The 71,788-nt window shown below is 43.5% G+C and overlaps 3 protein-coding genes and 2 pseudogenes across 3 annotated transcripts; 2 read left to right on the forward strand and 3 right to left on the reverse strand.

Moving 5' to 3' along the window:
• Nucleotides 1-4,394: 4,394 nt before the first annotated feature.
• On the reverse strand, nt 4,395-15,673 carry LOC119902712 (annotated as a pseudogene).
• Nucleotides 15,674-21,333: 5,660 nt separating this feature from the next.
• Nucleotides 21,334-29,138, forward strand: LOC119902707 (zinc finger protein 525-like). Its single transcript, XM_038719063.1, has 3 exons — nt 21,334-21,488; nt 22,711-22,956; nt 27,987-29,138. Exons 1-3 carry the CDS (start codon nt 21,396-21,398, stop codon nt 28,095-28,097), a joined length of 450 nt encoding a protein of 149 aa, XP_038574991.1. The 5' UTR covers nt 21,334-21,395; the 3' UTR covers nt 28,098-29,138.
• Nucleotides 29,139-43,962: 14,824 nt separating this feature from the next.
• Nucleotides 43,963-48,747, reverse strand: LOC119901619 (immunoglobulin lambda-like polypeptide 1). The gene is made up of 4 exons (XM_038717194.1): nt 48,688-48,747; nt 46,030-46,108; nt 44,290-44,598; nt 43,963-44,177 (listed from the first exon to the last, which is right to left on the reverse strand). The coding sequence occupies exons 1-4, from the start codon at nt 48,745-48,747 to the stop codon at nt 43,963-43,965; spliced, it is 663 nt and encodes a 220-aa protein (XP_038573122.1).
• Nucleotides 48,748-57,198: 8,451 nt separating this feature from the next.
• On the forward strand, nt 57,199-62,234 carry LOC119902713 (discs large homolog 1-like protein). The gene is made up of 4 exons (XM_038719066.1): nt 57,199-57,462; nt 59,426-59,535; nt 59,655-59,746; nt 59,933-62,234. Exons 1-4 carry the CDS (start codon nt 57,214-57,216, stop codon nt 60,037-60,039), a joined length of 558 nt encoding a protein of 185 aa, XP_038574994.1. The 5' UTR covers nt 57,199-57,213; the 3' UTR covers nt 60,040-62,234.
• An 8,363-nt stretch (nt 62,235-70,597) lies between these two features.
• Nucleotides 70,598-71,788, reverse strand: part of LOC119902714 — a 3,142-nt pseudogene continuing 1,951 nt past the window's right edge.

Consider the following 71,788-nt stretch of genomic DNA (forward strand, 5'->3'; position numbering starts at 1 on the left):
GCCTTTCGTTTGTGTAGTGGTTGTTTAGTCTCCCCAATATACAGGTCTGTGCATTCCTCACTGCATTGGACCGCATACACTAGATTACTTTTCTTGTGTTTGGGTGTGCGGTCTTTGGGGTGGACCAGGATCTGTCTTAGTCTGTTCTTGGGTTTAAAAAACACAGGGATGTTGTGTTTGTTGAATATCCTCCTGAGTTTCTCTGTTACTCCAGACACGTATGGAATCACATTGTTTTTTGCGTTAGCTCTTCTTTCCTCATCCCTCATAGTGTTGATGTTGTTCCTGGATCTTCTGGCTGTTTTCACAAAAGTCCATTTAGGATTGAAAAGTAGGTATTGGTCTGTGTGTGGGTTTCTGTAAACCCTCATTTTCAGGCTCCTGTCCTCTTCAGTGTATACAGCACAGTCCAGGAAGGCCAAACTGCTGTCGTTGACATCTTGTGTGAACTTGATGTTACTGTCCACAGAGTTAATGTGTTCAGTGAAGGCTTGCACTTCCTGGGTTTTAATATCTACCCCTTGTGTCGTCCACATACCTGTACCAGTAGCTCGGTGCTGTTTATCTGAAGGAGTTCTGGCTTTTGGTTACCTCCACTTTCCATGTTGGCCACAATAGGTGATGCTGTTGAGCCCGTGGCACAGCCATGCTTCTGTCTGTAGAATCCTCTGTTGTACTGGAAATAGGTGGTGTTTAGACAGAGGTCGAGTAATTTACAGATGTCAGAGCTGATGCTAGTTCTGTTGTCCAGGGTGTTGTCTTGTAGCAGTCGTGTCCTTACAGTTTCTACTGCCTCCATGGTGGCCTGTGGTAGCCATCCCCCGGGATTTCCTGAGCAGCCAGGAAGCGGTGGCTGGGTGAGAAGGAGGAATAGTCGTAAGCATTCAAAGTCCACGGGGCATCATCAACCTGTTCACGTTTCTAACAGATTTTCCCCACTCAGCGACACACCCGCTGAGAAACCAACTCTGATCATTGGCAGCTCCATTTTGAGAAACGTGAAGTTAGCGAAGCCAGCGGCCATAGTTAAGTGCATCCCTGGGGCCAGAGCGGGCGACATTGAGTCTTATTTGAAACTGCTGGCTAAGGATAAACGTAAATACGGTAAGATTGTTATTCACGTCGGCGGTAATGACTCCCGGTTACGCCAATCGGAGGTCACTAAGATTAATGTTGAGTCGGTGTGTACATATGCAAAAACAATGTCGGACACCGTAGTTTTCTCTGGACCCCTGCCAAATCTGACCAGTGATGACATGTATAGCCGCATGTCGTCATTCCGCCGCTGGTTGTCGAGGTGGTGTCCAGCAAATGACGTGGGCTTTGTAGATCATTGGCAGACTTTCTGGGGAAGACCTGGTCTGATTCAGAGAGACGGCATCCATCCCACTTGGGAAGGAGCAGCTCTCATTTCTAGAAATCTGGCCAAGTTTATTAGTGGACCAAATCCATGACAACCCAGAGTTGAGACCAGGAGGCAGAGTCGCAGTCTAACACACTTCTCTGCCCTTCTAATTCAGCAGTTACCCACCCAAAACCCTACGCAGAGTCGCAGTCTAACACACTTCTCTGCTCCTCCATTTCAGGAGTTACTAATGAAAATCCTATAGTGACGGTGTGTCTGCCCCCCGACCATTGAAATTATGGTTACATTGTAATTATAGTGTACCGAGCACCTGGCCCGTATTCTGAATTCTTATCTGAATTTGCAGAGTTTTTGTCAACTTTAGTCCTTAAAACGGACAAAGTTATTATTGTAGGGGATTTTAATATTCATGTGGATGTTGAGAATGACAGCTTCAGTACTGCGTTTATCTCTCTGTTAGATTCCATTGGCTTCTCTCAGAGTGTTCATGAACCGACTCACTGTTTTAACCACACCCTCGACCTTGTTTTGGTGTATGGTATTGAAATTGAACATTTAATAGTGTTCCCACAGAATCCCTCTTTGTCCGACCACTGTTTGATAACTTTTGAGTTTGTATTGCTAAACTATACACCATTGGGCAAAAATTTCTATACAAGATTCCTGTCTGATAGTGCTGTAGCTAAATTTAAGAATGCGATTCCATCAGCCGGGGGATTTCCCATGATGCACTGAGCTCCTCTCTCCTCTACGTTCTCTCCCTCTGTATGCAACCTCATCCCATTATTGCATGTTACAATCACAACTTCTCCTCTTTCTGGTAGTCTTGTACTTTCTCGTCCCTCTCCTCTCTCCTCCTATCACTTCCTGCAGGTTTTCTGGCTCTGGAGCTGTGGAGTCTGAATCTGTGGTTGCGGGTCACCTGCTGCGACACCCTCTGCTACAACAACTATTGTTACTAGTCCCATTATTTTCATTGTTATTATAATCATTAACATTACGATTGTTATCATTAACACTACTATAAATATCTGTACCATTTTTCATTTAGTCTATAGCAACATCACCTTTACTGTCTGTACCTCTGTGTGTATATTGTGTAGGCTGCCTCCCACCCCTCTCTCTCCTTCCCCCCCCCCCCCCCTCTCTCTCTCTCGCTCTCGCTCTCCCTCTCTCTCCTTCACCCCAACCGGTGGAGGCAGATGGCCGCCCACCCTGAGTCATGGTTCTGCTCGAGGTTTCTGCCTCTTAAAGGAAGTTTTTCCTTGTCTCTGTCTCCTAGTGCTGCTCTTGGTGGGAACTGTTGGGCTTCTGTAAATAGCATCATAGAGTACGGTCTAGACCGGCTCTTTTATGAAAAGCGCTGTGAGATAACTGTTGTTGTGATTTGGCGCTATATAAATAAAATTGAATTGAATTGACTGGTGGGGATACATGTGAACAAGGAAGTCACATCTTAGGTCACCATGGTTTCATCTGGGTCCAGTTTCAGTCCTCTGACTTTGTTCACAAAGTCTATGGAGTTTTGGATGTGGTGAGGCGTGTTGCCAACCAAGGGGGCTAAGATGGTAGATATGTGTTTGGCAATGTTGTAGGTGACCGAGTTTATGCTATTGGGCCTGAGTGGGGCTCCTTCTTTGTTCACGGGTGATGTTTTCTTCCTGTAGCTGTTATAGACATTTTATGGCCTTTTTCTTGTGTATTTGTGTCCATTTGTAATGTGTTGACTTTGTCCTGGTAGTCCGCTGTGTTTAGGACCACTGTGAATTTTCCTTTGTCAGCAGATAGGATGGTGATGTTTTCATCCGTGCTCAGGGATGTAGCACAATATATTTAGCATATAGTACAGAAAACAAAGTTGGTATGTGTATGTGTATGTATATGTATAATATCATTATTAAAATGTAGTATAAATATCATTAAAATGTAGAATAATATCATTAAAATGTAGTGTGTATTTGGGAGTACTGCTGCTCTCTAGTGGCTACAACAACGCACTGCTTCACTTATGAGGCCTTTTACTGCTGCTGCTGCTGCTTCAGCTCCTGTTACCAAGCCCTTCCTGAAATACCTCAACAACGATTGGATGGATTGTGATGAAATGTGTTTCTGTTTCCGGCTCTGACAAAGAAGCCTTTAGTCATGTTTGTATGAGGACTTGTTGGCTCTCATCAACACCAAGTGTAAACTGTAAAGTTCACCTTTGATGGCTAAAATCCCCATAAATAAAGTCCATGGACGTGACCTCCAGGTGGGTCGTCATTGTTGGTCTCTGGGCTCAGTTCAACTCTGTGTGGGTGGAGGGCTCAGTGGAAAAAAGGCTTCCAGACAACAAGAGAAAAGACAAACAGCTACAGAGAGGGAGAGGAGTTGATGAGTGTGTACAGCAGCAGATATGAATCTGTTCTCAGTGGTTATTAGGACTCATAAAAAAAACTGTTGACAGCCAATCAGCACTTCCTTTCCTGCAGCTGTGTGGGTTTCTGCTCTGCAGCCTCCTCACCGCTAGCTGCACTTTTTCACATTAATAACACAATGACAGTTACAAACGTCAAATCATTGTAGGAAGTTCAGTTTGATTTCAGCGCTCAGTACTCACTGTCTCAGTTTTGATCTGTTATTAATCTGTGAGAGAAACAGCTCAAATCCTGAACTCAGAGCTGAGAAGCTGAAATAAAAGGAGATATGTTCAACCACCTGCAGTCTGCTCTGATCCCACTTTATGACCTCACACTGATTCTAACAGGCAGTCAGACAGCAGAGTGTTCACATGGGAATAATAACTAAACAACGTTTCAAAACGGCAGCAGGCAAAATAAAAAGTTAAGCAGCATTTTATTGGTTTAGAAGAAATAAAAACAGCCATCATGTTGCCGATATTCAGACTTCAGCCCGACTGATGAGAGCTAGTTACAACCAGAGTCAAATGACTTGTAGCTGTCAACATATAGGCTGTTTCGGTTCTGATTATTTGCCATGAAGGCAAACTGAAATCAGTACAAACAATGATGTTTACAAAAACAGACGCTGGGATTTTTTTTAGTTTATTGAGAAAGTTAAACTGAAATAATTTGCCAAACCTGCCACACTCTGCATAATGTATTAAAAAGAGACACAAGAACAGAAAAATACTGAAAACAAAAAAATCTAGCAGACAGCTAATGATTCAGCTTCATTTTCTATTTTTATATAAGTCACAATGGAAATAATCTAGATCATCAAAATAACAAATACACAGAACTTACACTCAGCAAATATGTATGTGTATATATTTTTAGGATTACTACATCTAACCTGCGCACATCATAACTTACATTTGTAATTTCTGCAGAAAGTGACCAATGAGTTAAATTGATGAGATCTGATGGTGAGAAAAGGCGAGCAGAAAACAGTCAGTCAGCATGTGTGCAGCCGGTGGACGGTCCCTTGTTTCTGAGGATTCACAGCAGAGGGAGTCCACAGCAGTACACCAGACTCTTCACTATCAGCACTGTGTACAGCACACAGAGCAGCTTCACCCTGCACTGAGACTGGAAGGACACTGACAGACAGACAGACAGAGACATCAGAATATCATTAGTATACTTGGGACCTTCCAGGTGGGACGACATGAAGACGGGTCGGCTTCAAATGAATGAAAGCTCAAAGGTTCTTATTAAATACGATTCAGGGCCCGACCATACTTTTTAAGGGCCCTAAACAGAATCTGATTTTCTTCTTTAAAGTTGAGAGCTTCAATTAACTTTGTAATTCACAACTAACTACAATTAAACGATTAAAGCCCCTTAAGGATCAAACAGAAAGTCCATATTTAAAAAGAAACAGGTTATTATGAGTTTGAAGTCGGACTAGTTGATTTTTACATGCAGCCCTAACTGCAGCAGAACATTGGAGCTGTCTATGCAGAGAGGCAGCAGGTGATCTTACAGTCAGCTTGCTGCAGAGCTGCCAGGTCTGCTGGCTCTCTCTCTGGAGGACAGGAGGCCACCGGAACCTCTGAAACAGAAAAGGAGTCAGAAAGAAATGTCAGTCCTCTGCTCCTCTGCTCTCTTTGACAGCATCTCCACATGAAGCTGAATCTCTGCTGAACACAGTCACCAAGCCTTCATTACCTTGTTCTGTTTGGGCCTTCACTTCCCCCCCTCGTGCTGGACGTAGCAGCGGTATTTATACGTGGAGAGAGCGTCCCGATCAATCACTCTGATGGCGGCGGTGCGTCCCGACTCTCTGAGCTCCAGCTGCACCTCCTCAGCAGGTGCCTGCTCCTCCTCAGCAGGTGCCTGCTCCTCCAGAGACTCGTTCACCTTTCGTCTTTTCCAGGAGAAGCGGACCAGAGGAGGAAACATGTTTGAGGCCACACACAGCAGGGAGCTCTTCCCCTCATGGTGGGCTCTGGATGCTGCTGGGTACACGCTCACCACGGGCTTCACTACCGGTTATCTGAAGTTTGACAGCAGCAACAAGCAGCACAGACACACATTCACACAGTCAACAGCAGCTTCCAGCACTGCATTCAGTCTGATCCTGGAAACTACATGGACTCTGATCACTGAGCTCCTCATCAATACAGCACACAGTTCACTACATGGACTGGATTCACCTTCAATCACACACGTCATGTATAATAATAATAATATATATAATATGTTATATGAGGAAAGAAAAGAATTTTACTTATTTAGCAGTTCTACATGTGCTGGATTCTTATAATATAATATGAAATATCCCCTTTAAAAACTTAATGTTTTATATATTAGGGTTAATAAACATATTTTAATAAAGGTATTTTTTACGTTCACATTAAATTAGTTATACTTTTACATTTACTTAGACATTATATATCATATACTTTATTTTAACGGCAAAAAAATCTAATTGTTGCATCAGTAATTTCATAAAGTTTTAAAATTAAAAAAATTGTATATAAAACACAATTTACATATATGTTCAGATACATGATCGAAAGTCTGATGAAACAACAATACTGTAATCTAAGTACATTTTAATGTAACATAATATCAAACATTACATAAGAATCAAAACTACTGTTTACATGTTAGGGTAAAAATACATATTACACCAAATTACATATTTACTTCACATAAAATAATTTCAAGTCAAGTCACGTACATTATTTATCATTTCTGAACTTTAACCACTCAACAACTAATCAATGCATCAATAATGTCTTTGTTTAATATGTTAAATGTGAATAAAGACAGCTTTATAATATTAAATAAGATTCACTATTGACTGATTACTTTTTAATATAATGTGATGTTAAAAAGAACCTGATACATCATTTTTACTACCATATACTTTTGAAAACATGTTTTATAATTTAAATCATAAAGCATCACAAACTATTTGTATTTACATTAAAAGTATAAAATGCAAATATATTTGTGTGAGCGACTTTGTATCACTCTATTTCACATATATAAATACATAAATTATAGTTATTGCAATATTATCAGTATCTGACTGTCGTGATGAAATTTTATCATTTAAAATGAATAAATTATCCTGTACAACATATTTATAGTAAAATGTCTTTTCAAAAACAATAGACTGCGCTGACTCACTGAGAGGATCAAATACTGTATATTTACAACTTTGTCAATATCTTACTTTTTCCATATGAATCAGTTTTGCTGGTGCAGAAATAAAGAATAACTTCAGTTGTGCAGTGAGATTTAAACATCTTTTCAGCAATTATGAACCTTTTTATGTAACAATAGCTGCACGGCTGCAAGAACTCTACTAATTATGAACAAACTAATATTTGAAGCCTGAAGCAGCAGAAACTCATAAAAACACATTTGAACTTGTTCAATAAAACAACTGAAGGAAAATGTTTATTCTTACCTGTTACATACAGTTTAGTTCCAGAGCCAAAGATCCAGTAGAGTTTGCTCCACAGTGAAACAGAGTAATACAAAAACCTGTCAGCTGCTGAATGTGTCAGCTGAGGTGAACGAGTCCAGATGATGAACCAGGATCATATTTCAGCTGCATGATGTGTTTCTCTAATGTTCATATCAACATGACTGTCTCTTCTTTTATTGTCTTTTTAGACACACTAGCAGTGTTGCTCTGTGCATGCTGATGTCTGCTGGTCCAGATGGACTGGACCTGGACCAAAGGATGGATGGATTGACATTGTTGTTCAGACATTCTTGGTCCCCAGAGGATTCACTTCATTAATTCACTTGATTCTGACTCTTCAGAAGAAGATGCAGATGTCCAGGCCCAGACTTCCTCTTCTGTGCTCTTGTCATTGTTTACAGTCCGATAAGCAATCTGAGAGCCCATCAGCTGTCATCTGATATAAAAGCTAATCTGAAGTTAAATATTCATCAGATGATAGCCGATGGTTTCTGCCTTATTTGCTCTCCACACGGACTGTTGACCTGCATGCAACCAAAACCAGCTCAGATTTGATTGGTCAATACTATTCGGACTACAAACAGAAACCACAACACATTCATATGCAGATATCTGTTTACAGAGATTATTTCTGATCTGTATCAAGACTTTAAGGATAGACGGTGCTGTATGCTGTACAGATTGTAAAGCCCTTGTTAGCCGGTGTTAGCATCAAATGCCAACACCGAATCTGAAGGAGAACATCTGGTGGTCCCTTTTATGTTTCTTTCTTCCCCCCAGTGCCTGTAGGTTTCTCTATTAGGTCTTCTTTCACCTACAACTGATCTATCTGATGTTTAGACTCCAATGCTTCGTCATATTGGAATCTCTCACTATCCATGAGTGGTTCTCTGATCTGTGGAGCCAGTGAGTTCTTGTAAATATTCTTGTAAGATTCCCAGAGAACACTGATATCTGCCAGCCTGACGCCTGAGCTACTGTCTCTAACTAATCAGTCTAAGTACATGTGAGAAACACCTAAAGCTAGAATGTCAGAAAACACTTATGGGGTCAGCTAAATTACTCTAAGCTAGAGCTGTCTTACTTTTCCCTGTCACATCAACAAACCCCTTAAGAAATATTCTCCACACGTGGCTATGCATAGGCTACAGCGTACCTAAGGAGGAGATTCGACAAAAAACTATACACTGAGCTTTGTGAGGGAAATGAGGAACAGGTGAGCAGGTGGGCGGGGAGGTCAGGTGATGGGAATGAGGACAGAGAGGCAGAATGGAGAAACACAACTGAGTCAGACACTGTGACCCCCCTCCAGTTAATCTGTTCATGTTTGTGTTATTAAGATATTAAGATACACTTTGGTGTGGGTTTGAGTAAGAAGCACTCGTGTTTTGCTCTGAAGTGTTGGCTGTAATTTTTGCCAGCTTGCTGTGTACCGAGCATTTATTCTGTGGAAATAGTGCAGGATAAAACTTTAGCTCTATTTCGTTTTACCCTTATATTAACTTAGATTTATTTTTATGTTCATAATATTTTTATTTAACTTCACAGACATCTTAATATTAAAAACATTTGTATTGTTTTTAGATCATTTTTTTGCACTGAATGTTTTTTGGTATAAAGTTGACTTTGCACTACCTCGTTCCCCTTCGAGGGAACTCGAACTGCGTCGGTGACGACACTATGGGAACGCCTCTGGGCGTGGCAGGGCTGAAACCATGAGTGAAACTACTCCGATCCTATCGGCGTTGCTAGAACGGTAGCGTGTGACGGCGTAACTGGAGGCGTATATAAGCACGCCGGCACACCGGACACATTAGCTTTATTCTATTCGGCAACCACGAGAGGAAATTTCTTACCTGGAAGGAAGTCTGGCAGAGGAGATGGCTGGTGAGCAGTTCAGGCAGTGTGTTTCCCATGCCCGCGTCAACATCACGGCTGGGGACACTCGTGCCCTGTGTGCGTCTTGTCTGGGGATGCCGCACGCCCAGGCAGCTCTCGAGGGGGCCGCTTGTGGCCATTGCGAGGCCCTGCCCCTGAGGGCGCTGAGGTCCCGTGCGGCTCTTTTCTCCGAAGACGGCCGGATGCGCTCTCCCCGTGGCTCGGGCCCGGCGGTCGCTGAGTCGGCGCGGCGGCTTCGGTCATGGGGCTCCCAGCGTGACGTCTCCGAGTGCATCGGGACTGCCGAGGCTTTTTCCCGTTCCTCGTCTGCTCGTCTGACAGAGAAGCTACAAAAAGAAATTTAACTCAGTGACACTGACGTTCCTTTTGGTGAAGCTGAAGTTGTTGGTGGGTAAAAAAACAAACTTTGATGCGATGCTTGTGCACCGGAGGAAAGGGGTCACCAGAGCTCCACCGCCTTCACAACCAATCTGCAGAAAGGGGCCTCCCTCCTGATCAGTGACGACGATGAAGGGGGACATGCCGACGCCCTGGATGACCCAGGTGTGATGATTAGGTGTAATTCCACATTGTACCAAACGGTGTCAGTAGTGGTTTGTGGGAACAAGGGATTGATGTTTTAGGTACAGGGAGGCAGCAGAGGAAGTTGTTGTTGACTGGCTAGCACGAGGAATAAAGAAACCCATAGAGTTTGCACAAGAGTGGTCACAGTTTATTTTCATGAAGAATAATGAACAAAACATGGTACCAGGAGTAAAACCAGAACGAGGTGCACTGTGAACAGCGACATGGATTCGTTAAAGCCACCGGAGACTTTGAAACTAACGGGGAATGTCGACAGCAATTGGCGCACCTTCAAGCAGCAATTTCAGCTGTAAATCATGGGTCTAGAGACGAAGTCTGATGCAAGGAAGGTAGCGTTACTGCTAACAATAGCAGGCCCTCAAGCCATAGAAGTGTGTAATACCTTCGTATACGACAGTGAAGATGACAAAGACAAACTTGATAAAGTGCTCGGAAAGTTTGATGCCCGCTGCTCTCCAAAAAAGAACGAGACATACGAGAGATATGTTTTTCGTTCCCGAGCGCCACCAAGGGGACAGGAAAGGTATAACACGCAAGTGTTTAAAACTCGGCTTACACTGACAGGATCGCTAAGTAGGCCTACCTACCACCATGTAACTGCATAAACGAAATTTTGCTGCCACGCTTACATCTAAATTGTCTCTTGAGTTTAAACCAGTAACCAGCAAGTTTACTGAGGACAGGTAATCAAGCTTTGTTACGTGTTATATAACCATTATAACCTTTTTCCATAGTGTTTAGCCTTGTTTTAATAGTCTTTATCCGAATGTTTAGAACTAAGTATTTTTCCAACATATTGTGGAGAGAGAGATTAAAGGGAAATACGCGCAACGTATCCCAAAAGAAAGTTAACACCTTTGGGGTGACTTCCCCTGAGACCCACTCCCAAATTGACGTCACCACTACCTAATGAAGTCAAATAAAAGGGCCTTGTTGTCTTCTGGCTCACCTCTTCTCTAAAAAACTCTCTTGAAACTAAACCTATACGCTCTCTTAACTTCCTTTACTTTTTGAAATTCCGATCTTTTTCCGTTTCGTACTTAAATTTTCTTCAGACGAGCTGAGAAAGCTACGACCCTGAATCCCAATTTTCTTAGCGGGAGATTTGATTTTTGATTTTTTGTTTGGAGCTGCCTGTTTAATCTCAGCAACATTAAACAGCCGATATTCCCGAGGCCTTGCGAACCTACGGCGAATGTGTGTTTATTTGATTTTGTTGTAGCAACCTCATCCGATCGTTGTTGAACAACTTTGGACCAGAAACTCAGAAGCCTTCATTTATGGCCTTGAATAAATGAAACCACGGCTCTGACGACAGAACCCTGAGTGGGCTCCGCTATAGCGACACCAAACGAACTGAGATCAGAGTAAAAGCCTTGGCTGACGGCCCGTTGCTGCAAGCGCTTCCCACAAAGGACTCCGGAACAAATCCACCGGTTTCGAACTCAACTCGAAAAAGCCACTGGGGTCGGGCCAGAACCGACTCCACGAGCCAACCGGCAGTCGAGCCTCGCTACGGGACCTGCGGCAACGGTAGGGTAAAACAAACCACCCTCTGTGACTCGTTGGTGTTCTCTAGTGGCTCCATCCACAGTCAATAAACCCTTAGATTAGTCAAACTAAATCTGCAACCTAATTTCGGTCATTCGTTCCCGCATACTCGTAGAATTCTCTCCCTCTACAATATAAACTGAAATCCAATCGAGCCTTACGTAGGCCACCCTGTTCATTACCTCCTGGGTGTCATATTGACTGTTGTCCCTGTAATAATACCACTATTGTACTCTCTTTAGTTAGTTAATCAATTCACCTTGAGCACAGTGATGTTGTGTGTGTGTTATTAAGAATCTAGAGTCCCTGTATAGAACTCACCCTCAGATTTGAGATTGACTGATTGACTAGAGTTTACGATTTCAGAATAACGGAACCAGTAACAACTAATGAATTACCGGAAATTTGTGTAATTCTCAGGCTTTACTCAAGGACCTAAAGCCTTGGGCGGACAAGCAAATCTTTAGGTGGTGCTCCTAGTTTCAAGTCATAAATTAATATTCCCGGAAATATTAATTTTCATAACTGTATTAAAATTATACGTAGCCATGAGATGAGAAGAGATGTTTTGTACCACATTCCAAACCACCCCTCACCCACATGTTATCTGTCCTTATGTGTAGTGTGATGTTCTGTGTTGTGTGTTGTTTTTTGTACTGGATGCCATAGAATGTCATTGCACTGTAAAACAAATTTACCTACGGGTATAAATAAAGTAAACAACAACAACAACAACAACATTGGTGCTAAGTAAGTGTCCTTATCTGATCATGCAGAGACCCCCTGTTTCTGCACCTCTCCAAAAAACACACAAATCAGGTCGAGTTTAATAAATGATAAAGCAACATATAAACTTCTACCTATAAAATACATCAGAGATCAATATAAGAAAACACAATACTAGTGGTTCCCCTGAGTAATACACAAATCATGCTATCATAATCTCTCAGCATGAACGGCAAAAGCTCAGAGAAACCCTGACAACTGCACCTGTATCGGCATTCTACGACCCGGCGAAGAGGATCAAAGTGTCGACAGACGCCTCAAAGAACGGGATTGGTGCAGTACTTTTACGAGCTGAAGGTGAGCACTGGAAACCAGTAGCCTATGCATCCAGATCCATGACAGAGACTGAGTGTAGATACGCTCAAATAGAAAAAGAATGCCTGGGACTTGTGTTTGGCCTGGAGCGGTTCCACAGCTACATTTATGACCTACCATCTTTCACGGTGGAAACAGACCATCGCCCGCTAGTCGCCATGGTCAAAAAGAATCTGAGCGAGATGTCGCCAAGGATTCAGCGTTTGATGATGAAAAAGCAGAGATATGACTTTGAGCTGATCTCCACCTGATAATTGCAGATTTGCAGAGGACGTTCAAGATCACGTGAACATGGTGTCTTCTGCACTTCCTGTGTCAGATGAAAAGTCCAGACAAATAGCTCATGAAACTTCAAAAGATACGGAGCTGCAGTGAGTCATTGAGAACATGATAAATGGATGGCCTGTGGGATCCTGTCCACAGTTCTACCACATCATTGTTATTCCAGAAAAGATGAGACAGGACATACTACACGGGATCCATGAAGGTCATCTTGGTGTCGAGAAATGCAAAAGACGGGCGAGAGACACAGTTTTCTGGCCTGGAATAAACAAGGACATTGAGAAACTAATAAGCAGATGTGACACGTCAAAAACACAGGAACAAGCAAACCAAAGAGCCTGTGGTGGTAACTGCAGGACCAACAGCGCCATGGCACACGGTTGGAATGCTAAATAAATAAATAGGGAAGTAGTGCAATGAATGTCTCAAATGTAGTGGAGTAAAACTTTTCTGTAAAAATCTACTCAATTAATAGAGTAAATGTAACTCTTTACTACCCACCTCTGTTTTCTTCTCTCCCCACCACATGTTAGAAACACAACGCAGAGTCCAAGGGGGACGCCTTGCTAATCCTGGACTTTGACTCCTTAAACCTGGCTCGGTCCCCGCTCCTAAACGCCTCCTCCTCTTCCAACCTCAGCTGTCTGAGTTTGGCTGTGAACCAGGGTTTGTCATTGTTCTAACTCACCCTGATGCGTGTTGGTACACAGCTGTCCTCACAGAAGCTGATGTAGGACTCACAGCATCAGGAAACTCATCCAGACTGTCGGTAGCAGTCCTGAATACATCCCAGTCAGTGCAGTCCAAACACGCCTGAAGGTCCTCTACAGCTTCACTGGTCCACTGCTTAGATGTCCTCACAGGTTTACAGAGCTTTAATATCTGTCTGTGTGCAGGAATCAGGTGGACCACGACGTGGTCAGAGTGACCCAGAGCAGCGCGGCGGACAAGGTGATAGACACTGCTGACTGTGGTGTAGCAGTGATCCAGAATGTTCTGGTCTCATTTAACAAACTGACTGTATTTGGGGAGTTCATGGCTGAGGTTTCCTTCCTTAAAGTCACCAAGAACAATAAAAAGGGAGTCCAGGTTAGTCGCTCTACTCGCAGTATCTGGTCGGCCAGCGTGCGCTGTGCGTCGTGCACGTTGGCCTGCGGTGGAATATAAACACCGAGCAGAAAGTAGGAAGCAAACTCGCAGGGAGAGTAAAACGGTTTACAGTGTGTCAGTAAATATTCCAGATAAAGTTTTCAGTGAGTTGATCAAAAATCAAGCCGTTAACTTTGAAGATGCTGAAGTGTTGGTGTAGAGAAACTGTTGTCCTGATGGTGGCGCTAGAGGAAAGGTCAGGAGGTCACCATAAATGTTAGGATTCATCCTCTGGGAAGCAGAAACATCCACAGGACATTTATGGAAACCTGGCAACAGAACCAGCGTCCTAATAAGCCGCTGCTAGAAGGGCAACATCCTGACCTGACATGTGTCCAAGATTTGGCTTTTAAAATGGAAGAAAGTGAAATGATCTGCTGAAATCTACTGAAAGCTGTTAAACAACAAGTGCTGCTGGAAGGGTTTTCATTCAGAGCAGATTAGTATTGTGAGGGAGGAATGGGCTTTATTCCAGCAGCAGAACAAAGAGGACGACTTTGATCTGCATCTGGAACATCTGGCTGGAAACTTTATCTATTATATATCATTTACTTTAAGGATTACTTCATAAAGTGAATCAGGATTATATTTTTATTTAGTTTCCTCTTTATCTTGTTTGCTCATTGTGCTTCTGTGCTGCTAGTTTGTCCTCACTGTGTGGAACAACAAGAAACCTGCTGGAATATCTGATCAAATAGAAATCAATAGAATATTAAAGAAATCCCTCAGCTCAGTATGTTTGTGACTCTGGCTGAGATGGAGGTGAAATATGTGAACCTGGGCTGTGGTTTACTGCTCTCTTCCTGTCACAAACACTGTTTGACATCTGCTGCTTTTTGTTCAGGCTGCACGGATCATTTCTCACTGTGGGCAACATACTTATAACAGGAGCAGTAGTAGGTGGCTGAATGAGAGATGGTAACTTTCTGGATCTGCAACTCACAGCCGTTCTGTTTTCTCACAGCTGAGAAATCATCTTTCTGAGGATGATCAAACCTGTTAGCTATGATACAACGACTCCTAGCAATCCGCATAATTCTTGTGAATGTTTCTGTGTCTTTCTTCTGGTACCAGTATACATCACTGCCATAGTCACACTCGTCAGTTCCTCGACAGCTGAAGGAAACAGTTTGACCAACTGTCCTGGTCCATGTTAAATCCTGAATCAGGTCTGCTGCCATGGCAACCAGCGCTGTAGAGACACAGACAGATAGATGAAGGTCAGTGTGACAGTGTTTGTTCCAGGTGGAGTTTGCTGGCTCCTGATTGGCTGGAAACACTCACCTGAACACAGACAGCACAGAGCAGCAGCTGGGAGGAAAAGCATTGTGTGCAGTGGTGTTTCCTCTGGTGAACCTGGGGAGAAGTGGCGCTCTGATGCAGCTGAGGCCAAACAAGGACGAGCTGTGAGATCAGACGAGGGCCGCGTGGTTTCTAACGGGTCCTCAGACCTCCCATCAGCCCCTGCGGCGGACAGATAAGGCTGCTGCTGCTGATTGACAGCTCAGCTGAAGCTGCTGTGTGGTTTTCTGCTGAGTCGGAGCTCATTCTGCTTTATTACAGTTCATCTCCTCTATTGAACTATTTCAAATCACTACAGCTACATTAGAAAGAAGGAAAACTACAAACTCGGCTGATTCTAACAGTGAAAATCATCAGTTCAAGGCAGGAACATGTAGTTGTGTCTCTCCAGTATAAAAAGTGGAACCAGCTTCTTGTTTTCATTGTGTGGTTCGTCACACTGAGACCTTCATTCTCCAAAATCCTGTTTGTGTTCAATCTTCAAATGTCTGTTGTTGAAAAAGAAGATGAAGGTTACTGTCAGCCAGCAGATTCATTTCTTACTGACACTATTTATCTTTCTGTTCTTCTCATTTTTTAACGTTGTTTCTAAATGCTTCTTGTTTCCCAGACTTCTCTGTTTCTCTGAACTGATTCACTGAGAAGTTTCTTCGTCTTGATTTGAATCTGACAGCAGATAAAAAATCTGGCTCACGATGATGCAGAAATACAAACAAACATTCCTGTTAGCACAAACACATTCAGGTTGGTGCTGAATTTAGTAACACAGACTGTTATCTGTTGTTTAACAGCTGGGATGAAAATACAAAAGTACAAACTGTGACTTTAACCCTTAAACGTCCCCTCACATTTCATCATTTCATTTCTACGACACATGAAACCTTTTCCACACACAGCATCACATCTTTATTTAGTGTTCTGTTGTTCAGTCTCTTCATTAAAGATACATGATGTTTCACTTTGTTATTCTTAATAGAAAGTAAAATGTTTCCCTCTGAATTGTAGTGGAGTAGAAATATAAAGTAGCAGAAAGTGGTAAAGTACCTCTAATGTGTACTTCAGTCCAGTACTTGAGTAAATGTCCACGGTTACTTTGAACCGCTGTCTGTATGTGTGCAATATCAAATGTCACTAGATCACTAAACTTAAACAGCAAAGATGAAGTGGAGGAAATAATCAGCAGGTTGATCCAGAATGAAAAGAATCATCAGCTGCAGTCTGATACTAAACAGTTCAGAATGAGCTGCAGCTCAACAACTACAGCAGCAACATCCTGCTGCACATTAATGAGGAGGAAGAAGAATCTGAGGAGAGAATATATAATAGTACAACAGACACAGTTAATCTTGTTATTAATGACAAACACAAGTTTTCCTGCTGTCACGTGTCAAAATGTCTCCATAAAAAAGTTCTGCATGCTGTCAGGATTATAACTGTCACACTGCTGCCCTCTAGTGTCTGCAACAACACACTGCGTCTCCACCTGATACTACTACTACTGCTATTAATACTAATACTGCTGCGACTACTGTACTGCTGTTACTGTGTAGAACAAATCCTTCACACTGCTGCCCTCTAGTGTCTGCAACAACACACTGCGTCTCCACCTCATACTACTACTTTTTCACACACTCAACATTTCTCCTGTTTTAGCTTCTCTGCATTGGCTTCCTGTAAAGTCCAGAATAGAATTTAAAATCCTTCTACTTACCTACAAAGCTCTTAATGATCAGGCACCATTTTATCTTAAACTACCAGCAATTTCCCCCAATTTCCAGGACAAAGACCTAAAATAACACACCCTAAAAGAATCAGGAATAACTCCTCAACCATTCGGCTTGGTGCATAATAAGTGAAGATATTTATGTCACCAAAAATCAAATACAAGCTAGCGCACACTGATATGACTTTACTGCATTTATTGTGAGTGAAGTAGTATACTTTGTGCTTCCACGTCGTTTAAAGACAGACACAATGCTTGGTTCAGGTGCTCATATGTTGGGACCTCCATACTGGTCCGTAGAGTGGCGTGGCAATCAGGGGCAGGGGAGCCTCCCGCAGCGTTTCCAACCACGGGCAATAAAACACGAAATTCCCTGTGCACAGCAACAATATTTATTTTTAATATTTATGTTACCATTACAGACTAAATAAAGGAAAATATGAGATTTCCATCCTCGCCTTGTATAAAATCTATATTTTACCATTTATCACCATCAAAACCTCCTCCTGCAGGTTATAATGCAACTGAATATCTCCTGCTACACCTGGACTACAGCTGGAACTGTAAATTTGATGAAGAAACTCAAATACACAATTTATAAAATTATACCCAGGAGGTGTTCATGTTAGTATTATAGATCTACTGTTTACATGTTTCTGTCCACACAAACGTTACAAATAACATCAAGTTCTTAAAACATTGAAATATTGATCAATACAATGACTAGTGATCAATATTGCTTGGACCAAAGAACCCCTTTGCTACCGCAGCCCTTTCATTCGATGTAACTACCACGAGTCAGCGATACTGTAACACTCTGGATGTCAAAGCCAGGAGGGAAACGTCAGAGGTCAGAGTGCATTATATATGGTGCCTTTCTCATTTCCCAAAGTGCCTCCTTGCTCCTCGAGGTGCATTTTAGGAACTGAGATGTTCTTCAAGATGCACTGAGATCAATTTCCAGGTCACAGGCTGGAGCATCGAGGAGGCCCTCGGTCTGTTCAGACATGTTTTTACTTATTTATCAGGGTTGATGAACCTGAATTAATCCAGTGTTCATATTTAGATGCAAATTAGCACATATTTCATTAGATACTGCCTCATTTGCTTATTTAGACATAATATTTTCTACCCTATTCACTTCACGCAGTGTCTCGCCTTAAACAAATGAGCTGATTATTTGTTTGTAAACCATCTGTTTTTTTCATGTAGTTTGGTTTTTATTCCACCTTAAATTTACTTTTATTCTTAAATATTTGTAGCGCTGCTGACTTAGTGCTGCTGCCTGTTTTATTTAGTATTTTCTTTGTAAATAAAATGTTAAAAACACGCCTGTCGCTGTTGAGAAAAGTCCAAGATGATGTCATCTAAACACTTGTTTTGTCCAATCAAACTTCAAACTTCGATGGATCAGGCTTAGTTGCCATCACACGCCCTCAGTATGGCACTTGAGTCACATGATAACAGGTGGTTGTCTTCAGGTGGTAACATCTGTCTCTGTTCACAGACGCTCTCTGGGTTGAACCGCTGTGGTTTGATCCAGTGAATAGTCAGGAGCGAGAGGCGCTGAATAAACGGGGACTACAAAAACACTACAGACGACATTTGTTCTTGTGAAAGTCGGACTGAATCAAATATTATTGTGATTGTGATGAGATTTGTGTGTCCTGGCCTGCTGCAGCATCATCGGCTCTCTGGGCCAGTGTGAGATGGTCAAGAAGGAGTGAGGTTGGATTAATGGACTTTGGAACCTCAGGCCCCAACTCGTCCCTTTCCGTAACTGTCGTCAGCAGGAAAACACGTTCCGCCTCGCTTTTAGGAGGTTGAGGAGGTAAATTTGTGTCTCCTCCCCTGTCAGAACGCACAACCTCATAATCCATGTGGCCCACTCGCCGTGTGACTGCCAGGGGTTCTACCACCTGGTGAGTAATTTAGAGGTGGAATAATACAAGCACCTTATCTCCAGATGCAAACTGGCTTAACCTAGTTCCTCTGCTGTAGAGACGCTGCGGACGCCCTGAGCAAATTCTCCCATGACGACCGGCCTAATGTGTGGAGCTTTGCTCTGATGTTTTCTTTCTGGAAATTACAACCTGAAAGTCGTGAACTCTGACCCTGCACATTTTCTCAAAAGGAGACATTAACAGAAGCAGAGAGTTTTGGCGGTTGTGCTTCTACCATGAGTAAGTCGGCTGCAGAGTAAATGCTTTCTTTTTTGTCTCTTCACGATCAGGACTCAGCACAGGCTGTTTCATACTGAAGAATAAAGCGGAGACCCTGAAGCGGTCGATCAGCTCGTCCACATCTGTGAAGTTAATGGAACATTATCATATGATTTGAATGTGTTATTATAGATTAAACATGTTTTATCAGTTCATAAATAAAGTGCATCTGTTCTGTCTGCATATGTAGAACCAAGGGAGTCTCATGCGGCCTTTGTGATGAAGGTGAACAACCTGAACAACTTGTGTCCGAGAAGGAGAAGGAAGAAGTCAACATTATCAAGGGTCCAGTTCATTATACCAAAAATAAAGAAAACATATTTCCGCTCTCGGTTACTGTATCAAAAAACAAGAGAACCGGTTTATACCAGTAAATATATGAAAATACAAGCCAGGAGTTATAGAGCAGCTGTAACATTATCAGAATCATCAGAATCAGAACACTTTATTGATCCCAGAGGGGAAATTCTTTGTTTCAGATACTCGCATGGCTCAAAGAAATAGATATAATATTAATCATGAAAGCACAATATCAGGATAACATTAGAAGAAACACCAAACAAACTGGGAACCAAGGGAAAATTGTTAGCAACCGTAGTTGAATACATTTTTAATATTGTGCATTTATTCACGTACACAGCAAGAGTCCCGTTTAAAGAGCGCATTGTTGGTGCAGCACAGTTACTTAGATAGTTTAACCTCAGTCATTTCTGTGTGTGCAGAGTTGTTACTGTCAGCACTGATTTTAATTTGGTTTCCACTCTAAAGGCTGTTGTTTGAGTGAAATGTTTCCCTTCTCTACCAGCAGGTGGCAGCACGAGTGTATTTAAAGGTTTGACTGGTTTGTGTGTTCAACTGTTTTTAAACCTGGTTATTGATCCAGATCTATTTAATGCTGTTAATTTCATTTGTTGTTTGATGTTTGTGGTTTATTTGCAACCTGGTTATTTAAAGTATACTTTGTTTTTATATATCTTTTCACAACCATAAAAATAAGTATATGATTCCCAGCAATCTTTTTCTTCTTTAAACATGTTTCCATGTTATTGTTGTTTGAAGAAGTGTGTCTATATTAAGAGTTTTTTTCACCACTTCACAACCCTTTGCTACACACAGTGTCACACAGGACACATGCCAGTAAAAGACATTTCAACCAGTCACTGATGGAAACAACTAAAAACTGTACAGTAGGCCAATAGTTACAAGGATCAGTTTTTGTTCTCATGACTTTCCCTTCACGTCATTCAGTGAGGCTGCCGCATCTTTTCCAGGTTTCTCCAGGTAGGCTCCAGGTGATTGTCTCCAATACTTTACAGGTTTGTTGTGCTGTGAGATGAAACATAAATCAAATCGGTATCTTTAAGGTTTGTTCAAATAGGCGATGGGCCGAGGCCAAGTATCTGCTTTAGTTGTTAGTTGAGCAGACATATCCTGCCTTTCTCCTCCTCTTGAGGGTCTTAGGGTCAGACCCACCTCCTCCACCTCCACATCCACACATAGTCAATATTGAAACAATAGTGTATTCTACCCTACAACACGTCTAAAGACTGAAATGTGACACTAATAAGACAAATTACTGCAAATGCATAAAACTACATCAACACAAGCACTCCAAGTTTATGTGCCGTGTCACACGATGACCTTCACATTCCTCACAGCTGCAGTCTTCTTTGCAGGGGCCCCTTGCAATCACCTTATTCTACTTTTATCAACGGAAAGCCTGTACAATCTGTCAAACACAACCCTGACCCCTCTTTTGAACTGCCTCCCACTACTCACTAAAATCAAGACCTACATTTTTATTTGTACATAAAAACATTACGTTTTTAAACAGGTAAGGCATTTAGCCCGGAGGCTCAGCTGCTCTGCCTAATCTGTAGCAAGGTGAGGGGTGTGTGTTTCAGTCTGCCTGCTGGTTGTCTCTGTGCCGTGTGATGAAATGCCATGTGATTGTGCTGCAAACTAACTTTCCTACGGGGACAAATATATGATTGATACACTGTTTAATTATGTTACTGTACATTAACCAACAAATGTTCTACTCTGCATCCTTACCAGAAACCCAGATTTGCACTCTCCATTCTCTAACCCTGTCCTCTTCTCTTCTCTCTATAATATCTGTGTAACTCCTCTACATGTTGTAAGATATAGCAGGACTGCACTCATCTGTAAAAACACTATTTCTGCACTCCTGGTTAGATGCAAACTGCATTTCAGTAGCTCTGTACCTCTAAAGATCCGCCCCCCTTCAAACAGCTGGTACTCCCATCACTACAGAGTCTGCACGAGCAGCGCATGCTCCTGGGTCCAGTCTGATAGAGACGAGATGGCGGCAGCAGCGTCTAAGAGGATGAGCGTCCGACAGAGAGTTCCTGCTAAGAGCGACCGGGACCGGACCAGCCAGGAAGTCAGCACCGGGGTGAGTACCTGGCTCTGGGACCAGTGTGACAGTTTAATTGGTTGCCACATGAACTGGGGATGTTACTGCAGAAGTTCATGCGGTCGCTCTGATTTGTGCCCTGGTGGTTTTTAATCTGTGTGTGTGCTGACATCCAGCCTGTACGGGCAACAGGATGAGGGATTTGTTGAGTCCAGATCGCCGTTGAGTCAGGACGCTGAAGTTAGCTTCCAGTTCTGCACTTAAGGGAAAGTTAACTTACTGCTGAGCTTTTGCTCCTCTTGTTGTGAAAGCTGTCAGACATTTTAAGTTTTAACTCTGTCTGAAAATCCAAAAAAGAAACTTCCCCATCGTAGGACTACTAGGAAAAGATGTGAGTCCGGCTGGACCTGCTGGGACTTTGTAAACAAATCTGAGGCGCTAAATCTGTACTGTCAGTGTGTTTTCTATAGAGAGCAAAACATAGTGAGGGCTACATGGAAAGGAGGGCAGAAGAAGGAAGGAAAGATACAGAAAGACAGAGAGAAGCAAACTGAGACAAACATTTGGAAGGTTTAGTAGTTAAAGGACTGCAGCCCCAAGTTGTAGCAGTATCTTGGAGCTGAATTTTTCTCTTTAGTGTTTATTCAGAATATTTAATAATTCACAGACTCAGCTTTAAGATTTCTTTATTTGACTGTTCTGCAGAATGAAGTGATGCAGTCCTGAAAATCAAGCTCTTCACAGTCCTCCCAAAGCACACTCTGTACTGCCCTCCCTTTCCAGGACGTCCTCTCCATATTTGGTCCAGTCCAGTCAGTATCTCTGAACCTACAATGAATCACTCTGAGAACTTGGCCGGAAAAGTAGTTTAGTGCACATTCCAACGAGATCGCTTCATCCTGTTCCTCACATGTTGGCCAGAGTCCAAGGAAACCCAACCTAACAGAAAAACATCTGGTTTCTAGTTTTTCAGAAGTCAGTACGTGTGTGTGTGTGTGTGTGTGTTTGCTTTAACGCTAAATCAAAGTACCTCTTATCTGCATGAAAATATGACAACAAAAGTACAAACACACATATTCTACAGCTGTAATCATATCTTAACTAAACCTTATCTCTAAATATGAATTCTGCCTTCTGAACCTTGTGGGTTCACTTTCTCTGTCTGTGTCACACAGAGAGACTGACCTGGATTTATCCTCCATACTTGCTGCACCATTACATCTCACTCACCGTCTTTCTCTCTGTATGTCTGTTATTATAGAAACAGAGAGGAAGAGATGGACTTAAACAACACCACTGTGACAAATCCTTCAGAACATCTGGACAGTCAAAGAATCATCGGAGAGTTCACACTGGAGAGAAACCGTACAGCTGTGACCAGTGTGGGAAGGTTTTCTCTACTTTAAGTAATCTAAAAAGTCACAAATATCTTCACATGGGGGAGAAACCATACAGCTGTGAGCAGTGTGGGAAAAATTTTACCCGATCATTGGAGCTAAAAATTCACATGCGCACTCACACTGGAGAGAAACCGTACAGCTGTGACCAGTGTGGGAAAGCTTTTACTAAGTGGCCTACAAATCCACCAACGTGTTCATACTGGAGTGAAACCGTACAGCTGTGACCAGTGTGGGAAGGTTTTCTCTACTTTAAGTAATCTAAAAAGTCACAAATATGTTCACATGGGGGAGAAACATCTCGGGTTACGTATGTAACCCTGGTTCCCCGAGAAGGGGAACGAGACACTGCGTCGGTTACGACACTATGGGAACGCCTCTAGGCGAAGCAGGTCTGAACATGAATGAAATCACTCCAATCCTATTGGCTTGTTGCTAGAACGGTAAGGTGTGACGGAATAAACGGAGGAGTATAAAGCACACCTTTACACACTCATCATTAGCTTAAACTATGAAGCAGACGCTTCAGGCGGGGAGAGAGGTGCGGCGGGCTGACGCAGTGTCTCGTTCCACTTCTCGGGGAACCAGGGTTACATACGTAACCCGAGACGTTCCCCTTCGAGGGAACTCGAACTGCGTCGGTTACGACACTATGGGAACGAGATACCCACTAAAACGTGCAGAAAACCCCGCCTGCCCCTGTGTGCAATAAAGTGGCACGACTAAGAGGAGAGCGCACGAGTGCCAGGTGCCGAAGGAAGGTCAAGACTGTAAAAACGAATGAATGTGTGCGGAGTGGCCCAGCCAGCCGCTAAACAAACATCCTGCAAAGAGGTCCCGGAAAGGAGGGCTCGAGAGGCCGCCATGCCTCTGGTAGAATGAGCCCTCACAGCCACAGGTGAAGGCAAATTGCACACCTGATAGGCCAGGGAAATAGTCTGAACAATCCAGTTGCTAATAGTATGTTTGGATGCAGGGAGCCCGGCCCTGGGAGACCCAAAACACACTAGCAGCTGATCAGCCTTCCTCCAACAGGAGGACCTCAGAGTGTAAATACTCAGTGCTTCTGACAGGGCAGAGCAGATGAAGTCTCCCGTCCTCCGCCGTCACATGAGGTGGAGGATGAAATGCCTGCAGCACTGTGGACCCTGCCGCACAAGAAGGCACTTTAGGGATGTATCCTGAACGAGGGTGCAGGATAGCCCTAATATTCCCCGGGGCAAACTCCAGGCTTTGCAGGGAAACCGAAAGCGCTTGGAGATCCCCCACCCTCCTCAGAGAGGTGATAGCAAGGAGAAAGGCCATCTTGAGGGTCAACTGCTTAGTGCCTCAGCTGGCTCCAGGGGTTCGAAGGGGGCCTCAGCCAACGCCCCAAGAACCACTGCCAGATCCCAAGTGGGAACCTTGGACCGAGTCGCAGGTCTCATCCTCCGGGCACCACGGAGGAAACGTACAACCAAGGGAAGTTTCCCCAAGGACCCCTCCCTCAGAGGGGTGTGGAAAGACGAAATAGCTGCCACGTACACCTTGAGGGTAGAAGGGGAAAGACCAGCAGAGAACCGGTCCTGGAGGAACTCAAGTACCTGAACCACCGGGCAGGTAACAGGGTCCACCGACCGCTCCCTACACCAAGTGGAGAAAACACTCCACTTCAGGCCGTACATCCTCCGTGTGGACGGGGCCCTGGAGCTCAGGAGGGTCTCGACTGCTCCGGTTGTTAGACCCGCCTCTAGGTACTGTGCCCCCTCAGGGGCCAGACCCACAGTCGCCATATGGCGGGGCAAGGGTGAAGAACCCGGCCCTGCGCCTGGGACAGCAGGTCTCTCCTCAGAGGGACCCGCCACGGCGGGCTGTCCAGGAGCGACATGATGTCCGAGAACCACACCCGGGTTGGCCAGAACGGGGCTACGAGCAGTAGGCCGACTTTGTCCTGGCGGACCTGCTCCAGAACACCCGGGAGCAGAGCAACTGGAGGAAAAGCGTACAGACGTAGCCTCGGCCACGAATGTACCATGGCGTCCAGACCCAACGGGGCTGGAGGAACGAGAGAAAACCATAGCGGGCAGTGCGTAGTCTCTTGAGACGCAAACAGATCCACGTCTATGGGGCCGAACTCTTCGCACAAGAGCTCCACCACTTCGGGGTGAAGTCTCCATTCCCCGGGCCTCAGCCCCTGCCTCGACAGCAGGTCTGCTCCCTGATTCTGCGTCCCCGGGAGATACATCGCCCTGAGCGATAGTAACCTCTGCTGGGACCACAGGAGGATCTGACGCGCCAGTCTGTCCAGAGGGCACGAGTGCAGACCGCCCTGGTGATACAGATAGGCCACCAACGCTGTGTTGTTCTCTTCGGAACGAACCAGGACGTGGTGGCCTTGGAGATCGGGCAGGAAACTCCTTAGAGCCTGGAACACCGCCAACATCTCGAGACAGTTGATATGCCACTCGGATTGATGCACCTGCCAGGATCCCCTTGCAAAGTGGCCGTCCATGACCAGCCTGTGAGGGAGGCGTCTGTCGAAATAATCAGCCGGCGACAAGACCCTCCCAGCACGGGCCCCTGGGACAGGAACCAAACTGGAACCAGGATCCTTCCAAACTGATAGGGAACGAAGACACTTGCGCGTAACCCAAATCAGACGGAGAGGATTTCCCCTCGGGGAAAGACCCTTGTTCCTTAGCCACCACTGCAGGGGTCTCATGTGCAGCAGTCCAGATGGTATTACGCTGGACGCAGCCGCCAGGAGACCCAACACTCGTTGAAAGTGTTTCATAGTGATGGCGTGGCCTAACTTCACCCCTTTCACGGCAGCCAATATGGTGTCGACACGTGCCGGAGACAATTGTGCCCGCATCGTTGTTGAATCCCATACAACCCCCTAGGAACGTAGTCCGTTGGGTGGGCGCCAGCACGCTCTTCTTTGCGTTGAGCCTCAGCCCTAAACGCTGCAGATGAGCCAGAACGACATCTCGATGCCGAACCGCCAACTCTCGAGACTGGGCTAGGATGAGCCAGTCGTCGATGAAGTTGAAATCCGGATGCCCTGGAGCCTCAGCGGGGCCAGTGCTGCATCCATACACTTGGTGAATGTGCGAGGGGAAGTGCCAGGCCAAATGGAAGAACCCGATACTGGTAAGCCACACCCCCGAAGGCAAACCTCAGGAACTTCCTATGAGAAGGACGGATGGAGACCTGGAAATAGGCGTCCTTTAGATCTATCGTGATGAACCAATCCTCAGATTGGATGTGCGTCATGATGGCGGGGATGATGAGCATCTTGAACCTGAATCTCCTCAGAGACCGGTTAGAACCCGCAGATCCAAAATAGGGCACGCAGCCCTCTGTCCTTCTTGGGGACTATGAAGTACCGGCTGTAGAGGAGTCTGTCTGGGGGGGAGACACGTTCCACGGCCCCTTTCCTCAGCAGAGTACGAACTTCCTGTCCCAACACCGGACCTTGCTCCGGGCGGACCACAGTCCAAACCACCCCCTCTCTTCTGTTGAATTTGGAGGGCGGGTTTTGAACTGTAGTTGATACCCATCTATGGCAGTGCGCAGGACCCGCGGAGAAATGTTCGTCAGGCTCCGCCAAGCCTCTGCAAAGTCTGCCAACGGAACCAGCCCCTCGGGGCTGGTGGTCGGTGTCTCGTGTGATCTTCTGGTGGACCCCTGAAGCCCCAGAACGGCAGGGGAGAGCCGCCGAAGATCCACGGTGAGTGAGTCGGGACACCGCCCGACTGCAGACCCTCGGGGCGGGCAGTACGGCGTGGACTCGATGGTGGCAGGTGCGTCCTGAACGTGTAAACGGATAACATCACCTGTTGCCATGTACGCCTTCCCCACGAGCGTGGATGTGGTGCGACATGGTTTGGATGGTAACGCCGGCTTCTCCAGGGAGGACTAAAGTCGAGGGGAGAGATAGCTCACAAGCGCATCCTCCACCCGAGGCATCCTCCCATAACCACGGTCCCTAACCCCCATCACATTACTGTAGTTTAGTGATCGGGGTGTGGAAAGCCGTGTAGAGAAGGGTCTGCCCCATGATTACTCAGTTCATCATGTAAATCAGGAAAGAATGGCAGAGACCGGCGTGGAGGTGGCGTGTGGTGCTTAAGAAACCTTTCATCCAGCTTACCACTAGCCTGTGGTGTCTGCTCCTCCTGTGGGCAGTCGATGTTGAGCTTAGCCACGGCTCTAGTCACCACCTCCAGCAGCACGTCATAGTCGGGCGCCGCCAGATGACGGCGCCCCGACACCCGGAAGTCATCGTCCACTGCGCTGAGCACGTCCGCCTCCTCGGAGTCGGATTGCTGCAGCGTCTCCGGATCCAAACCGCGAGCGAGAGAAGCCGAGAATGGGCTCCCGAACGAGGAAAGGAAGCGTCGGAGCCAGCGGATGAAGGTTGGAAAAAAGCCTCAGCCGTCCCGAAATCCTCCGACAGATCACGCTGTGAACCCATGAGTGAAGCCGCCGGGCCGCCTCAGCGGCCGCAGGGCCCGCGCCACGGGGAAAACACATCCGGCCATCCTCGGAAGAGAGAGCCATGCTGTACCTCAGTACCCGCACGGAAAGGGCTTCGCAACGGGCGCAGGCAGCCCCCTCGAGAGCTGCCCGTGCGTGCTCCATCCCCAAACATGAGACACACATCTCATGAGAATCTCCATCCGTGATGTACCGAGGGCAAGAAAAAAAAAACACACCTTCTGTACATCTGGTTGCCGGACATGCTGGTAGACTTCTTCTTCAGGTAAGACACACTGCTTGTAGGACTGGAGCTTTCTTCAAACAACATACAGAGCGCCTGCTGAATAGAAAAAAGCTAATGATGAGTGTGTACAGGTGTGCTTTATACTCCTCTGTTTATTCCGTCACACCTTACCGTTCTAGCAACAAGCCAATAGGATTGGAGTGATTTCATTCACGTTCAGACCTGCTTCGCCTAGAGGCGTTCCCATAGTGTCGTAACCGACGCAGTTCGAGTTCCCTCGAAGGGGAACCATACTGGTGTGAGCAGTGTGGGAAAAATTTTACCCAATCATTGGAGCTAGAAATTCACCAACGCATTCACACGGGAGAGAAACCTTACAGCTGTGACCAGTGTGGGAAAGCTTTCACTCAGTTGGGTTGCCTAAAAATTCACATGCGCACTCACACTGGAGAGAAACCGTACCGGTGTGAACAGCGTGGGAAAACATTTACTCACAGTAAAACCCTGAAACGGCACCAATGCGGTCACGCTGCATCGCTGTAAACATTTTTCAGAGCCAAGCTAGCTCTTGCCTGCTGCCTCCTCCTCATGCTGTGTTATATTGTGAGCTTCTCTTTAAACTGAGAGATAGACAACAGTAACTTTATATTCTGAGCAGCATGTGCGTTAATGTGTTAACTGTTTCTACTGATGTTATTATGAATTCGTAAACAAGTGTCAATGAGCTGAATTTTTGTACATTTTTAATACACTTCAGATCTCAAACCTGTAAAATAATATTTAAAACTCACCGTTCAGCTGCTGGCACTATTCCACTAGCACTGCGAGGAAGAAGTGCTTCCTTACCGTCCATTAATCTGCCAAGTGCCCATAATATCACTAATAAAATGTAGGGACTTTAGGAGCCGTCAGCCCTTCCTCTCTGATCTCTCTGGGACGTCCCAGATGACCACTCTCTCTCTGGGGAAGTCGGATATGAAACTCAGCAGAAGGACATAAATCCTTGAGATGAGTTTTATTAACCCAAGTGTAAATAAATGTACAGTCACTGGTTCAGTAATAATCTCACTTGATTGCTTTTTGATGGTTGGCGCAATTCTGATGATTTTCGCATAAAGTTTTAAGTAATCAGAAGTTAGAAGTTTAACAGTTAATGGGATTCTTGTCATCCCTGCGTTTCTGTTGTTTTGTGTAAGATGAGTTAGTATATGTGTGATCAAACTAAGTGTTGAATCTGCTACCATTTTATTAGTAGTGTTGAATTTATGCTTCTGATAGTTAAGTGGTTAGGAAGCTTATTATTAACTGTGTTAGGTTTATATAACATGTGTGTGATGGATGCTCAACGTCAACCCTGTTTTTATGATGTGACTGTGCGAGACATGTTAAATTATATAGTTCCATAATGTAGAAGAAACCACAAAGAAAGATGATTAGTTACGAGGCGTAAAACAGTTTGAGTGTGAAAACCTTTCCTCCTCCTCCAATACGCACCCTATCTGATGGTGGTCCGGCCTCTTTCACCTATGTTTCTTTACCACTACATTACTCTTCTACAATAATAATAATAATAATAATAATAATCTTTATTTGTAGAGCACAAGTGTAAAGACAATAATACCTAAAAGACAATAATGCAAAAACAATACAAGAAAACATTGAAAAGACTAAAATATAAAATAAGTAAAATAGAATAAAATAAAAGGGATTAAATAAAGTCAAATAAGATCGGGAAAGGCTCTCCTATAAAAGTATGTTTTAAGAAGGGACTTAAAAGAGTTCACTGACTCAGCCGACCTGATTTCCTCGGGCAGGCTGTTCCAGAGCCTCGGGGCCCTGACAGCAAACGCTCTGTCCCCTTTAGTTTTCAGTCGAGACTCTGGAACAGACAACAGACCTCTGCCCGAGGATCTCAAGGTACGTGCTGCTGCGTATGGGACTAAAAGGTCAGAAATATAACAAGGCGAGAGGCCATGAAGAGCTTTAAAAGTGATCAATAGAATTTTAAAGTCAATTCTAAAACATACTGGGAGCCAGTGTAATGAAGCTAAAATAGGAGTAATGTGGTCATATTTCTTTGTTCTGGTTAAAAGCCTGGCAGCTGAGTTCTGGACAGTCTGGAGTCGATCAATAGATTTTTGGGTTAAACAGGTGAAAAGGCTGTTGCAATAATCCAGGCGTGATGAGATGAAGGCGTGTAAAATGGTCTCGGTGTCCTTAAAAGTTAACATAGATCGAATTTTTTCTATATTTCTAAATTGATAAAAACATGATTGAACAAGCTTTGTGGTGTGTTGCTCGAAATTTAAATTACTATCAAACCAAACACCAAGGTTCTTTGCCACAGGCTTAATGTGATTTACTAGGGAACCAGCAGATGGCAGTATTTGATTTGCCATCTGCTGGGACCCGATGACCAGGATTTCTGTTTAGTCTGAGTTCAGTTGGAGGAAATTATTATTATTATTATTACATCCATTTTTTTACTTCACAAAGGCAGTTATTAAGTGAACTCAGCATTCCAGGGTCTGTGGATCTGACGGGCACGTATATTTGTGTGTCATCAGCATAAATATGAAAAGAAATGCCATTTTGGGGATAATATGTCCAAGGGGAAGCAGATACAAGGAAAGAAGATACAAGGAAAGCAGATACAAGTCTGCATTATTATTCCATGGTCTGCCCACGTCATCTCCGGAGTTTTTTTTGTCAACACGTCATATAACCCTTATTAAAACCTAATTTACTGGCTTTATTCACACATTTAGTTATGAATAAATTTTCCTTTATCACCAAGTCTTTGTCTGTGAATATTTCTTAAGGATAAATATATTGGGAATTCACAACTCAGGTAATAAAACTTATTAATCTGCTTTCTCTCATTGTTCCTGTGATTGAAGGTGTTGCCCCAAAAGATGTTAGGAGTGCAAATATTCCATGTAAAGTAGTAGTCCTGCTATCTACATTTTTGTTTTCTATTACTGAAGATGATTTGGAATCCTTCTTTGTTCAGACTGAAAGCAATGCCAAATGTAATCGATGCAAAGAAACAAAGCTTTTTGCACCAGCTGAGGTGAAGACAGGTCAGCTCAAGTGTTAATGTTGCAGCTTCAACAAAAATCTTTATTCTCAACGAATCAAGTTAATGTAATGTAATGTATAAAGGTTTCAGACATTTTTGGCGCTCATTACTTTTGGAGATGACACTTGTAGCTTGTTAGCTTTTCTTTGCCAGTGTGTGTTGAAAGAGTGAGTGCTCAAGTTCAGCATACCACATTATAGTTTAGGTTCACTTACCTGTGACCATTAAAATCCTTAAGCGTGCGACGTGAAGTGCATGGTGCAGGTCCCTGTGTAGTTTTTCTGAATCCACTTTTGCTAGTTTACAGGGTTTGCTAGAGAACATGGTTCAAAAGATTTGTACGTAGTCTCTAATCATGGGTGTGTTTTGGGGCATCACATGCAATAAACCAATCAGTGTCATCTCCCATTCCCTTTAAAAGCAGGTGAGCTTGTACCATGGTGCATTGCTATTTAAAGGAGACCTGTTATAATGCATTTCCAGTCCTATATTGTAGTTCTATATTGGGGCTGCATGTTCCTTTGTGGGTGTGGTCAGCATTCTCTGCCTGGAGCAAATGACCATATTTACATTTACATTTTTTCATTTATTCATTCAGCTGATGCTTTTATCCAAAGCGACTTACAGCTGCTATACATGTCAGAGGTCGCACGCCTCTGGAGCAACGAGGGGTTAAGCGTCTTGCTCAGGGAGACATTGGTGGATGTCTCACAGTGGGAATCGAACCCAGGTCCCACACCAAAGGCAAGCATCTTATCTATGCGCCATCACCACCATCCGGCTCGGAATGACATCATATCGAGCCGTTTAAAACAGAACGTTCAGAACAAGAGGAAAATCTGAGGTTTTGTCTCACAGGGATTTCTTTTAAATATGTTTACCTCATTATTTGAAGCTTTGGTCATGTTTAACATGAATATGAACAGCTGCAATAAAAAATGTCCCGCTAATGTGTAGCTTTTTCAAAAAAGCAAGAAGTGAAGAGGAGGATGTCGAGCTAATCAGTGTTAGCTTGGAAGCATCGTCTACCAGGGGCGCCCCCAGAAAATTTTCCCAGGGGTGGCCAGATGGGGCCACTGAAAATCCTGGGGGTGGCACACTAAACCAAAAGCCATAACTGAATTTCAGGATTTCTATTATGCAATATAGACTAGTTGAATACTACATAAAAATGTGAGTTAAGGAATCACAGACTGATATCCTTTGGATTCTTATACTAAAACCAGTTCAGTTAACATTCCATAAAAATCCTGTTTGATGTGTTATCTGTATATGTGTTAGGCAATTAATTGTTCTTTAAATATGCAAGCTAACCTTTTCCTTAAAAAGCATTTATTTGTAGGAGTGCAGTGATGGGGAGGAACAAAACATTTACTGGGAACAAGTCAACTCAAGATTACAGACATCATGGAGCATAAATATTTTTCTTTAAATTCAAATTGAAATATACAACGTGTGTCTGTATAGAGTTGTGTAATTATTTGTTAACATTTGTTAACAAGGATAGGTATTCTTGCAATATCCCACTTTTTAACAACCGATTTGACCAGTGTCATATTTATATGTAAAAATGGTGGTGGGGCACCGACCATTTCAAAAAGCAGTAGGAAAGTGGCTGTATGACAACATCATGACAACAACCGTAATCTGTAGCCAGGGGCCTGCACCGCGAAGCGAGTTCAACATACCCAGGACATGTTTTCGTTATCTGGCTTAACTAACCCTAACAATCGCGATACCAAGAAGCTGGTTATCAACTCGGTAAGTCAACCCAGGGTTTCCCAATCCATCCGGGAGCACGTTCACGTTTAAGAGGCGGTGTTAGCAGCAGATGACCAATCACAGACATGAACAAGTCCACTGGCAGCAGAGCGTCATATTCTATGAACGAGGTTTAAACTGTAACACTACAGAAATGCGACAGTAGCACACCTGCATCTGACACATGCAGGGAGACAGAAAACCGCAGACAGTGTGAATGCCTAAATGAACAGGCGTGGTCTATAATATTGTGTTGATTTAAAGTGTTCTTATGAGCTGTATGAAAATATCAGCCTTATTCTTTCAGCTCGGCTGTGTCGGCGTTTCCACATTAAAAGACACGGGTCGTACCACCTCACTTTAAAAAAACCTGTCGTCACTTCAAAAATGAAATTAATTTATTTAACACACTCAAAGTGTCCAAACATTGTTCTAAATTAACTTCATAAAGCAATGTCTATGAAGATTCTCAGTCATCCAGGTCATAGTTATCCAACGAAGGTTAAAATCAAGGGCAGCTGGACTTGGTTGAAGATACTGGAAGACGTTTCGTCCCTCATCCAAAGGACTTCTTCAGTTCTGACTGACTGGCAGGGAAACTCAGCTATTTAACCTCAGTGGGGTCGTTTGCCAGGATCGTCGATACCGCTGGTTCGTTAGTGTTCCTTGTTGCTGTGACGACAGTCGTTACAGTCGTTAAGACTACCTGTGGCCGAGACTGAACGACCATCGTTGGTATCTTCACCTGAGGCCAATAGGTTACGTCTGTTGAGTTTCCTGGGAAGTGATGAAAGGACAGCATTGTAAGTGGGGGATAAGTGGTGGCGTAGACCCCCTCCTCTGTTCAATGACGGCTTCCTACAAGGAAGACGAATCTTTATCTAGGTCACATGCAGTGTTGGGCAACTTACTCAGAAATTGTAATATATCACTAGTTACTTATTAGTCCTTAAAAAATATGATTACTTTACTTATTACTGGGTGATAAAAGTAACTAGTTACGTTTCTATATACTGTCCAGTGTTTCCCACAGAATGACAGGGTGGGGTTATATTTCAACAGGTTTGAGAAGCGGTGTTCATGAGAGAGAGAGAAAGAGCGAGCGAGCCTGGAGGTGCTGCACGAATATATGCTCCTCAATCAAAAATGATTTTAAATACACCTAATAAAAAAATTATTATAAAATCAATAGGTGGCGGTCTGTGTTGATAATTATCCAAATTATAGGCTAATTATGGGAAACACAGCTTTCACTACCACCCCCCCTTCACCCCCAAACAAAGCGTCTCTGCCGACTTTTTAACTAATATCATATTCAACAGCAGCAAGGAGTGTGTTTTTTCTGTAAGTTTCACGTCGCTGTGCTGCTTCAGCAGACGCTTCAATAGATCAGATGTAGAAATGTTCGCTGTAGAAAGCTTTTTGCTGGTCGCACAGAGTTTACACTAGACCACAATGTTCTTTGCATCTTAGACTGTGACACAATAATGGCAGCAGCTACTTACAGCTGTGGAAAGAACGCCTCTCTCCCTCATTCTCCTTTCTTCCTTCAGCGACATGAACAACAAAGTCCGGTCCCGCTGAGCTGCAGCACAGTCGTGGATTCAAGTCAAGGATGGTGCGTTCAGTAACAGCGTTACTTGGATTAGTAACTGTAATAATTTTACTGTTTTAGAAAAGTAATTAGTTACACTACTTAGTTACTGGGACAAGTAATATTATTAACATGCCACTCAAATACAGACAGGAACTGTTATCTAGCTTTCACCTGTAGGCGTTTCCTGTCCATCTCTATGCACCAGTTCCTGTTTTATAAGTTCACTGAGAGTGTTAAACGCTTCTTCTTTATATTTATAGACAGGCTTGCAAAAGTTTAATATACTGAAGCGTAGTACATTTTTCTAACAGTTGGACATGTTGGACATCAGGATAGGTTTGACAAAGTCTCTGTTGCAGAGAAGGTGGTGCACATTAAGTGTGTTATTAATCAAGACACACATTTACTGGTGGAAGCTCGACATAAATACACATTTTATTAAATGTTGCATGAACGACTTCAGCATCATATATTACAGCTCTGTCCCTTTCATCACTGCAGGTGTTCTGTCTTGTTTCCATTCCAACAGAGTGATTACTTTGAGGTGAATCAATTGTTTGCATTTCCAAATGTACACTAACTGATTGTACACTGAGGTGCAGACAGCGAAGTGAAGTCCAAGGTGAGGAACATCACCTTTTTGCCCACTGAAGAACCTCTGTAGTTCAAGTAGAGTTGTTACAGTGTCTGCAGATGGTTCCTGTGTTTACTTTCATCGTCATTGGCAAAACAAAATACTTTTAATGGACGCACATTCCACCAAGGATTACGTTCCAGCCCATTTTGTGGCTTCCAAAGAGCTGAAGAGCTCACACTCAATGGTCCGGTATTGGGGTGCAAGTTGATGAGTACAAGGGTTTCTCTTTTAACAGATGTAATTTCTGTCATTATAATAGTCTTGTAATGGACTTGTCATAGATTTCTAGAGTTAATCTTGTCTTTTACCTTCTGGCTATCCAGGCCACAAATGATGTTGGAGCAATTACAATTACACTCACTGGCCACTTTATTAGGTACACCTTGCTAGTACAAGGTTGGACCCCCTTTTGCCTTCAGAACTGCCTATCTCTCTCTCTCTCTCTATATATATATATATATTTATATATTTATATAGATTATATAAAATTACATGCTCATTAAAGTGTTGAATTTGAGATAACTGTAAGTGGAAATTTCTAACGGCATTATTAATTAGCGAATAAAGCGAAATAAATTAGTTTTAATAAGGGTTATATGACGTGAAACCAGAATCAAATAAATACATGAAACAGGTCTTTAAATGCCAATTTAAGCGAAAAAGAGCATGTGATCTGGAATAAATGCTAGGCATTACTAACTGGTGATATGACGTTGTAGCTAAATACAGGTGCATCTCAAAAAATTTGAATATTGATTAAAAGGTCAAATGCACTGAACAAGACAGAGGTTAAATGCTCAGGAAAGCTTTGGGTCAATTAGCTGATTAGGGCTCTTCTAGGGTCGACGTTTCTGTCATCCTTCTCTATCTTAATGCTTCTTTTCTTAGCGCGCTGTAAGGTCACCTGATGAGAAGATGGTTTCCAGCATCCAACCTCTGGTCCGCTCACACTGGAGAGGTCACCCCCAGGTGTTATCCTGGACAGCCCTACCCTCCCTCAGTGTGGGGAGGATGGAGAAATACAGACTGTATGAACCTGCTGTTCAAAATAATATCAGTGTGACGTGTGGCCCTGATTTTCTAATTGTGTCGCAGAGTGACAGAAGTGACGAGTCAGGAGAGGGAACAAAGGCCTATCAGAGAGAGGCTGGAGTTTGTCAATCTTATGGACATGGTTTACTTATTTAGTCCACATGGATACTAGAGAAGAAGTCAGTGACGTGGTCCTCATAGAAAATACTGTGTCATATTTGTAACAGGACCCTGAAGCTGTTTTACCTGAAGGACATCCACACTGTGACCATGTCCTGCTGTGCTAACTGATATATGTTTTACAAACAGTCAGATCTCTGTACAGCACACACTTGAATAAATTAACAAAATTAAATATTCACCAAAACCCCTCTGGCAGGACTTGAACCTACATATGAAGATAAAAAGAGACACTGAGGAAATTGACTTGGAAATCCAGAAACTAGAAAGAGAAGTGATCGTTTCAACACACACTGTGAGCAAGACTGTAAGTCTTAATCGTTAATTCTGTCCCCAGCTGCCAGCGGAGGTGTCAGGGTGCGGTTTGGTGAGCAGGTTGTAGGCAGGTTGGTGGACCCAAACGCAGGACACGAAGGCTGACTGGTGCAGTTCAGTGGTTTATTAGAGGCAACAAAAGGCGAGCTCACTTACAGAGTGGCTGATCAACAGAGTCCAAGACAAAGTTATCCAACAGAAATCCCAAAACCCAAAGCAGGGTGACAAGACTGAGCAGACAAAACAGGACATCGCACACAGGAACACGAGGTAACAGGAGGTAGCACAAGGTAATGATCCAACAAGGACAAGGCAGAAACACCAGGTATATATTCACAGGGACTAACGAGCAGGGCGGGAGCAACACAGGTGAAAGACATGAGACTTACGAGGCAGGCAGAGAGACAGCAGGGAAGACAGAGAGAAGCAGGCAGGCAGAGACAGCAAAGGGGAACAAAGAGGCAGGCAGACAGAGTGATAACTGGGGGAAACAGACGGAACACTTGACAGGCAAACATGGGGCCAAGTAACCCACACAGACAGAACACAGACCAGAATAAAACACTAAGACACAAAACTAGGAGCTAAGACACAGGGCTGAGATGCAGGAAACAATCTATAACACATGACAGACCGGTACAAAGAGAGCTGAACAGAACCAGTAAATGAACAAGGGAATACACAGAGCTAAACAGAGAACACAAGACCAGGAGTAAACACTAAAGACATGAACTAAAGTACAGGACTAAGAACGAAGACATTGAACCAAAACCGACTAAATAGCAGATACAAAACCAAACCCGAAAACACAGCACTCAGGACAGGATCGTGACAAGAGGAGTGATCCTAGCAAGATAAAAGGTCAAAAAACATTGTGGTGTCCTCTCCCTGTTGTTCCAAAAATCTACAGTACACTATGTACTCAATTTGGGAGGATTTAACAATTTATGAAACTTTGTGCCACCTACGCCAAATGAAATCCATACACATGGAAAAGTAATACAATATGAATCCTTTATTGTTAAATAATTAATCCACTTAAATTGATGTTGACATTTATGTTACCAGGAAATGTTGCAGCGTTGTCCCAGTCCATCTCCAGGGCCACTCTAGGAAGACAGAGAATTCACCTGAGAACACAAAATGGAGCCTAATTGTTTTTGTAATCTGTAATTCATGTTACAATTTGGTAGTATTCTTCTCAATTAATCGATCAGTCTTCATTTGTATTTGTCATACAATGGCCATATAACACAAAGTGCTTTGCATTTAAAAATGTAATGTTTCTGTAATGTGGATGTTCTTCTGTGGCCGGGGAAGGTGTCATTTACACTGGGACGCTGGGGACATGTCCCCACCACAATGTGAAATCTGATTTTGTCTCCATCACTTTTTGAAAGCAACTGTTAAAAATGTTCTGAAAAACAGCTTGCACCAAGAAATGTTCACTAATAAGTGAAAATGCTTTGAGAAAGGTTTCTTTGCACAATAAGAAAACATGCAAAGCAATTCAAATATAGAGAAAACAAATGTGCATTGTCCAAAAAAGTAACAGGCTGTTATATTTTTCTATCAATGAATTGTGTCACCTGCCAGCTGAAGTTTTTTGTTTCTCTTTTTATAAATAAAGACATTTCCACCCTAAATTGAAGCAGCAATGTCTCCAGAATGCAGGAAATGAAGTGTTTAATGCTCAAAATCTTATTGGGGGAGGATCCTCCAATAAGATTTTAGCATTTATATTTCTTAAAAATAGTGTTAAAAATCTTCTCATCTTGTTTTTGAGCATCGTCAGGTCTCGTGACACAAGTGTATCATCGGGCCCCTAATCTGAGCCCTTTTGTCCCCACCTTTCAACACAAAGTGACGCCTTTGGCCAATTCTATATTTATAATGGAGCAGTAAATACTGGCTATACTCAACTGAAATTGATAAAATATGTAGCCTACCTACTGCCAGTATGAAAAACACATGGTGTCTGACCGCTGACTGAATATATGAGGCCCCAGGATTAACCAAGCCTGGCTGTTAGCCTGGTCTGGAGCAGGCCAACATGGTTTTGTGAAACAGCCCTCTGGACTGTATTTTTTCTTGAAGTGTCGTGATTGTTGGACTTGTGTTATGCAAAAAAATAATAATAAAACGTAGCTGGATTAGCTGTTAGCAGTGTAGCCATGGATGTACTTCCACTGGATAACTGTGATACTGAGGAAAACATACTGTATATCTACAGGTCTGTGTACAAAAAGTATTTGTAGTATTTCTTAGTTTTATGCATATTTGTCACACTTTAATGTTTTAATAATATTAGACAAACATAACCAAATACAAGATCCAGTTTTTAAAACCTGCTGAAACAAGACATCACTAAAATATAACTTTTAGTCTACTGACAAAGTTAAGAAGGCTAAAATATCTCAAAAAGCAGACTGAAAATCACAATATATGATTATAATTAATATATGTTTATAGTTATTTATAGATATAGAATAATAATGATCATGACTTCTCAGATTTGACCAGCTGATGTCCAGCTGATCTCTGATGAAGGCGCCCAGTCACCTGCTGAATAGTTCGCTGCCCAAACTGTCAAATAAGTTCCACAGGCTGTAAGTGCCCCCTTCAGGTGGTTCTGTTCCTTTCTCTGGCTTGGGCGCTTGTTGGTATGTTTTCCGCTAGGGGTCATGAGAACACTGCACCACAGAGCGGAAAACATACCAACAAGCGCCCAAGCCAGAGAGAAGGAACAGAACCACCTGAAGGGGGCACTTACAGCCTGTGGATACCCTAAATGGACCTTTGTGAAACAGCCACAAGATCCAAGAAGAACAAAACTACAGGGGAGGAAAAGAAGGTCAAACGCAACAACATTGTGATTCCATACGTGTCTGGAGTATCAGAGAAACTCAGGAGGATTTTCAACAAACACAACATCCCTGTGTTTTTTAAACCCAAGAACACACTAAGACAGATGCTGGTCCACCCCAAAGACCGCACACCCAAACACAAGAAAAGCAATCTAGTGTATCGGTCCAATGCAGTGAGGAATGCACAGACCTGTATATTGGGGAGACTGAACAACCACTACACAAACGCATGGCTCAACACAGAAGGGCCAACTCCTCAGGTCAAGACTCTGCAGTCTACTTACATCTGAAGGACAGAGGACACTCGTTTGAGGACCACCAGGTGCACATTTTAGACAGAGAAGATGGATGGTTTGAAAGAGGTGTCAAGGAAGCATCTACACCCGGGTCGAGAAGCCGTCATTGAACAGGGGAGGGGGTCTACGCCACCACTTATCCCCCACTTACAATGCTGTCCTTTCATCACTTCCCAGGAAACTCAACAAACGTAACCTATTGGCCTCAGGTGAAGATACCAACGATGGTCGTTCAGTCTTGGCCACAGGTAGTCCTAACGACTGTCGTCACAGCAACAAGGAACACTAACGAACCAGCGGTATCGATGACCCGGGCCAACGACCCCACTGAGGTTAAATAGCTGAGTTTCCCTGCCAGTCAGTCAGAACTGAAGAAGTCCTTTGGATGAGGGACGAAACGTCTTCCAGTATCTTCAACCAAGTCCAGTTGCCCTTGACTGAACATTTACTAAGAGAAAGTGGTATAAATACACAAAGTTGTTTAAATTCAAAGTAAAATAATTTAAAATAAATACAATAAGGTGTAATAAAACCTATGGCACTTCATTTCCAATGGAGTGGACAGATGTTTTTTCAGTCATAGAACAAAATGTACAAGAAACATATCAATAAAACCTGGATTAAAGTATTTCTAACATCTTATTTATTTCTTGCTAGAAAAACGTGCTATGCTTAAGTGGTGGGGTGGTGATGGGGTGACCCATCCACCAATGTGTCCCTGAGCAAGACACTTAACCCCTCGTTGCTCCAGAGGCGTGCGACCTCTGACATATAAAGCAATTGTAAGTCGCTTTGGATAAAAGCGTCAGCTAAATGTAATGTAAGTATTTTAAACTTCTGCAAGCCTGTCTAAACAAAGAAGCATTTAATAATCTCAGTGAATTTATGAAACTTGTGCATAGAGAGAGCTGGAAACGCCTACGGGAGGGAGACATGGCGTAATGTAGATGACAGCTCCTGTCTACATCCGTGTGATCATGTGACCTAGATAAAGAGTCAGCTACCTTGTCTGACATGGAAAACAATGGGTTTAACCAAATGTTTAAAAACAGTGTCGAGCCCTTCTCGTTAGTTTATTCTGTATTCATTGTAGTGCATGTATTGACTCCTTGCAAATGAAAGATCACTGATTGTGACTCCAGTGACCTGTCGTTCTTTGGTAAAGATTCTTCTAACAGTTCATAATGTTAAATTCAGATAAAACTGAAGTTATTGTACTGGGGCCCAAACACGTCCGAGACGCATTATCTAAAAATATAGTTACTCTGGATCAGAATCAGAATCAGAATCCGTTTTATTCGCCAGGTGTGTGTACACATTTGAGGAATTTGACTTTGGATTGTACTTTGCTCACGATGTGCCTACTCATACAATGATAATACAATAACACAATAATAAAGTCAGACACAGGCTACAGTATGGAGAACACAAATATACACAATATAAACTGAAACAAAAATAATAGAGAGATATTGACAAATATGTGCAGTGAGCACAGTGCAAAGGATGCAAGAGTAAAATTATTAATATCATTATTATGTACATGTTGTATGTGGATGTGATATGCAGGTACACTTACATGCATACATGTACACAGTGTGATGGAGCATAGTGCAAAAATGCTGACATAAATAAGTAAGTATTTTGTGCAAGTGTTATGATGTTGAGGTAGGTGGTTGCACAGGAATCGTTCCTCACACTGTGAGTCAGAGTCAGCTGTTCATTAGAGTGATGGCTTGTGGGAAGAAACTGTTCCTGAGTCTGTTGGTTTGGTAGTAAAGTGCTCTATAGCGCCTACCAGAGGTGAGAAATTGGAACAGGTTGTGTCCGCGGTGAGATGGATCTGCAGTAATGTTTCCTGCCCATTTCCTGACTCTGGAAAAGTATAAGTCCTGAATGAAGGGCAGGTTGGCACCAATGATCTTTTCTGCAGTCCTGACTGTCCGTTGTAGTCTGCTCCTGTCCTTTTTGGTGGCAGATCCAAACCAGACAGTGATGAAGGTGCAGAGAACAGACTGGATGATGGTTGTGTAGAAGTGGATCAGCAGCTCCTTAGGCAGGTTGAGCCTCCTGAGCTGGTGCTGGAAGTACATCCTCTGCTGGGCCTTCTTGATGATGGTGTCAGTGTTGGGCTCCCACTTCAGGTCCTGGTATGTAGTGGATCTCAGAAACCTAAAGGATTCCACAGCAGACACAGGGCTGTTGAGTATGGTGATGGGGGCAGAATGGGGGGGCTCCTCCTGAAGTCCACGATCATCTCCTTAGTTTTGAGCGTGTTAAGCTCCAGGTTGTTCTGACCGCACCAGAGAGCCAGCTGATCAACCTCCCGTCTGTAGGCCGATGACCGTTAGCATAAAATAATTATTATGAAATACAATAGAACTATCATTTAGTGTAATAGAAATAAAAATTAGTATAATAGAATTAGTATTAATTAGCAGCCAACACAATATCCACACAGAAATACAGTAAAGACAGTAAAGGTAGTAGTGGTACAGACTGAAAATAAATAATGGTACTGTTAATTATAGTAATGTTTAAATTTAATTATAATAATAATAATAATAATAATAATAATAATAATATAATAATAGACCTATCAATAATAATTGTAAAAATGGGTGTCGAGCAGGAACTTTGTAGCAGCAGAATTGGTATGTAGTGTAGACAAGTAGTAAGTAGAATAATTAAAGTAGTATGTAGTGTAATGTAATTAGCATGTAATATAATTAGCACGTAGCAAAATAGAATTAATATGTAGTAAGATAGAAGTAGTATATAGTATTATAGAAATAGTATGTAGTATAATATGGTAAGTATAATTAGTGTAATGGAAGAAGTAAGTACTAAAATAGATCTTAGTAATATAGTAATATGCAGTAAAAGATTAGTATGTGGTATAATATAACTAGTTTGTAGTACAATATAATATATATGTAGTATAACAGAATTGGTATGTAGTATAATATAACTAAAATGTCGTAAAAGATAATTAGCATATATTATAATTAGTATGTGGTATAACAGAATAAGTATGTAGTATAATATAATTAGAATGTAGTCTAATAGAATGAGTATGTAGTATGATAGAAGTAATATGTAGTATAAGATAGTTAGTATACACATAATATAATTAGTATGTAGTGTATTTGGGAGGACTGCTGCTCTCTAGTGGCTACAACAACACACTGCTTTACTTATGAGGCCTTTTACTACTGCTGCTTCTGCTGCTGCTGCTTCAGCTCCTGTTACCAAGCCCTTCCTGAAATACCTCAACAACGATTAGATGGATTGTGATGAAATGTGTTTCTGTTTCCGGCTCTGACAAAGTAGCCTCTAGTCATGTTTGTATGAGGACTTGTTGGCTCTCATCAGCACCAAGTGTAAACTGTAAAGTTCACCTTTGATGGCTAAAATCTCCATAAATAAAGTCCATGTACGTGACCTCCAGGTGGGTTGTCATTGTTGGTCTCTGGGCTCAGTTCAACTCTGTGTGGGTGGAGGGCTCAGTGGAATAAAAGGCTTCCAGATAACAAGAAAAAAGTTGATGAGTGTGTACAGCTGCTCTCAGTGGTTATTAGGACTCATAAAAAAACTGTTGACAGCCAATCATCACTTCTTTCCCTGCAGTAGACGGGCTGTGTGGGTTTCTGCTCTGCAGCCTCCTCACCGCTAGCTGCACTTTTTCACATAAATAACACAATGACAGTTACAACCTTCAACTCATGTTAAATAATCATTCCAGGAAGTTCAGTTTGATTTCAGCGCTCAGTACTCACTGTCTCAGCTTTGATCTGTGTTATTAATTGTGAGAGTAACAGCTCATGTTCAACCACCTGCAGTCTGCTCTAATCCCACTTTATTACCTCACACTGATTCTAACAGGCAATCAGTCAGCAAAGTGTTCATATAGAAATAATAACTAAACAACGTTTCAACACAGCAGCAGGCAAAATAAAAACTTAAGCAGCATTTTATTGGTTTAGAAGAAATAAACACAGCCATCATGTTGCCAGCATTCAGACTTCAGCCCAACTGTGGGATCATTTTATAGCAGTTGTAGTTTAACAACAGCTCTGCTGTTTGTTTATGTGTGTGAACAACAGTGTCATCAGCGTAGAGTTTTACATTCACACTGACACAATTATAAAAGGGAGTCAGCACTGAACCTGGTGGCACACCCAGACCTGCTGACTTGTATAGAACAGCCTTATACACATGTTTATGTTTGCTCATCCTTGTTTAGCTTTGTTGTCCTTGTTTCGCTGTGTGCTTATATTCATATCTTCCTGTACATTTGTACTATTATTATTATATTCAGTTTATTAAGAAAGTTACACTGAAAGAATTTGACAAACCTGCCACACTCTGCATAATGTATTAAAAAGAGACACAAGAACAGAAAGATAGCGTAAACAATAAAACACCTAGCAGACAGCTAATGATTCAGCTTAAGTTTCTGATATTATACAAGTCAAAATTAAAAGTCAAATAATAATAATAATAATAATAGTTTGGAAATAAACTAGAGTGTCAAATTAACACTATACCAAAGAATTTACACTCAGTAACTGCAAATATATGTGTATATATGTTTTTATATTTTAAGGATGACTGTATCTAACCTGTGCACATCGTAACTTACATTTCTGACTTCTGATCAAAGTGATCAGTGAGATGAAAAAAAGTGAGCGGAAAACAGTCAGTCAGCATGTGTGCAGCTGGTGGACGGTCCCTTGTTTCTGGGATCCTCAGCAGAGAGAGTCCACAGCAGTACACCAGACTCTTCACTATCAGCACTGTGTACAGCACACAGAGCAGTTTCACCTGGTTCAAAAAACAGATCGCTGGAACCTCTGAAACAGAAAAGGAGAAAGAAATGTCAGTCCTCTGCTCCTCTGCTCTCTTTGTCAGAGTCTCCACATGAAGCTGATTCTCTGCTGAACACAGTCACCAAGCCTTCATTACCTTGTTCTGTTTGGGCCTCCACTTCCCCCCCCTCGTGCTGGACGTAGCAGCGGTATTTATACGTGTAGAGAGCGTCCCGATCAATCACTCTGATAGCGGCGGTGCGTCCCGACTCTCTGAGCTCCAGCTGCTCCTCCTCAGCAGGTGCCAGCTCCTCCGTCAGACTGTTCTCCTTTCGTCTTTTCCAGGAGAAGCGGACCAGAGGAGGAAACATGCCTGAGGCCACACACAGCAGGGAGCTCTTCCCCTCATGGTGGGCTCTGGATGCTGCTGGGTACACGCTCACCACGGGCTTCACTACCGGGTTATCTGAAGTTTGACAGTAGCAACAAGCAGCACAGACACACATTCACACAGTCAACAGCAGCTTCCAGCACTGCATTCAGTCTGATCCTGGAAACTACATGGACTCTGATCACTGAGCTCCTCATCAATACAGCACACAGTTCACTACATGGACTGGATTCACCTTCATATCACACATGTCATGTATAATAATAATAATATTAATATGTTATATGAGGAAAGAAAAGAATTTTACTTATTCAGCAGTTCTACATATGCTGGATTCTTATAATATAATTATGAAATATCTCCTTTAAAAACTTAATGTTTTATATATTAGGGTTAATAAACATATTTTAATAAAGGTATTTTTTACGTTCACATTAAATTAGTTATAGTTTTACATTTACTTAGACATTATATATCATATACTTTATTTTAACAACAAAAAAAATCTAATTGTTGCATCAGTAATTTCATAAAGTTTTAAAATTTGAAAAATTCTATATAAAACACAATTTACATATATGTTCAGATACATGATCAAAAATCTGACAACAATACTGTAATCTAAGTACATTTTAATGTAACATAATATCAAACATTACATAAGAATCAAAACTACTGTTTACAAAAATACATATTACACCAAATTACATATTTACTTTACATAAAATAATTTCAAGTCAAGTCACGTACATTATTTATAATTTCTGAACTTTAACCACTCAACAACTAATCAATGCATCAATAATGTCTTTGTTAAATATGTTAAATGTGAATAAAGACAGCTTTATAATATTAAATAAGATTCACTATTGACTGATTACTTTTTAATATAATGTAATAATGTGATGTTAAAATTATAAAGAACCTGATACATAATTTTTACTACCATATACTTTTGAAAACATGTTTTATAATTAAAATTATAAAGCATCACAAACTATTTGTATTTATATTAAAAGTATAAAATGCAAATATATTTGTGTGAGCGACTTTATCACTCTATTTCACATATATAAATACATAAATTATAGTTATTGCAATATTATCAGTATCTGACTGTCGTGATGTAAATTTTATTATTTAAAATTAATAAATTATCCTGTACAACATATTTATAGTAAAATGTCTTTTCAAAAACAATAGACTGCGCTGACTCACTGAGAGGATCAAATACTGTATATTTACAACTTTGTCAATATCTTACTTTTTCCATATGAATCAGTTTTGCTGGTGCAGAAATAAAGAATAACTTCAGTTGTGCAGTGAGATTTAAACATCTTTTCAGCAATTATGAACCTTTTTATGTAACAATAGCTGCACGGCTGTAAGAACTCTACTAATTATGAACAAACTAATATTTGAAGCCTGAAGCAGCAGAAACTCATTAAAAACACATTTGAACTTGTTCAATAAAACAACTGAAGGAAAATAAATGTTTATTCTTACCTGTTACATACAGTTTAGTTCCAGAGCCAAAGATGTCATAGCCACAGTGAAACAGAGTAATACAAAAACCTGTCAGCTGCTGAATGTGTCAGCTGAGGTGAACGAGTCCAGATGATGAACCAGGATCATATTTCAGCTGCATGATGTGTTTCTCTAATGTTCATATCAACATGACTGTCTCTTCTTTTATTGTCTTTTTAGACACACTAGCAGTGTTGCTCTGTGCATGCTGATGTCTGCTGGTCCAGATGGACTGGACCTGGACCAAAGGATGGATGGATTGACATTGTTGTTCAGACATTCTTGGTCCCCAGAGGATTCACTTCATTAATTCACTTGATTCTGACTCTTCAGAAGAAGATGCAGATGTCCAGGCCCAGACTTCCTCTTCTGTGCTCTTGTCATTGTTTACAGTCCGATAAGCAATCTGAGAGCCCATCAGCTGTCATCTGATATAAAAGCTAATCTGAAGTTAAATATTCATCAGATGATAGCCGATGGTTTCTGCCTTATTTGCTCTCCACACGGACTGTTGACCTGCATGCAACCAAAACCAGCTCAGATTTTATTGGTCAATACTATTCGGACTACAAACAGAAACCAGAACGCATTCATATGCAGATATCTGTTTACAGAGATTATTTCTGATCTGTATCAAGACTTTAAGGATAGACGGTGCTGTATGCTGAATCTGTACAGCATACAGCACCGTCTATCCTAAAGCCCTTGGCGGCAAATTAATAATTTGTGGTATTGAACAATATCAATAAAATTATTTTATTGTTGTTTTTAACGTTTAGTTGAAATCCTCGTCAGGTGAGCAGAGTTAACAGCAGCTGACATCATCATGAAATATCAGAACTAAAACCAAACACCCGTAACGCTCAGAAACAGCAGGTTTGAACCCGAAAGCACGACTCACAGGCAGACAGGTTGAGATGAAAGTTCACTTAACAAAAGGATTAAAACCAAGTCGACAGTCAGGACTTATCCAAAAAGGGGGCAGACAGAGAACCAAAGGCTGGACAGGAACAAACCAGACAATCTGGCAAAGCGTTGGTGCAAATGTGTCGTTATATATACAACCAGACTAAAGTCCAATTTATACTCCAATGGCGACTGAAAGTGAGCGGATCATGTTGGAGTTGGAGCTGATCGATGTTGAACAGCAGTTACTTTTAGTGAAATTACTCACTGAAACACAGAGACGAGAGAAGGTGTCTGAGGAGAGGTTTGTACGACCCTTAAACCGGTCGAGGAAGAAGAAAAACGAAATGCGTAGGAGGAAATGTGATGCTACCAGCCGACCAATCACAGTTCTTGTGGTCTGCGACATGTAGTTAAATCTTTGGGCGTGTGCGTGTCAGGCCACTGTGCAGAGTATGCGGTGTTGAAGAAATATTGTGAGTCAGGTTCAGGTGTGAAGAAGTTTCAGAGACTGATGAAGACTTAACATAGTGTGGTTTATTGAGCCGGGCCGAGGAGACACAGCGCCAGCATACAACATGTGATCACGTCACATGCCAACACCAAATCTGAAGGAGAACATCTGGTGGTCCCTTTTATGTTTCTTTCTTCCCCCCAGTGCCTGTAGGTTTCTCTATTAGGTCTTCTTTCACCTACAACTGATCTATCTGATGTTTAGACTCCAATGCTTCGTCATATTGGAATCTCTCACTATCCATGAGTGGTTCTCTGATCTGTGGAGCCAGTGAGTTCTTGTAAATATTCTTGTAAGATTCCCAGAGAACACTGATATCTGCCAGCCTGACGCCTGAGCTACTGTCTCTAACTAATGAGTCTAAGTACATGTGAGAAACACCTAAAGCTAGAATGTCAGAAAACACTTATGGGGTCAGCTAAATTACTCTAAGCTAGAGCTGTCTTACTTTTCCCTGTCACATCAACAAAGCCCCTTAAGAAATATTCTCCACACGTGGCTATGCATAGGCTACAGCGTACCTAAGGAGGAGATTCGACAAAAAACTATACACTGAGCTTTGTGAGGGAAATGAGGAACAGGTGAGCAGGTGGGCGGGGAGGTCAGGTGATGGGAATGAGGACAGAGAGGCAGAATGGAGAAACACAACTGAGTCAGACACTGTGACCCCCCTCCAGTTAATCTGTTCATGTTTGTGTTATTAAGATATTAAGATACACTTTGGTGTGGGTTTGAGTAAGAAGCACTCGTGTTTTGCTCTGAAGTGTTGGCTGTAATTTTTGCCAGCTTGCTGTGTACCGAGCATTTATTCTGTGGAAATAGTGCAGGATAAAACTTTAGCTCTATTTAGTTTTACCCTTATATTAACTTAGATTTATTTTTATGTTCATAATATTTTTATTTAACTTCACAGACATCTTAATATTAAAAACATTTGTATTGTTTTTAGATCATTTTTTTGCACTGAATGTTTTTTGGTATAAAGTTGACTTTGCACTACCTCATTCCCCTTCGAGGGAACTCGAACTGCGTCGGTGACGACACTATGGGAACGCCTCTGGGCGTGGCAGGGCTGAAACCATGAGTGAAACTACTCCTATCCTATTGCCGTTGCTAGAACGGTAGCGTGTGACGGCGTAACTGGAGGCGTATATAAGCACGCCGGCACACCGGACACATTAGCTTCTATTCGGCAACCACGAGAGGAAATTTCTCACCTGGAAGGAAGTCTGGCAGAGGAGATGGCTGGTGAGCAGTTCAGGCAGTGTGTTTCCCATGCCCGCGTCAACATCACGGCTGGGGACACTCGTGCCCTGTGTGCGTCTTGTCTGGGGATGCCGCACGCCCAGGCAGCTCTCGAGGGGGCCGCTTGCGGCCATTGCGAGGCCCTGCCCCTGAGGGCGCTGAGGTCCCGTGCGGCTCTTTTCTCCGAAGACGGCCGGATGCGCTCTCCCCGTGGCTCGGGCATGGGGCGCCCAGCGTGACGTCTCCGAGTGCATCGGGACTGCCGAGGCTTTTTCCCGTTCCTCGTCTGCTCGCCTGACAGAGAAGCTACAAAAAGAAATTTAACTCAGTGACACTGACGTTCCTTTTGGTGAAGCTGAAGTTGTTGGTGGGGAAAAAAACAAACTTTGATGCGATGCTTGTGCACCGGAGGAAAGGGGTCACCAGAGCTCCACCGCCTTCACAACCAATCTGCAGAAAGGGGCCTCCCTCCTGATCAGTGACGATGATGAAGGGGGACATGCCGACGCCCTGGATGACCCAGGTGTGATGATTAGGTGTAATTCCACATTGTACCAAACGGTGTCAGTGGTGGTTTGTGGGAACAAGTATACGTATGTCGTATACGACAGTGAAGATGACAAAGACAAACTTGATAAAGTGCTGGAAAAGTTTGATGCCCACTGCTCTCCAAAAAAGAACGAGACATACGAGAGATATGTTTTTCGTTCCCGGGTGCAGCAGTAGCGTGAACCCTTTGATAGCTTTCTGACCGACTTGAAGCTCAAAGCACAGTCATGCAACTTTGCTACACTGAAGGACTCCATGCTCCGAGACCAGGTCGTGTTTGGTGTGGAGGAAAGGCTACTGCGGGAAACGGAGCTGACGCTGGAAGGGGCCGTCAAGATCTGCCAGGCAAGTGAACTCTCGTAAATGCACGTGAGGACATTCAGCGAGTTAGCGGTGAGCGCAGTGAGTGTGGGTGATGGCGCCGCTGTAAGTGTTGTCTCAAGTGAGGGACGGAGACGCCTTGCGCAGCAGACAGACGATCGAACATTCAACCCCAAACAGTGGCCTGCCTTTGGTAAGCTATGCTCTAATTGCCAGGGCAAGAACCACCAAGTGACACTGTTGACTCCAATACACAGAACTTTGTAGATGTTTTCAGAGGTTTTGGTGCACTGCCCTTCACATACAAAATCCAGTTAAGAGAAAATGTACAACCAGTAGTGCATGCTGCACAAAGTGTTCCAGCACCGCTGAGAGACCGTTTAAAAAAGGAAGTGGACAGGATGACGACGCTGGGTGTGATAAAGAAGGTTGAAGAACTCACCGACTGGGTAAACTCCATGGTATGTGCAAAGAAAAAGAAGGGCGACCTGAGGATATGCATGGACCCAAAAGATCTGAACGAGAATATTAAGCGGGAACATTACCAGATACCAAAGCGTGAAGAAGTCTCGAGTGAGATGATGGGTGCCAGATATTTTTCAAAGCTTGATGCATCACAAGGCTTCTGGCAGCTGAAGTTGGATGAAAGCAGCACCAAATACTGCACCTTCAATACACCTTTCGGCAGTTACCGCTTCCTCAGATTGCCCTTTGGCATCATCTCAGCATCAGAGATATTTCACAGAGCTATGGAGCACATCATCGAGGGATTAGACGCAGTCCGGGTGTATGCTGATGACGTCATTGTGTGGGGCTCCACACTCCAGGAGCACAATGTGAGTCTGACAAAAGTGCTGGAGCGAATACGCAAGTATGGACTAAAGCTAAACAAGAGTAAATGCCAGTTTGGAGTTCAAGAAATTGTTTTTCCTGGAGATAAGCTTTCTGCACACGGCATTCAACCTGACCAAGAAAAAGTTGATGCTATAAAAGACATGCCAAGGCCTACAGACAAGGCTGGAGTGCTACGCATCATGGGGATCGTCAACTTCATAAGGAAATTCATTCCCAATCTATCAGCAAAAACATCCTGCATCCGTGAACTCCTACACAAAGAGATTGAGTTCAAGTGGACAAGCAGACATGAGCATTGTTGGACCGTGACTTTAAATGACCCTTTTTAAACTATATGTAGTCCTTGGTCCTGCGTGTTCTTTCATGAAGCAATAGGAGAAGATGTTTTTGGTCCAAGTTAATCAGTTTAATTACAAATAAATGAATAAAGGTTACAGAGCTCTGGGTCGATCTTACTTTCTCTGACAAACAACAAGCTGTATCAGTTCATGAAGTCTGACTGGTTATCTCTCCCTGACCCAGTGTTTTAGTATACATCGTCACGTCACAAAACAATAAAACAAAAGTGTAGGTCAGTCCATGATTGGCCCAAGTCCTCTGACCCCAATGTTTGTCCTCTGACTCCATCAATCACCATGCTGTTGCTGGGCAGATTACAAGCGTAACTCCTGAAATAAGATATCTTGGAGAAGAGATGTTTTGTACCACATTCCAAATTACCCCTCACCCATTGGTGCTAAGTAAGTGTCCTTATCTGATCATGCAGAGTAATCAACAGGGCAGGGTGGCGATGGCGCAATGGATAAGACCATGGCTTTGGTGTGAGAGACCCAGGTTCAAATAAACCAACATATAAACTTCTACCTATAAAATACATCAGAGATCAATATAAGAAAACACAATACTAGTGGTTCCCCTGAGTAATACACAAATCATGCTATCATAATCTCTCAGCATGAACGGCAAAAGCTCAGAGAAACCCTGACAACTGCACCTGTATTGGCATTCTACGACCCGGCGAAGAGGATCAAAGTGTCGACAGACGCCTCAAAGAACGGGATTGGTGCAGTACTTTTACGAGCTGAAGGTGAGCACTGGAAACCAGTAGCCTATGCATCCAGATCCATGACAGAGACTGAGTGTAGATACGCTCAAATAGAAAAAGAATGCCTGGGACTTGTGTTTGGCCTGGAGCGGTTCCACAGCTACATTTATGACCTACCATCTTTCACGGTGGAAACAGACCATCGCCCGCTAGTCGCCATGGTCAAAAAGAATCTGAGCGAGATGTCGCCAAGGATTCAGCGTTTGATGATGAAAAAGCAGAGATATGACTTTGAGCTGATCTCCACCTGATAATTGCAGATTTGCAGAGGACGTTCAAGATCACGTGAACATGGTGTCTTCTGCACTTCCTGTGTCAGATGAAAAGTCCAGACAAATAGCTCATGAAACTTCAAAAGATACGGAGCTGCAGTGAGTCATTGAGAACATGAAAAATGGATGGCCTGTGGGCTCCTGTCCACAGTTCTACCACATCATTGTTATTCCAGAAAAGATGAGACAGGACATACTACACGGGATCCATGAAGGTCATCTTGGTGTCGAGAAATGCAAAAGACGAGCGAGAGACACAGTTTTCTGGCCTGGAATAAACAAGGACATTGAGAAACTAATAAGCAGATGTGACACGTCAAAAACACAGGAACAAGCAAACCAAAGAGCCTGTGGTGGTAACTGCAGGACCAACAGCGCCATGGCACACGGTTGGAATGGGAAATAAATAAATAGGGAAGTAGTGCAATGAATGTCTCAAATGTAGTGGAGTAAAACTTTTCTGTAAAAATCTACTCAATTAATAGAGTAAATGTAACTCTTTACTACCCACCTCTGTTTTCTTCTCTCCCCACCACATGTTAGAAACACAACGCAGAGTCCAAGGGGGACGCCTTGCTAATCCTGGACTTGAGTTATCCAGAATGTTCTGGTCTCATTTAACAAACTGACTGTATTTGGGGAGTTCATGGCTGAGGTTTCCTTCCTTAAAGTCACCAAGAACAATAAAAAGGGAGTCCAGGTTAGTCGCTCTACTCGCAGTATCTGGTCGGCCAGCGTGCGCTGTGCGTCGTGCACGTCGGCCTGCGGTGGAATATAAACACCGAGCAGAAAGTAGGAAGCAAACTCGCAGGGAGAGTAAAACGGTTTACAGTGTGTCAGTAAATATTCCAGATAAAGTTTTCAGTGAGTTGATCAAAAATCAAGCCGTTAACTTTGAAGATGCTGAAGTGTTGGTGTAGAGAAACTGTTGTCCTGATGGTGGCGCTAGAGGAAAGGTCAGGAGGTCACCATAAATGTTAGGATTCATCCTCTGGGAAGCAGAAACATCCACAGGACATTTATGGAAACCTGGCAACAGAACCAGCGTCCTAATAAGCCGCTGCTAGAAGGGCAACATCCTGACCTGACATGTGTCCAAGATTTGGCTTTTAAAATGGAAGAAAGTGAAATGATCTGCTGAAATCTACTGAAAGCTGTTAAACAACAAGTGCTGCTGGAAGGGTTTTCATTCAGAGCAGATTAGTATTGTGAGGGAGGAATGGACTTTATTCCAGCAGCAGAACAAAGAGGACGACTTTAATCTGCATCTGGAACATCTGGCTGGAAACTTTATCTATTATATATCATTTACTTTAAGGATTACTTCATAAAGTGAATCAGGATTATATTTTTATTTAGTTTCCTCTTTATCTTGTTTGCTCATTGTGCTTCTGTGCTGCTAGTTTGTCCTCACTGTGTGGAACAACAAGAAACCTGCTGGAATATCTGATCAAATAGAAATCAATAGAATATTAAAGAAATCCCTCAGCTCAGTATGTTTGTGACTCTGGCTGAGATGGAGGTGAAATATGTGAACCTGGGCTGTGGTTTACTGCTCTCTTCCTGTCACAAACACTGTTTGACATCTGCTGGTTTTTGTTCAGGCTGCACGGATCATTTCTCACTGTGGAGACCACTCTTCTCACAGTAGCAGTAGTAGGTGGCTGAATGAGAGGTGTTAACTTTCTGGATCTGCAACTCACAGCCGTTCTGATTATTCACAGCTGAGAAATCATTTTTCTGAGGATGATTGTACCTGTTAGCTATGCGACAATTACTCTTATCAATAGCAAGAATCCTTGTGAATGTTTCTGTGTCTTTCTTCTGGTACCAGTAAACATAATCACTGCCACACTGGTTAGTTTCTCGACAGCTGAAGGAAACAGTTTCATCGACTCTCCTGGTCAATGTTAAATCCTGAATCAGGTCTGCTGCCATGGCAACCAGCGCTGTAGAGACACAGACAGATAGATGAAGGTCAGTGTGACAGTGTTTGTTCCAGGTGGAGTTTGCTGGCTCCTGATTGGCTGGAAACACTCACCTGAACACAGACAGCACAGAGCAGCAGCTGGGAGGAAAAGCATTGTGTGCAGTGGTGTTTCCTCTGGTGAACCTGGGGAGAAGTGGCGCTCTGATGCAGCTGAGGCCAAACAAGGACGAGCTGTGAGATCAGACGAGGGCCGCGTGGTTTCTAACGGGTCCTCAGACCTCCCATCAGCCCCTGCGGCGGACAGATAAGACTGCTGCTGCTGCTGATTGACAGCTCAGCTGAAGCTGCTGTGTGGTTTTCTGCTGAGTCGGAGCTCATTCTGCTTTATTACAGTTCATCTCCTCTATTGAACTATTTCAAATCACTACAGCTACATTAGAAAGAAGGAAAACTACAAACTCGGCTGATTCTAACAGTGAAAATCATCAGTTCAAGGCAGGAACATGTAGTTGTGTCTCTCTAGTATAAAAAGTGGAACCAGCTTCTTGTTTTCATTGTGTGGTTCGTCACACTGAGACCTTCATTCTCCAAAATCCTGTTTGTGTTCAATCTTCAAATGTCTGTTGTTGAAAAAGAAGATGAAGGTTACTGTCAGCCAGCAGATTCATTTCTTACTGACACTATTTATCTTTCTGTTCTTCTCATTATTTTAACGTTGTTTCTAAATGCTTCTTGTTTCCCAGACTTCTCTGTTTCTCTGAACTGATTCACTGAGAAGTTTCTTCGTCTTGATTTGAATCTGACAGCAGATAAAAAATCTGGCTCACGATGATGCAGAAATACAAACAAACATTCCTGTTAGCACAAACACATTCAGGTTGGTGCTGAATTTAGTAACACAGACTGTTATCTGTTGTTTAACAGCTGGGATGAAAATACAAAAGTACAAACTGTGACTTTAACCCTTAAACGTCCCCTCACATTTCATCATTTCATTTCTACGACACATGAAACCTTTTCCACACACAGCATCACATCTTTATTTAGTGTTCTGTTGTTCAGTCTCTTCATTAAAGATACATGATGTTTCACTTTGTTATTCTTAATAGAAAGTAAAATGTTTCCCTCTGAATTGTAGTGGAGTAGAAATATAAAGTAGCAGAAAGTGGTAAAGTACCTCTAATGTGTACTTCAGTCCAGTACTTGAGTAAATGTCCACGGTTACTTTGAACCGCTGTCTGTATGTGTGCAATATCAAATGTCACTAGATCACTAAACTTAAACAGCAAAGATGAAGTGGAGGAAATAATCAGCAGGTTGATCCAGAATGAAAAGAATCATCAGCTGCAGTCTGATACTAAACAGTTCAGAATGAGCTGCAGCTCAACAACTACAGCAGCAACATCCTGCTGCACATTAATGAGGAGGAAGAAGAATCTGAGGAGAGAATATATAATAGTACAACAGACACAGTTAATCTTGTTATTAATGACAAACACAAGTTTTCCTGCTGTCACGTGTCAAAATGTCTCCATAAAAAAGTTCTGCATGCTGTCAGGATTATAACTGTCACACTGCTGCCCTCTAGTGTCTGCAACAACACACTGCGTCTCCACCTGATACTACTACTACTGCTATTAATACTAATACTGCTGCGACTACTGTACTGCTGTTACTGTGTAGAACAAATCCTTCACACTGCTGCCCTCTAGTGTCTGCAACAACACACTGCGTCTCCACCTGATACTACTACTACTGCTATTAATACTAATACTGCTGCGACTACTGTACTGCTGTTACTGTGTAGAACAAATCCTTCACACTGCTGCCCTCTAGTGTCTGCAACAACACACTGACTCACACACAAGGCCTCTACTACTAAAACTACTACTACCAGGCAGTACTACTACTACTGTGGCTGCTGCTACTAATACTAATAAGACTTCTACTTATGGGCTGTAACTAACTGACTTTGATTATCAGTTAATCTGTTTCAGCTAATTGATCATCAAACGTCTCGACGAGTCAAAATATTCAGTTTACTGTAATTTACTGTCAGAACAAGAAAAGCAGCAAATTCTCAAATCCATTATCAAAATAGTTGCCGATTGATTTCCTATAGATTGATTAAGCAGCCTGTTACTCGTCATTAATGGAGGAAAATCAGAATAAGTCTCTTTTCAGCACTGTAGCCAGGCTGACAGAGAGTCACATGTATTCCTATAGCCCTCAGTAGGAACGACTTCATGAGCTTCTTTAATGATCAAACTCTGATTATTAGAGACTAAATCCATCATCTGCTGCCCTCAGCTGGTCCAGATTTATCTTCAAACCCAGGAACCTTAGAACCAGCTGTAAAACCTGATATATACTGTATCAGTTCATAACAGAAGTTATCTCACTGCACGTTTCACACAGATCAGATCAGGACCGTCCTCTGTGTGATATTATTAACAGATCCAACAGTTCCCACAGTGAGCAGCACTCAGAGACAGAGACAAGTAGAAACTCCCTTTTAGGAGGTAGAGACCACAAACAGAACCGTGACTCAGGGCGGTCAGCCACCCTTAAATGTGGAGACGGTGTCTGCCTCCTGAACCCAAACTGGAACCTGGTTCCACAGGAGAGGAGCTTGATAGCTGAACGCTCTGGCTCCCAGTCTACTTTTGGGGACTCTAGGAACCACAGGTGCATTGTGGGAGCGCAGTGCTCTGGTGGGGTAGTAAGGTACTATGAGCTCTTTAAGATAAGATGGTGCCTGACCATTAAGAGCTTTGTAGGTGAGAAGAAGGATTTTAAATTCTATTCTGGATTTTACTGGAAGCCAATGCAGAGAAGCTAAAACAGGCTGTATTAACAGGCTGCTCCAAGGTGCTCAGCTGCTTTATTTGGACTGGATCATATTTATTATAAATAATATTAATGAAGGAAGACAGAGCCGCTGGACATCAGTTGATCCTACAGTGAAATAATGAACTAAAGTCCTTCATTTAATTGTTAATTTTAGGTCTGAAAATGTCTGTTTTGGTGACGTAAACGTTGTTTTTATTTTGACAGTTTGCTGCTGACTTTGGTGCCATTTAAAGTTTTTCACTGGACTTGAACTGCTTCGATTTACAGAAGAACTACAAACATGGCGGAGTTGTTGTTTTGACTTTTAGACACAACTGATCAGACTCTGTTATATTATTTTATTTAAAGGTCCCACTTGTAATTCCCACAGTGGATGGAACTGAAACACTTTCTCAGCGCTGACTGATCGTTCACTTTTATTTGTAAGAAATCACTTTCATACAGATTCAGAGAGCTACAGAGTGACGTGAGAGTAGAAAGTAGGCAGCACATGCTGTAAACACACATCAGTGAAAGCTAAACTAAACTAAATGTGTTCTGCAGCCGGAAACATTCATGATTTCTCTTCAGGTGTCCCCTTCAGACGTAGGACCCAGTTCAAAGCGATGACGGCATGTTGGGTCGTGTTCTCGGTCAGGTATCTGACGATCTCTCTGATCAGGACCTCGTTCTTGTTCCCCCTCTCTCAGATACGACCCGGCCGAAGCGGGACTACGAGGTGGACGGCAGAGATTATCACTTTGTGGTGTCCAGAGAGCAGATGGAGAAGGACATCCAGGACCACAGGTTCATCGAGGCGGGCCAGTACAACAACCGCCTGTATGGAACCAGCGTACAGTCGGTCCGAGAGGTGGCCGAGAAGGTACCGACCCTGCTGACGGTTTCCACCGCAGGAACTTCAGCTGCACCTCAGCCAGAGACCAGATTTGGTTCAAACACGCGTCTCGATGCTGCTGCAGATAGTGTCCGGTGTTCAGTCCCACAGAGAGACAAAGCACAGAGTGATGCTGCTGCTTGTGTTTACTGAACAGAGACCCGGAGATCCTGTCTGCTGTCGACGACCTGCTGGGTTTAGAAGATAACCCCCATAAAACTACCACCTCTCTCTTTTTACACCGGTTAAATAGTTAACAGTTAGTTAGCAGAAATGCGGGGCTCTCGTCCGCTGAAGTCTTTATTTCACTTCCAGTATTTTGCCTTAATTACATCATTTGTGACGGAGACATTTTGTAAAACAAAGGTCGTGCGCACAGAAAATATCCAGGAGGTTCCGAGGTTAATGTTTGACCAATCAGTGACATTCAGCCCTCCAAACCCCGCCCCTGAGGAGCTAAATGTGGCCCCTGGTTCCTCTGCTGGAAACACAGGTCAGGTTCTGGAGTTCCTGAAACGGCTCCTGGGTTCCTGCGGTGAAAACAAGCGACTAGTTCCTGGTTTAGTTCCTTCAGTATCTGGAACTATTTGATCTAAAAAGGGACAAGACACTCTTGAATAATGCCTAATTCCTAGATTGATTGTTAGGTTCTTTTTCTATATTTATACACCTTATTAATGGAGTGCAATATGTTATAACTACTGAGTGTTTCACTACTGAGTATTCTTTTAGTGTGAAGTTTGACTACTGAGTGTTTTAATACTGAGTGTTTACTACTGAGTGTTTAAGGAGTGAGTTTAAACTCATATTTTATTCTTACACTCTGTGTGTTTATCATATATTATTCCCATACTCTGTGTATTCATGAACGTGTGCTTTTTAATGAGCCTACATGAGCAGAGAAGCTGCTCAGGCCGCGCAGGCAAAACCTAGCCAACCGTATCCCACTCAATAGAAGCGAGGCACCTGCTGTCAGTCACGTACGCCAGGCCTGAGATCATCGCAAACTGAAGCCAAGAATGAGATCATGACATGTTGTGATTTATGGCGCCTGGTACGGCTAGGTACTGCATGAAACCAAGCTTTGCGCTGCCAAAAGTAAACTTGTATGAGACAAAGCACTCTCATGGTTGGCATTGTTAAATCATGTATTTGTTCATTGAATCACGTTATATATGTAGTAGACATGTTATTCCTTATTAATTCTTTTAAAAAATACGATTGTAAGTGTTTAAGTTTTAATGGTGTCAAACTATGCCTGTATAACTTTTAAAAAATACGGTGGGACTGAAGTTGAAACATATTGGTGGATTTCTAATCCAGTAATGTAAAAAATATAAAGAGAGATAAATTGTAACAATAATTACATGTAATAATAGTTAAAAAGTGGAAATTGTAACATTAATGAAAGGGTTAATTTGGTAAAACAGTACAAGAAAAAGGCCACTAGATGGCAGTAGAGGATAGGAAATCCACCAAAGGGGAGGAATGGTCAGCGAACACCATAGGTGGAGTTAAGGTGTAACGCCCACCTAGAAGGAGGAGATAAGGAGGAGTTAAGATGTAACGCCCACCTGAAGGGAGGGACAAGGTGGAGCTTAAGGTGAATATAAGGCGATGTTCGCTGACCACCAACTCGGTTCCATCCTGAGACCTGCAGGGATGTTGCTCGGGTTTATCTGTCCTTTATTGGAATAAACTCTTTTGCACCGACTCTTGACCGTCTCCAGTGAAGTTTCTGACTACGCCGTTTTTTGACTAAAGAAGAAATCTAATAGAGTAATTTTATTGAGTTTATTACGTTGGTTAGGGTAGGGACCAGGTCTTTTACTGGCCCGGCCGGTCCTTATTTCCGACCCGACAACACAAGGACTCAGAGGAAACAGAAAACCATTAGTTCAGAAACTCATTGTCTGAATTAACAGAAATGTTCTTCTTCTGTGGTTCTCAGGGTAAACACTGCATCCTGGACGTGTCGGGGAACGCCATCAAGAGACTGCAGCTGGCTCAGCTTCACCCCATCGCCATCTTCATCAAACCCAAATCTGTGGAGAACATCATGTGAGTCAAACAGCAGGAGCTTTGTGCTTTTCTTCGTTGGTGTTTTATTACTCTGCTGCTGGTGCTAAACTGGGAGGAGTAAAGGTGGCGTGACCTCGGTGTGATCTTTGGTCCCGCAGGGAGATGAACAAGCGTCTGACGGAGGAGCAGGGCAGGAAAACCTTCGACAGAGCCACCAAGCTGGAGCAGGAGTTCACCGAGCATTTCACAGGTGAGACGGCGCCCCCTGCAGCCCACAGAGCTCGTGTACAGGACACCAAACAGAACCTTGTGTCCCCATCATAAAAATTAAGAAATTACTCTTTAAGGTTGGAAAAAAAATTCTCTTTAAAACTAGATGATCACCTTCTTTCATCGTTATTCATCGTTAACTCTGGGTTGTTTGTGGTCCTTTCAGCCATCGTTCAGGGCGACACTCTGGAGGAGATCTACAATCAGGTGAAGCAGATCATCGAGGAGCAGTCGGGTCCGTTCATCTGGGTCCAGTCCAAGGAGAAGTTATGAGGATCAAAACACTGTCCGCTCCATCGCTCCTCTCTTTAGATTCACTTTGTTTTATTTTGAAAAGTCGACCTGCAGACGGCAGCCTTACCCCCCACCCTCCCTGATCTACGTCTCGACACAGCGGCTGACCAGAGTGATGTTTTCTTTTCTATTTTTTTGCCTGATAAGACTCCATGTTGGGTTTCCTGACCAGCAGAGTAAAGCACACAGGAAGTCTGCTGACACCACACTCGACACGGTACAGCTCCTTAATGTTTAAGGGAGGAGAACTAACCAGGACGGGAAGAAGACGAGTCCACCAAAGTGGCGAGAAGACACGTACGATTTTATCTTTAGTTTGTTTTTGTTTTGTGGGTTTTTCTCCCTTTTTTTGGTCTTGTAAGGTGAGCGGCGACGGACGGACGGACGGAGTTTCAGTCTCAGGCAGCGTCTGTCGGTCTGGAGGAAGGCGGAGACACAAAAAAGCAAAACTTTGCACGTTTGAGCTTTAACAGCAGTCATTTAATACCCCGTTTATTTCCCATCAGCCCTTTCACCTCAGCGTCTGACGTCACAGCTTTTCTTCTTCTGTTCTGCTCATTTGATCACTTTTACTCTTTTTTTTTTGTACACGAGTCGTTTAGTTTAACTCTTTCTGCTCCTCGCTGCTGCAGGACGTTTGTCGGGAAGCTCTGCAGGGTTCCTGCTCTGCTGCTAGGGGGCGCTGTGGGGCTTCACACTGATGTCTGGGTGTTTTTAAAGATTACATTTCAGCTTGTTTTCAGTTCATTCATTTAGATTTTAGACATTTAGCTTTACCCCCATTTGAAGAGGTCAGAGGTCACGGCATCGTAATTCTACCTACACTGAAAAACATCTATAGCCTATAACCTCCTCAAGTCGTTCTGTCTGTAAATGAGTCAGTTTCTTTTAAAAAAGTAAAACAAAAGGAGAATATTTCACAATATTGTTTTACTCAAGAAAGAGGAGAACAAGAAAGAGTTTTGTGCTCGTCAAGAGAAATAAACGCGTTTTTCAGAAGGACTCTGTATTCACCAAAGACAAAGAAAGACTGGAGACATTTACCACAAATTTATTGTCTTAAGAAAACATGATGATGAGAAACCTTTCCTGATAGCAAAAAAATCATAATTAAAGTAAAAGTAAAGAATATTGTCTATCAAGAAAAATCAAGAGATTGTTTTCTTGAAGTAATGAGATATAATTATATGAATACATAAAGAAGTACAAAAATATTTATTATTAAGAGATAACAAATGTTATAATTAGAAGTAAGACATAATAGGAAAAGTATCTTATAAAAAAACCTAACCAAAAATTACTGAGAAAAAAGTGATTTTTTCATATTTACGGAAAAATTCGATATGTGAAAATGCATAATGACAAGAAAAGTGTATCATGTGTGAGAAAAGTTGAAGTTTTCTTGTAATTATAACATTGTTTTTGTGTAATGATAAGTAAATATCTGAGTAAACATTTACATAAATATTTTTAATTTATAGAAAACAACTTTATAATCAGAATAAAGTAATAACAGGAAAAGTATTTTAACACAAGCAAACCAAAAGTTACAGAGAAATATAGGTTATTTATTTCATAATCACAAAAAAATGAGAAAACAATGTGAGAAAACTGGCATTTTTCTTGTAATTATAAAATTTTCTTCTCTCTCATGACGTAACGATTTTATCTCGTAATTATAAAAAATCTTTGAAAAAATTCCAAATGTTTAAGTTTGAAAGACAGATCGACCTGCTGAGACCAGATGTTTTTACAGATCAGCTGATTTTAAACAGATTTTATCATCATCAGTGTGTTTGGGGTCGTGTGGTTCGGAGCGGCGCCCTCTACGCCGCGAGTTCGAACCCACCAGACGTCCGTCAGTGTCTTACCATTAAAAGCGATGTCGATCATGCGACGTGAGTCGTGAACCTGCAGACGAGCGGCCGCCTCCAGGTGTTTGCAGGTGTTTCCCGAACGCGCAGACGGTTATTGTACAATGAGATTTTGACAGATATTTAACCCTCGGTAAACTGCCTATTTTGTTATAATAAAAGTCTATATTGAACTTTACTTAAGCACTACTACTACGGGAATTATTTTCTTTGCATTGTTAATCATATATGAATAGAAAAGTATAAAGATATTTGAATATATATTTTTTCTTTTTCTTTGATCACCACCTCCTCTGTCTTTTAATTTTCTTTTTTAAGCATAATAAAAACTTAACAAGAAAACAGGAAGTGGTGCAGTGCTCTCTTCTTCTTCTTCTTCTTCAGATGTTTGATCCTGACGTTCCTTTTAGGATGTTACGACCGATAACAGATTTAATCTTCCACATTAATCCAGTAACTCCAGTACATCGTGCTGCTGTTTCAGGTTTCTTTATATAAAATGGTAAATGTTCAGGAGCTGTTCAGTGTGTTGCCCAAGAACCCTTCAACATGAGGACGTGAGGAGCTGGGACTCAATGTTAATCTGGATACTTTATATTAAGGTGATAAGTCATGTGACTAATTGATGGACTCTATCAGCAGGAAACAGTTATCACAAGGTTGATGATTTAACACAAACGTTAATGTGTAAAATAGTTTCAGCCTCCATTTTTTGTGTATCTCCTGCTCATGAACATGTTTTTAGTTTCCAGAATCATTAATCATATTTGAATCCTCCATGCACGCCAATGTTAGTCATGGAGTCCCATAAGGATCTGTGCTCGGACCAATCCTGTTCACCTTATATCTGCTTCCTTTAGGCAATATTATCAAGAAACACTCCATAAACCTTTATCATTATGCAGATGATACTCAGTTATATCTATCGATCAAGCCAGATGAAACTAATCAGTTAGCTACACACCAAATGTGCCTTCAGGATGTTAAAACCTGGATGACCTGTAATTTTCTAATGTTAAACTAAGTTATTGTTCTAGGGCCCAAGGACGCATTATCTAAAGATATAGTTCCCCTTCCAGGGAACTCGAACTGCGTCGGTTACGACACTATGGGAACGCCTCTAGGCGAAGCAGGTCTGAACGTGAATGAAATCACTCCAATCCTATTGGCTTGTTGCTAGAACGGTAAGGTGTGACGGAATAACCGGAGGAGTATAAAGCACACCTGTACACACTCATCATTAGCTTTTTTCTATTCAGCAGGCGCTCTGTATGTTGTTTGAAGAAAGCTCCAGTCCTACAAGCAGTATGTCTTACCTGAAGAAGAAGTCTACCAGCATGTCCGGCAACCAGATGTACAGAAGGTGTGTTTTTTTTCTTGCCCTCGGTACATCACGGATAGAGATTCTCATGAGATGTGTGTCTCATGTTTGGGGATGGAGCACGCCCGGGCAGCTCTCGAGGGGGCTGCCTGCGCCCATTGCGAAGCCCTTTCCGTGCGGGTACTGAGGTACAGCATGGCTCTCTTTTCCAAGGATGGCCGGATGTGTTTTCCCCGTGGTGTGGGCCCTGCGGCCGCTGAGGCGGCCCGGCGGCTTCACTCATGGGATTCACAGCGTGATCTGTCGGAGCATTTCGGGACGGCTGAGGCTTTTTCCCGACCTTCATCTGCTGGCTCCGACGCTTCCTTTCCTCGTTCGGGAGCCCGTTCTCGGCTTCTCCCGCTCGCGGTTTGGATCCGGAGACGCTGCAGCAATCCGACTCCGAGGAGGCGGATGTGCTCAGCGCAGTGGACGATGACTTCCGGGTGTCGGGGCGGCGTCATCTGGCGGCGCCCGACTATGACGTGCTGCTGGAGGTGGTGACTAGAGCCGTGGCTAAGCTCAACATCAACTGGCCACAGGAGGAGCAGACACCACAGGCTAGTGGTAAGCTTGATGAAAGGTTTCTTAAGCACCACGCGCCACCTCCACGCCGGTCTCTGCCATTCTTTCCTGATTTACATGATGAACTGAGTAATCATGGGGCAGACCCTTCTCTACACGGCTTTCCACACCCCGATCACTGAACTACAGTAATGTGATGGGGGTTAGGGACCGTGGTTATGGGAGGATGCCTCGGGTGGAGGATGCGCTTGCGAGCTATCTCTCCCCTCGACTTGCGTCCTCCCTGGAGAAGCCGGCGTTACCATCCAAACCATGTCACACCACATCCACGCTCGTGGGGAAGGCGTACATGGCAGCGGGCCAGGCAGGTGCGAGCTTGCACACCATGGCGGTGCTTCAAGCCTACCAAGCCGACCTGCTACAGGAGATGGTTCAGAGGGGGGGTCCCTCTGAGGAAGATCTGGCGGAGCTTCGCAGAACCACGAAGCGTTAGACGCAGGGCGAAGCGTTCCGCCAGTACCTCCCTCGCCGGTCTGGACCCAAGGCAGCTGAGGCTGCCAGGCGTAGGTCCCTTCCCTCTACGAGCTCCTACGGAGAGGAGAGGAAGCAGAGTGTCGCTTCTCGGGGGCCCCCCCCCGAGGAGCTGGGGCAGCGAGACGGCGCTCTCACCCTCGGCCGTCTGAGAGACGCGATCTGAGGACCGTCATCCAGTCCCGACGGAGCTCAGGGAAGACCGGGGTAGGGGAGTCTTTCTCCCCTCCCGCACCCCCCTCACCCCACCCCCCCCAACATTTCTCCGTGGGTCCTGCGCACTGCCATAGATGGGTATCGACTACAGTTCAAAACCCGCCCTCCAAATTCAACAGAAGAGAGGGGGTGGTTTGGACTGTGGTCCGCCCGGAGCAAGGTCCGGTGTTGGGACAGGAAGTTCGTACTCTGCTGAGGAAAGGGGCCGTGGAACGTGTCTCCCCCCCCAGACAGAGATGCCGGTTCTACAGCCGGTACTTCATAGTCCCCAAGAAGGACGGAGGGCTGTGTGCCCTATTTTGGATCTGCGGGTTCTAACCGGTCTCTGAGGAGATTCAGGTTCAAGATGCTCATCATCCCCGCCATCATGATGCACATCCAATCTGAGGATTGGTTCGTCACGATAGATCTAAAGGACGCCTATTTCCAGGTCTCCATCCGTCCTTCTCACAGGAAGTTCCTGAGGTTTGCCTTCGGGGGTGTGGCTTACCAGTATCGGGTTCTTCCATTCGGCCTGGCACTTCCCCTCGCACATTCACCAAGTGTATGGATGCAGCACTGGCCCCGCTGAGGCTCCAGGGCATCCGGATTTCAACTTCATCGAAGACTGGCTCATCCTAGCCCAGTCTTGAGAGATGTCGTTCTGGCTCATCTGCGGCGTTTAGGGCTGAGGCTCAACGCAAAGAAGAGCGTGCTGGCGCCCACCCAACGGACTACGTTCCTAGGGGTTGTATGGGATTCGACAACGATGCGGGCACAATTGTCTCCGGCACGTGTCGACACCATATTGGCTGCCGTGAAAGGGGTGAAGTTAGGCCACGCCATCACTATGAAACAGTTTCAACGAGTGTTGGGACTCCTGGCGGCTGCGTCCAGCGTAATACCATCTGGACTGCTGCACATGAGACCCCTGCAGTGGTGGCTAAAGAACAAGGGTTTTTCCCCGAGGGGAAATCCTCTCCGTCTGATTTGGGTTACGCGCAAGTGTCTTCGTTCCCTATCAGTTTGGAAGTAAACTTGGTTCCTGTCCCAGGGCCCCGTGCTGGGAGGGTCTTGTCGCCGGCTGGTTATTTCGACAGACACCTCCCTCACGGGCTGGGGCGCGGTCATGGACGGCCGCTTTGCAAGGGGATCCTGGCAGGTGCATCAATCCGAGTGGCATATCAACTGTCTCGAGATGTTGGCGGTGTTCCAGGCTCTAAGGAGTTTCCTGCCCGATCTCCAAGGCCACCACGTCCTGGTTCGTTCCGAAGAGAACATCACAGCGGTGGTGGCCTATCTGAATCACCAGGGCGGTCTGCGCTCGCGCCCCCTGGACAGACTGGCGCGTCAGATCCTCCTGTGGACCCAGCAGAGGTTACTATCGCTCAGGCGATGTATCTCCCGGGGACGCAGAATCAGGGAGCAGACCTGCTGTCGAGGCAGGGGCTGAGGCCCGGGGAATGGAGACTTCACCCCGAAGTGGTGGAGCTCTTGTGCGAAGAGTTCGGCCCCATAGACGTGGATCTGTTTGCGTCTCAAGAGACTACGCACTGCCCGCTATGGTTTCTCTCGTTCCTCCAGCCCCGTTGGGTCTGGACGCCATGGTACATTCGTGGCCGAGGCTACGTCTGTACGCTTTTCCCCCAGTCGCTCTGCTCCCGGGGTTCTGGAGCAGGTCCGCCAAGACAATGTCGGCCTACTGCTCGTAGCCCCGTTCTGGCCAACCCGGGTGTGGTTCTCGGACATCATGTCGCTCCTGGATGGCCCGCCGTGGCGGGTCCCTCTGAGGAGAGACCTGCTGTCCCAGGCGCAGGGCCGGGTTCTTCACCCTTGCCCCCCATATGGCGACTGTGGGTCTGGACCCTGAGGGGGCACAGTACCTAGAGGCGGGTCTAACAGCCGGAGCAGTCGAGACCCTCCTGAGCTCCAGGGCCCCGTCCACACGGAGGATGTACAGCCTGAAGTGGAGTGTTTTCTCCACTTGGTGTAGGGAGCGGTCGGTGGACCCTGTTACCTGCCCGGTGGTTCAGGTACTTGAGTTCCTCCAGGACCGGTTCTCTGCTGGTCTTTCCCCTTCCACTCTCAAGGTGTACGTGGCAGCTATTTTCCACACCCCTCTGAGGGAGGGGTCCTTGGGGAAACTTCCCTTGGTTGTACGTTTCCTCCGTGGTGCCCGGAGGATGAGACCTGCGACTCGGTCCAAGGTTCCCACTTGGGATCTGGCAGTGGTTCTTGGGGCGGTGGCTGAGGCCCCCTTCAAACCCCTGGAGTCAGCTGAGGCTAAGCACTTGACCCTCAAGATGGCCTTTCTCCTTGCTATCACCTCTCTGAGGAGGGTGGGGGATCTCCAAGCGCTTTCGGTTTCCCCGCAAAGCCTGGAGTTTGCCCCGGGGAATATTAGGGCTATCCTGCACCCTCGTTCAGGATACATCCCTAAAGTGCCTTCTTGTGCGGCAGGGTCCACAGTGCTGCAGGCATTTCATCCTTCACCTCATGTGACGGCGGAGGACGGGAGACTTCATCTGCTCTGCCCTGTCAGAGCACTGAGTATTTACACTCTGAGGTCCTCCCGTTGGAGGAAGGCTGACCAGCTGCTAGTGTGTTTTGGGTCTCCCAGGGCCGGGCTCCCTGCATCCAAACATACTATTAGCAACTGGATTGTTCAGACTATTTCCCTGGTGCGCAGACTATTTCCCTGGTGACTATTTCTCAGGTGCGCGGTTTGCCTTCACCTGTGGCTGTGAGGGCTCATTCTACCAGAGGCATGGCGGCCTCTCGAGCCCTCCTTTCCGGGACCTCTTTGCAGGATGTTTGTTTAGCGGCTGGCTGGGCCACTCCGCACACATTCATTCGGTTTTACAGTCTTGACCTTCCTTCGGCACCTGGCACTCGTGCGCTCTCCTCTTAGTCGTGCCACTTTATTGCACACAGGGGCAGGCGGGGTTTTCGGCACGGTTTAGTGGGTATCTCGTTCCCATAGTGTCGTAACCGACGCAGTTCGAGTTCCCTCGAAGGGGAACGTCTCGGGTTACGTATGTAACCCTGGTTCCCCGAGAAGGGGAACGAGACACTGCGTCGGCCCGCCGCACCTCTCTCCCCGCCTGAAGCACCTGCTTCATAGTTTAAGCTAATGATGAGTGTGTACAGGTGTGCTTTATACTCCTCCGGTTATTCCGTCACACCTTACCGTTCTAGCAACAAGCCAATAGGATTGGAGTGATTTCATTCACGTTCAGACCTGCTTCGCCTAGAGGCGTTCCCATAGTGTCGTAACCGACGCAGTGTCTCGTTCCCCTTCTCGGAGAACCAGGGTTACATACGTAACCCGAGACGTTTCTCTGGATGGCATCACCCTGGCCTCCAGCACCACTGTGAGGAATCTCTGAGTTATCTTTGATCTGGACATGTCGTTAAAATCTCACATTAAGCAAATTTCAAGGAATGTCTTTTTTCACCTACGTGATATTGCAGAAATCAGGAACATCCTGTCTAAAAATGATGCAGAAAAACTACTCCACACATTTGTTACTACTAGCCTGGATTATTGCAATTCCTTATCATCAAGCATCGAGTCCCATAAGAGTCTCCAGCTGATCCAGAATGCTGCAGCACGTGTTCAGACAAAAACCAGGACAAAAGATTATATTTCCTCTGTTCTAGCTACATTTAAAATCTTACCAAGAGAAATATTTCAATGTAAAATCTTAAGTAAACGTAGAAATGTTACAGTGTATATCTTACTGAAGTAGAAATAAAAATACTACAGTTTAATACTTCATTACAGCCAACTGAATATCCACACAGTAATACAGACGGTAAAGGTAGTAGTGGTGCAGACTGAAAATAAATAATTGATACAATTATTATTATTACTAGTTCTATAAATATCAGTACAAAAGGAGTCGAGTAGGAACATGTTAGCAGCAGGATTAATTTGTCGTATAATGGAAGTAGCATTTAGTTTAAAATAATTTGTATAAATGATAATAGAATGAGAATGTAGTATAATAGAAGTAGTAAGTAGGATAGATGAGTATGTTGTGTAATAGAATGAGTATGTAGTATAATAACAGTACAATAGAAGTATTATGAGGTATAATATATCTGAAGTTTCTCGTCCAGTTCATAGTTTTCCAATGAAGGATAAAATCACAAGCCAATTGGACTTTGTTGAAGATACTTGATACTGTTTCGTTAGTGCTCCTGGTGTCTTCACCTGAGGCCAAGAGCTTACGTTTGTTTTTTTCCTATGAAGTGCTGAAAGGACAGCATTGTAAGTGGTGGTTTAGACCCCCTCCTCTGTTCAGAGACGGTTTCTCCACCCCTGTGTAAATGGCTTCCTTGACACCTCTTTCAAAAGATCGTCCTCTCTGTCTTAAATGTGCACCTGGTGGTCCTCAAACGAGTGTCCTCTGTCCTTCAGGTGTAAGTAAACTGCAGAGTCTTGACCTGAGGAGTTTGTGTAGTGGTTGTTTAGTTTCCCCAATGTACAGGTCTGTGCATTCCTCACTGCATTGGACCGCATACACTAGATTGCTTTTCATGTGTTTGGGTATGTGGTCTTTGGGGTGGACCAGTATCTTTCTATGACAACTAGCTTGTGTTCCAGTGGGTGGTTGGAATCAAAAAGTAGGTATTGGTCCATGTTTGTGGGTTTCCTGTAAACTGTTGTGGACATCTTCTCGTGTGAACTTGATGTTACTGTCCACAGAGTCGATGTGTTCTGTGAAGGTTTGCACTTCCTGGGTTTTAATTTTGACACGTGTCATCCACATACCTGTACCAGTGGCTCGGTGCTGTTCCTCTGAAGGAGTTCAGGGCTTTGTTCTCTACCTTCCATGTAGATGTTAGCCACAATAGATGATACTGGTGAGCCCATGGCACAGCCATACAGTACAGAATACAAAATTGGTATGTAGTATAATATCATTAAAATGTAGTATAATATCATTAATATGTAGTGTGTATTTGGGAGTACTGCTGCTCTCTAGTGGCTACAACAATGCACTGCTTCACTTATGAGGCCTTTTACTGCTGCTGCTGCTTCAGCTCCTGTTACCAAGCCCTTCCTGAAATACCTCAACAACGATTGGATGGATTGTGATGAAATGTGTTTCTGTTTCCGGCTCTGACAAAGAAGCCTTTAGTCATGTTTGTATGAGGACTTGTTGGCTCTCATCAACACCAAGTGTAAACTGTAAAGTTCACCTTTGATGGCTAAAATCCCCATAAATAAAGTCCATGGACGTGACCTCCAGGTGGGTCGTCATTGTTGGTCTCTGGGCTCAGTTCAACTCTGTGTGGGTGGAGGGCTCAGTGGAAAAAAGGCTTCCAGACAACAAGAGAAAAGACAAACAGCTACAGAGAGGGAGAGGAGTTGATGAGTGTGTACAGCAGCAGATATGAATCTGTTCTCAGTGGTTATTAAGACTCATAAAAAACTGTTGACAGCCAATCAGCACTTCCTTTCCTGCAGCAGTGTGGGTTTCTGCTCTGCAGCCTCCTCACCGCTAGCTGCACTTTTTCACATTAATACCACAATGACAGTTACAACCGTCAAATCATTCTAGGAAGTTCAGTTTGATTTCAGCGCTCAGTACTCACTGTCTCAGTTTTGATCTGTTATTAATCTGTGAGAGAAACAGCTCAAATCCTGAACTCAGAGCTGAGAAGCTGAAATAAAAGGAGATATGTTCAACCACCTGCAGTCTGCTCTGATCCCACTTTATGACCTCAAACTGATTCTAACAGGCAGTCAGACAGCAGAGTGTTCACATGGGAATAATAAATAAACAACGTTTCAAAACGGCAGCAGGCAAAATAAAAAGTTAAGCTGCATTTTCTTGGTTTAGAAGAAATAAAAACAGCCATCATGTTGCCGATATTCAGACTTCAGCCCGACTGATGAGAGCTAGTTACAACCAGAGTCAAATGACTTGTAGCTGTCAACATATAGGCTGTTTCGGTTCTGATTATTTGCCATGAAGGCAAACTGAAATCAGTACAAACAATGATGTTTACAAAAACACAGACGCTGGGATTTTTTTAGTTTATTGAGAAAGTTAAACTGAAATAATTTGCCAAACCTGCCACACTCTGCATAATGTATTAAAAAGAGACACAAGAACAGAAAAATACTGAAAACAAAAAAATCTAGCAGACAGCTAATGATTCAGCTTCATTTTCTATTTTTATATAAGTCACAAATGGAAATAATCTAGATCATCAAAATAACAAATACACAGAACTTACACTCAGCAAATATGTATGTGTATATATTTTTAGGATTACTACATCTAACCTGTGCACATCATAACTTAAATTTGTAATTTCTGCAGAAAGTGACCAATGAGTTAAATTGATGAGATCTGATGGTGAGAAAAGGCGAGCAGAAAACAGTCAGTCAGCATGTGTGCAGCCGGTGGACGGTCCCTTGTTTCTGAGGATTCACAGCAGAGGGAGTCCACAGCAGTACACCAGACTCTTCACTATCAGCACTGTGTACAGCAGCCAGAGCAGCTTCACCCTGCACTGAGACTGGAAGGACACTGACAGACAGACAGAGACATCAGAATATCATTAGTATACTTGGGACCTTCCAGGTGGGACGACATGAAGACGGGTCGGCTTCAAATGAATGAAAGCTCAAAGGTTCTTATTAAATACGATTCAGGGCCCGACCATACTTTTTAAGGGCCCTAAACAGAATCTGATTTTCTTCTTTAAAGTTGAGAGCTTCAATTAACTTTGTAATTCACAACTAACTACAATTAAACGATTAAAGCCCCTTAAGGATCAAACAGAAAGTCCATATTTAAAAAGAAACAGGTTATTATGAGTTTGAAGTCGGACTAGTTGATTTTTACATGCAGCCCTAACTGCAGCAGAACATTGGAGCTGTCTATGCAGAGAGGCAGCAGGTGATCTTACAGTCAGCTTGCTGCAGAGCTGCCAGGTCTGCTGGCTCTCTCTCTGGAGGACAGGAGGCCACCGGAACCTCTGAAACAGAAAAGGAGTCAGAAAGAAATGTCAGTCCTCTGCTCCTCTGCTCTCTTTGACAGCGTCTCCACATGAAGCTGAATCTCTGCTGAACACAGTCACCAAGCCTTCATTACCTTGTTCTGTTTGGGCCTTCACTTCCCCCCCTCGTGCTGGACGTAGCAGCGGTATTTATACATGGAGAGAGCGTCCCGATCAATCACTCTGATGGCGGCGGTGCGTCCCGACTCTCTGAGCTCCA

Source organism: Micropterus salmoides, unplaced genomic scaffold (assembly GCF_014851395.1).
Source record: "Micropterus salmoides isolate LMB-PRFRI ecotype aquatic unplaced genomic scaffold, ASM1485139v1 Ms_hic_scaffold_14, whole genome shotgun sequence".
Taxonomy (NCBI): Eukaryota; Metazoa; Chordata; class Actinopteri; order Centrarchiformes; family Centrarchidae; genus Micropterus; species Micropterus salmoides.

What these genes read in the sequence shown, in the direction of transcription:
- LOC119902707 (XM_038719063.1), top strand. Translation starts at nt 21,396, where the DNA reads ATGGCGGCAGCAGCGTCTAAGAGGATGAGCGTCCGACAGAGAGTTCCT. An exon ending in GCCAGGAAGTCAGCACCGGG is followed by an intron (nt 21,489 to 22,710) that starts GTGAGTACCTGG and finishes CTGTTATTATAG; the next exon opens with AAACAGAGAGGAAGAGATGG. An exon ending in CATTGGAGCTAAAAATTCAC is followed by an intron (nt 22,957 to 27,986) that starts ATGCGCACTCAC and finishes CTAAAAATTCAC; the next exon opens with ATGCGCACTCACACTGGAGA.
- LOC119901619 (XM_038717194.1), bottom strand. Translation starts at nt 48,747, where the DNA reads ATGGGAAACACACTGCCTGAACTGCTCACCAGCCATCTCCTCTGCCAG. An exon ending in TCTGCCAGACTTCCTTCCAG is followed by an intron (nt 46,109 to 48,687) that starts GTGAGAAATTTC and finishes TGACACATTCAG; the next exon opens with CAGCTGACAGGTTTTTGTAT. An exon ending in GGAGGCCCAAACAGAACAAG is followed by an intron (nt 44,178 to 44,289) that starts GTAATGAAGGCT and finishes TTTCTGTTTCAG; the next exon opens with AGGTTCCAGCGATCTGTTTT.
- LOC119902713 (XM_038719066.1), top strand. Translation starts at nt 57,214, where the DNA reads ATGTTGGGTCGTGTTCTCGGTCAGGTATCTGACGATCTCTCTGATCAG. An exon ending in AAATCTGTGGAGAACATCAT is followed by an intron (nt 59,536 to 59,654) that starts GTGAGTCAAACA and finishes TTGGTCCCGCAG; the next exon opens with GGAGATGAACAAGCGTCTGA. An exon ending in GTTCACCGAGCATTTCACAG is followed by an intron (nt 59,747 to 59,932) that starts GTGAGACGGCGC and finishes TGGTCCTTTCAG; the next exon opens with CCATCGTTCAGGGCGACACT.